The 60,948-nt window shown below is 41.7% G+C and overlaps 5 protein-coding genes across 6 annotated transcripts in view; 1 reads left to right on the top strand and 4 right to left on the bottom strand.

The window, feature by feature from the left end:
• Positions 1-1,136: 1,136 nt before the first annotated feature.
• On the bottom strand, positions 1,137-2,226 carry LOC140319270 (trace amine-associated receptor 13c-like). Its single transcript, XM_072396859.1, has 2 exons — positions 2,063-2,226; positions 1,137-1,941 (listed from the first exon to the last, which is right to left on the bottom strand). The coding sequence occupies exons 1-2, from the start codon at positions 2,224-2,226 to the stop codon at positions 1,137-1,139; spliced, it is 969 nt and encodes a 322-aa protein (XP_072252960.1).
• A 3,039-nt stretch (positions 2,227-5,265) lies between these two features.
• On the bottom strand, positions 5,266-6,352 carry LOC140319269 (trace amine-associated receptor 13c-like). Its single transcript, XM_072396858.1, has 2 exons — positions 6,192-6,352; positions 5,266-6,070 (listed from the first exon to the last, which is right to left on the bottom strand). The coding sequence occupies exons 1-2, from the start codon at positions 6,350-6,352 to the stop codon at positions 5,266-5,268; spliced, it is 966 nt and encodes a 321-aa protein (XP_072252959.1).
• A 5,228-nt stretch (positions 6,353-11,580) lies between these two features.
• On the bottom strand, positions 11,581-12,640 carry LOC140319267 (trace amine-associated receptor 13c-like). Its single transcript, XM_072396857.1, has 2 exons — positions 12,477-12,640; positions 11,581-12,391 (listed from the first exon to the last, which is right to left on the bottom strand). Exons 1-2 carry the CDS (start codon positions 12,638-12,640, stop codon positions 11,581-11,583), a joined length of 975 nt encoding a protein of 324 aa, XP_072252958.1.
• A 22,169-nt stretch (positions 12,641-34,809) lies between these two features.
• cd28 (CD28 molecule) lies at positions 34,810-41,001 on the bottom strand. Its single transcript, XM_072397765.1, has 5 exons — positions 40,910-41,001; positions 39,495-39,745; positions 37,751-37,907; positions 37,510-37,661; positions 34,810-35,196 (listed from the first exon to the last, which is right to left on the bottom strand). The coding sequence occupies exons 1-5, from the start codon at positions 40,980-40,982 to the stop codon at positions 35,095-35,097; spliced, it is 735 nt and encodes a 244-aa protein (XP_072253866.1). The 5' UTR covers positions 40,983-41,001; the 3' UTR covers positions 34,810-35,094.
• Positions 41,002-53,182: 12,181 nt separating this feature from the next.
• Positions 53,183-60,948, top strand: part of raph1a (Ras association (RalGDS/AF-6) and pleckstrin homology domains 1a) — a 79,532-nt gene continuing 71,766 nt past the window's right edge. For both annotated transcript variants that reach the window (XM_072397546.1, XM_072397545.1), the window contains exon 1: positions 53,183-53,406. The gene's annotated coding sequence lies outside the window, so the exon portion shown is untranslated. The remainder of the gene's footprint in view (positions 53,407-60,948) is intronic.

Raw genomic sequence — 60,948 nt, 5'->3', positions numbered from 1 at the left:
GCAAACTCCCCCACCACGATAAGGTGACAGCTCATAGGAGAGCTTTAAATCATTTTCAGCAAAACTTCATAGATCTAAAAATGGCTCTGAGGTCAGCCCTGATAGGACATTTTGTTTACAGCTCATGTTTATTAGGATGCTTGTGAATAAATGTGATACACAAGGAAAACAGAGGAGAAACTGTTCATTGAAAGCAGTGATTATAACATGTTAACATGGAGTTAGGAAAGATAGAATTATTGTGTTGGTACAACTAAAGCTGGACTTTTAAAATATATTTAATAATGTTAGAATAAGCACAGTAACATTACACTGGAGAGAAACTAATCATTGTCATTAATGCTGACCAAAACTGGACTTTTAAGATAAATGTACACATGTCAGTCTGAATGAAATCGAGACTCTCAAAACCTGACCCACACTTGCAGATAATCCTCTTGGGGTTCGAATCCCTTCTGGATGTAAACGTTCAATCAGACACAAATGTTATTAGGTTCTCTGTTGATGCTCCAAAGTTCAATCTTTAGTAAAAACAGGAAAGTGTATATTAATCCATCTGAATTTCCTATAAAGCTGCTTTCCAGCTTCAAGGACCATATGTCAAAGTGTCCAATGCCTCCATCTGTGTGACAGAGAAAAAGCCCTGCATAGCTGTTCTGTTCTCTATCAATCATTACATTTGGAAGGTTATTATACAAGTGCTCTTGTCATAAATTTCATGTGAGGCCTTCGAAAAGATTACCAGGGAAGATACAAACTAGACTGACACAGAAAGATGGAACTTTAAAAAGATTTATGGATGTTTGCATGTAATTTTAGTCCTAATTTAAGAATTTTTACAGCTCAGTGATTACAGGCATTAATCTGGTGTCACAGTAATAATACTGCAGTGTTGATATGCTCCTCTGAAAGTGAGAAAACATCCTCACCTACATTTAAATATCATCGAAATAGTTTAAGAACAACAGCCCTCAGAACAGGCGTCCTCTTTTAATGCCAATTATGTATTTCACAGGTTTAACAAAAGTAAACCCATAAATTTGAACTTGATGTAATTGATGATGTGTTTGGAACTCAAAGTATCTTCACATCTAAATACTTTTATCTGTGCTGAGCTCAAGTATCATGAAGTGTCTTTACATCATGTTGATGTCACAGGAGTCAGGCTTCAGTATCTGAAGTGTAACAATGAGCTGAATGGCTTTCCTGAACCAGGGGTAAAAAAAGGCATAGATTATGGGATTTAGACAGGAGTTAAAGGCATACAAACATGCTACAAAAGCATCAGATGCACTGAGAGAGCTATCTTGGCCTGAGAGAGTAACACAATAATATGGGCACAAACACAGTAGAAACACAACCACAACAACACCGAGAGTCCTGGCTGCTTTCAGCTCAGATTTCTTAGCAGTTACTGAATGTTTGAGATTGGTGGCGGTGATATGAGAGCGCATGGCCCGAGCCTGAGACACAGCCACCACAAATACTCTGAGATACAGAACTATAATTACAGCAATGGGAACAATGAAGGAAAAAGTCAGATCTGTATATCCTGCAATGTCGTTAACAACAAAGACACATTCTCCAAAGCCGGAGTTATACCTGCCTGGCTGTTTCAGGTTATCCATCACAATCAGACTCTGAAATATTAATGAACCGATCCAACACACACAGACACAGATCTTCATTCGTTTCTGTGTGATTTTGGAGGTGTAATGCAGAGGGTAACAAATAGCCACATAGCGATCAATAGATATAATCACCATGTTTCCTGTGGATGCAGAGCTAATGACATATGTTGAATACTGATATAGAGTACACATGAGGTCACCAAGGAACCAGCCGTCAATGAGCACAATAAGAAAGAACAACAAGATACCGACAGAGAAGTCTGACACAGCCAGAGAGAGGAGGAGGAGGTTGGTGGGAGTGTGGAGCTTCCTGTGGAGGAACAACAGAAACATTTCAACTCTTCTTGTCCCTTATATCAGTTATCATTCATAAGAAAGCGGATACAGCACAGAGTTAAACATGAAAACATAAAAAAATAGTGTGTTTCTACCTGAAGTGTGAGATGGAGATGATGACGAGCGTGTTGAGAATCATAGTCAGCACAGAAATACAGGACAGCAGAACGTAAATCAACATGGTCTCAAAGTGAGGAAGCTGTATCCTCCTGCAGGAGGTGTTGAGCTGTGGAAAGCAGAGTTCAGTTTCCTCCTTCATCACGGGATGGAGAAGCTGCTGAACTCTGACTGCTCTCTGACTGAAACCCTTTTATATGCTTCCTCCTTCTTTCTCACGTTTCACTACGGCTTTGGTCCCTATAGAAACTGATGTTCTGTAACTTCTATGATTGTTGTCAAGTGTGATTAAAGGTTGTCGATTGTTGTTTTTCATGTTGCCCAAACTATATATTTTTCTCACCTTAACACACTACTTTTTGGTTGCAGTTGTTTGCATAAATATATCCAAACTAAAAAAACTTTATGAGACTATCTACCTCACTTAAACATTTATTTGTGGTATTTGTTGACATAAAATTACACTCAAAACATATGTGACCTTTAGTGGTCATGAGAGTGGTGACCAAGTAACCATTTATGGTGTTCCACAAGGTTCTGGACTGGGATGAATTCTCATCTCTGAGTACATGTTACCTTCAGGGAACATCATGAGCAACTGGGCACAGTGAGGGTTGGTGCTCCCATGGAAAGAATAGCAGTCAACCTGATGAAACCACTGGATGAAACTGAAAGACATGACCAATACATTCTTGTGTTAGAGTATTATCTTAGCAAGTGGTTGGAAGCTTACCCACTGCCCAACAAAAAGGCCTCAACAGTAGCAGACAAGACCGTCTCAGGGTTACAATAGGCCAGCCATGTTGGGTCTGCCCTCATCAGCTGTATTTGAACAGGGCAGCCATCTTGGGTCTGGCCCCTCATTAGTTGCTATGGGCAACAGCTGCACCTGCCAACTGTCAAATCTGCACCTCACTTTGTCCCCTTAAAATCATGGGGTTTAATAATGAAGCACAAGTCTGGAACAAACGGTCGCTGTTTGAAAAGTAGAAGTCGTATCCGAATAATTCTTGAACTGTGAGTGCCAGAAGGGACGGGGGAAGCCAGCAGTTTTATTTTTATTCTGCTCCTGTGTGTGGCTCGTTTTTTATGGCAGTCTTAAAATGATTCTTTCACATTGATTTTATGGCTCGGCCTGTTTATAATAGCAAAGTATGGGAGCTGGAGTGTGCCTCTCTGCGCTCAGAGTTGATCTGTGAGAAATCTGTGAGGCAAAGCTCAACGAGAGTCACATTTGGTGAAAGAGGACTAAAATACCTACGTTCTGGAATGGGATGAATTCTTATCTCTGAGTACATGTTACTTTCAGGGAACATCATGAGCAACTGGGCATAGTGAGGGTTGGTGCTCCCATGGAAAGAATAGCAGTCAACCTGATGAAACCACTGGATGAAACTGAAAGACATGACCAATACATTCTTGTGTTACAGGACTGTCTTAGCAAGTGGTTGGAAGCTTACCCACTGCCCAACAAAAAGGCCTCAACAGTAGCAGACAAGACTGTCTCAGGGTTACAATAGGCCAGCCATGTTGGGTGGAAAGAGTGCCTTTACTATATTATCTCTAGTTCGTTTTCGATATGTAGAAGCACAGTAAGGAACATCCTCAAAACCCCCTTTCTTCTCGCTTTTGGCTTATTTAAGATAGATAGCATGTAGCTGGAGCACCTTTGTGAACTATCAAAATATGCTACCCATGATATAAATTGATTTGATTACACTTTTTATAGTTTGACACACAAGAGAAGAAAACACTTACTTTATGCATTTATTTGCTATACAGAGAAAACCTTAAAGTAACAATTTTTGATAGGGTAGTCACATAGACTAATTCCCCTTCAGTTGCCCAACAGCTGCCCACAGTCAAAGCAGTCATTATAACATGTTTAGATGATGTTAGGAAAAATAGAATTATTGTGTTAGTCCAACTAAAGCTGGACTTTTAAAATATATCTAATAATGTTAGAATAAGCACAGTAACATTACACTGGAGAGAAACTAATCATTGTCATTAATGCTGACCGATACTGGACTTTTAAGATACATGTACACATGTCAGTCTTAAATTGTATTCTCCATGTGTACATGTGTACTGTTTCCCAACAGTAAAGTGACACAAATGTTATTAGGTTCTAAGTTCATGCTCCAAAGTTCCATCTACTAGTAAAAACTGTAAAGTGTATATTAATCCATGTGAAGTCCCAATAATAATAATAAAAACATTTCCAGACTGTCGCTCTGCTCTAATAAAATCTTGATTTTATAACCGCAGCCTCATCTAACAGAATCACCATTCAAGTAACTTAAAGGCCATCTCTGTGCAGTGAATTCAGCTGGACTTACATGTACCAAGATCTCCCACAGAGGAGGTTAGAAGCAGCAGAATATCTTGAACCTTTTCTCATACAGTCCACAGTGTTACAGTGTCTGATAAACTTTAGCCAATAACCTGATTCCACTCCTGTACATGTAAACATTTACATGGACGGTGGTCCAGTTCAATGGTCAAGTCAAGCTGTAACTGTTGCTCGACTTCTACATGTTTACATTTATCAGTTTGTCACTTATCATGACTGTAGCTGAGGAGGAAGAGCAGTTGTGTGCCTATCGAAAGATGAAGTGTCCAATTCCTCCATCTGTGTGTGACAGAGAAAGAAAAGCACGAACTGAAAAACCCTGCATAGCTGTTCTGTTCTCTATCAATAATTACATTTGGAAGGTAATTATCCAAGTGCTCTAGTCATACATTTCATGTGAGGCCTTCGAAAAGATTACCAGGGAAGATACAAACTAGACTGACACAGAAAGATGGAACTTTAAAAAGATTTATGGATGTTTGCATGTAATTTTAGTCCTAATTTAAGAATTGTTACACGTCAGTGATTACAGGCATTAATCTGGTGTCACAGTAATAATACTGCAGTGTTGATATGCTCCTCTGAAAGTGAGAGAACATCCTCTTACCTACATTTAAATATCATCGAAATAGTTTAAGAACAACAGCCCTCAGAATAGGCGTCCTCCTTTAATGCCAATTATGTATTTCACAGGTTTAACAAAAGTAAACCCACACACTTGAACTTGATGTAACTGATGATGTGTTTGTGGAAACAGAGGAACTCAAACTATCTTCACATCTAAATACTATTATCTGTGCTGAGCTCAAGTATCATGAAGTGTCTTTACATCATGTTGATGTCACAGGAGTCAGGCTTCAGTATCTGAAGTGTAACAATGAGCTGAATGGATTTCCTGAACCAGGGGTAAAAAAAGGCATAGATTATGGGGTTGAGACAGGAGTTAAAGGCATACAAACATGCTACAAAAGCATCAGATGCATTGAGAGAGCTATCTTGACCTGAAAGAATGATACAATAATATGGGCACAAACACAGTAGAAACACAACCACAACAACACCGAGAGCCCTGGCTGCTTTCAGCTCAGATTTCTTAGCAGTTACTGAATGTTTGAGATTGGTGGCGGTGATATGAGAGCGCATGGCCCGAGCCTGAGACACAGCCACCACAAATACTCTGAGATACAGAACTATAATTACAGCAATGGGAACAATGAAGGAAAAAGTCAGATCTGCATATCCTGCAATGTCGTTAATAACAAAGACACATTCTCCAAAGCAGGAGTTATACCTGCCTGGTTGTTTCAGGTTATCCATCAGAATCAGATTCTGAAATATTAATGAACAGATCCAACACACACAGACACAGATCTTCATTCGTTTCTGTGTGATTGTGGAGGTGTAATGCAGAGGGTAACAAATAGCCACATAGCGATCAATAGATATGATCACCATGTTTCCTGTGGATGCAGAGGTAATGACATATGTTGAATACTGATATAGAGTACACATGAGGTCACCAAGGAACCAGCCGTCTATGAGTACAATAAGAAAGAACAACAAGATACCGACAAAGAAGTCTGACACAGCCAGAGAGAGGAGGAGGAGGTTGGTGGGAGTATGGAGCTTCCTGTGGAGGAACAACAGAAACATTTCAACTCTTCTTGTCCCTTATATCAGTTATCATTCATAAGAAAGCAGATACAGCACAGAGTTAAACATGAAAACATAAAAAAATAATGTGTTTCTACCTGAAGTGTGAGATGGAGATGATGACGAGCGTGTTGAGAATCACAGTCGGCACAGAAATACAGGACAGCAGAACGTAAATCAACATGGTCTCAAAGTGAGGAAGCTGTATCCTCCTGCGGGAGGCGTTGAGCTGTGGAAAGCAGAGTTCAGTTTCCTCCATCATCACAGGATGGAGAAGCTGCTGAACTCTGACTGCTCTCTGACTGAAACACTTTTATATGCTTCCTTTCCTCCATCTTTCTCACCTTTTCTCTATGGCTTTGGTCCCTATAGAAACTGATGTTCTGTAACTTTTATGATTGTTGTCAAGTGTGATTAAAGGTTGTCAATTGTTGTTTTTCATGTGTCCCAAACTTTATTTTTCTCACCTTAACACACTACCTTTTGGTTGCAGTTGTTTGCATAAATATACCCAAACTAAAAAAACTTTATGAGACTGTCTACCTCACTTAAACATTTCTTTGTGGTATTTGTTGACATAAAATTACACTCAAAACATATGTGACCTCTACTGGTCATGAGAGTGGTGACCAATAGAGGTTGCACATTTATGGTGTTCCACAAGGTTCTAGACTGGGATAAATTATTGTCTCATGAGCAACTGGGCACATTGAGGGTTGGTGCTCCCATGGAAAGAATAGCAGTCAACCTGATGAAACCACTGGATGAAACTGAAAGACATGACCAATACATTCTTGTGGTACAGGATTATCTTAGCAAGTGGTTGGAAGCTTACCCACTGCCCAACAAAAAGGCCTCAACAGTAGCAGATAAGATTGTCTCAGGGTGGCTGTGCTGGTACGGGGCACCACACACTGCACACAGTGACCAGGGCACCAATTTCAAGTCTGCTGTGAGCTTTTGGGGATTGAAAAGATACAAAGCACATCTTTCCACCCACAATTAGATAGACACGTGAACTGCTTTAACACCACATTGCCAAAAGATTCTGGTCACTATGGCAGAGCGCTGCCAGTAGGACTGAGATCTAATGATCCCATTTGCAGTCAAGGTGGATTGTACAACAAAACATGGCTCCACTGGCATCACGCCTAATATGAGGCCATTTGGGCGGGAAATAACTGAACCAGTTTACTTGGTTGCAGGTTCCCCCACCAAACAATGACTGAATTAATGACCCTCCACTGTACTACAGCTTTCCCACCAGTGGGCCAGAGAGGTTATAGGAAAATCAGTGGAGTGTGTAAAGAGACAGAAAAACAAGAACATCCGCCAAGTGTAGTATCAAGTTGGTGCTGCAGTGTGGCACTCAGCCACTAAATGCTACGTGGTACGAAAAAGAAACCTGAAACTGAGTCAGGGTGTTGGTGGATCGCTGCCCTGCTCAGGTATTGTTGTGTTGAAGTTTTGTTTTTTAATTGTTGTTTACTCAGAGGCCTGTTCAGGTAAGATAAGACAAGACTTTATTGTCATTGTCACTTTTGCAAAGTTACAATTAAATGGCGCTCGACTGATATAGAGTTAAAACAAACAAACAAAGTATAAAAATAATTAGTGAGATAAAAGTGAGTAAAAGTAAAAAAAATTCCAGAATTGACACAGGTATTTACAAGAATTGCACAGGTGTAATAGTATAAACAGAATAGAATATAGACAGACAAAGTTGTGTTGATGTAAACTGAATTGTATTGGTAATAAATATATACATATATGTATAAAGGAGAAAAGGAGGGCCTCTTTATAATGGTATTGTGTGATGGGATGTCTAAGAGACCAAGGCTGTCATGTTATTTTGTATTAGGAGCAGAGATAAAACAGGCTGGCATAAAGCTGTTACAATAGGCCAGCCATGTTGACTCTGCCCTCACCAGCTGTATTCGAACAGGGCAGCCATCTTGGGTCTGGCCCCTCATTAGTTGCTATGGGCAACAGCTGCACCTGCCAACTGTCAAATCTGCACCTCACTTTGTCCCCTTAAAATCATGGGGTTTAATAATGAAGCACAAGTCTGGAACAAACGGTCGCTGTTTGAAAAGTAGAATTCGTATCCGAATAATTCTTGAACTGTGAGTGCCAGAAGGGACGGTGAAGCCAGCAGTTTTATTTTTATTCTGCTCCTGTGTGTGGCTCGTTTTTTATGGCAGTCTTAAAATGAGTCTTTCACACTGATTTCATGGCTCGGCCTGTTTATAATAGCAAAGTATGGGAGCTGGAGTTTGCCTCTCTGCGCTCAGAGGTGATCTGTGAGAAATCTGTGAGGTCAAGCTCAATGAGAGTCACATTTGGTGAAAGAGGACTAAAATACCTACGTTTTGAGGTAAAATTGGTCTAGATCAGGCAGACATTTTGGACGTGAGAGGAATTTGTTGGAGAATGTTTTTTTTAAGCATTTTAGAGTGGGAGTTAGAGGGTGAGAGACATGAGATGAGGTCCTCTGGCTACCTAAAACGTAGCTGCCGTTGTGTCAAAGCTGTATGATCTATAAACAAGCCCTTTACCACAGTTAAAGTTGAGTCTATTTTTCTTCCCCTTGTCTTGTCCAGCATTACGGCAGCAGAATTGTAATCTGATTACCTTTTATGCCAAACAGATTTGCTTTGCCAAGGGAAGCTTTATAAAGCTCCCCTTGATGCCCATCAACTGCCCATTCATCCATCCATCCATTTTCTATACACCGTCAATCCGTCAATCGGGTAGCGGGTGGGCTGGAGCCTATCCCAGCAGTCATTGGGGGGGCAAGACAGCCCCACCCGTAAGCCCCCAAAATTGCCCTCCAAGCCCGACACAAGGGGGGGGGGTTGTTGTCTTTATGCACAAAAACTAAACTGAACCGAATCTGTGGCCCAAAAATCATGGGTTACCTGTACCGTTGCACCCCTAGTATGCAGGGATCAGAAGCAGGGACATGTAATGAGACTGGTTGAGGTCTGCTAGGGGTTTAGCCCTGTAGGCCTGTCTGATGTTTGTTTACAACTTGTCCAGTATTTTTTCCCTCCTGGCTGTACACTTTATGTGTTGATAGAATTTGGGGAGGACTGCTTTCAGATCAGCATGATTGAAGTCCACGGAGATGATGTGATGTTGTCGAGAACTGCTATTTTGTGGTTTTGCGCATGCGCCGAGTCGATTTTCGAAGTTTGATTGGCACGCCCATAATTTTTTGAGACCCTGTGTTGCAGCTAGTTGCGGCTCATCAGTCCACGCTGTTAATGGAGAGTAACATCCTCAAAATCCCAATTATTTCTGCTTTTGGCCTTGTTAAAAAGTACATTCAGCATGTAGATTGTACAATGACCGTTCTTTTGAAATAATTGCATGGACTGTGTCAAATTATCCTTGCCTCTGTTTAATATGTTACTACGTTGACGATGTTACTATATTATCTGTAGTTCGTTTTCGATATGTAGAAGCACGGTAAGGAACATCCTCAAAACCCCGTTTCTTCGTGCTTTTGTCTTATTTAAGATAGATGGCATGTAGCTGGAGCACCTTTGTGAAGTAGCATTACTTGATAGGATGTTATTGAACTATCAAAATATGCTACCCCTGATATAAATTAATTTCATTACACTTTTTATAGTTAGACACACAAGAGAAGAAAACACTTACTTTATGCATTTATTTGCTATACAGAGAAAACAGTAAAGTAGCAATTTTTTATAGGGTAGTCACTTAGACTAAGTCCCCCTTCAGTTGCCCAACAGCTGCCCGCAGTGAAAGCAGTTATTATAACATGTTTACATGATGTTAGGAAAAACAGAATTATTGTGTTGGTCCAACTAAAGCTGGACTTTTAAAATATATCTAATAATGTTAGAATAAGCACAGTAACATTACACTGGAGAGAAACTAATCATTGTCATTAATGCTGACCGAAACTGGACTTTTAAGATACATGTACACATGTCAGTCTTAAATTGTATTCTCCATGTGTACATGTGTACTGTTTCCCAACAGTAAAGTGACACAAATGTTATTAGGTTCTCTGTTCATGCTCCAAAGTTCCAAAGCTCCAAAGTTTCTTCTAGTAAAAACTGTAAAATGTATATTAATAATATATTATATATGATATAATAATAATGGGACTGGATAGTGTAGTGGTATGATTGCCACCTTCCGTGTAGGAGACCTGAGTTCAAATCCCCTGCATGAAAGGTATTATCTCCAGTAGGGGTCCTTAGACAAGACCCCCTACCCTACATGCCTATCTGTAAGTCGCTTTGGATAAAAGCGTCTGCTAAATGCATAAACATAATAATAATAAAAACATTTCCAGAGTGTCGCTCTGCTCTAATAAAAGCTTGATTTTATAACCGCAGCCTCATCTAACAGAATCACCATTCAAGTAACTTAAAGGCCATCTCTGTGCAGTGAATTCAGCTGTATTTACACGGCCCAGTATCTCTCACAGAGGAGGTTAGAAGCAGCAGAATATCTTGAACCTTTTCTCATACAGTCCACAGAGTTACAGTGTCTTTAACTTTAGCCAATAACCTGATTCCACTCCTGTACATGTAAACATTTACATGGACGGTGGTCCAGTTCAATGGTCAAGTCAAGCTGTAACTGTTGCTCGACTTCTACATGTATACATTTAAAAGAGTATACAGACTGGCCTTGGTGTTTAGTCTACCTTCTACAGTTACAGACCGAGGCTTTGACTTATAAAAGCAAAGACATAGAAGATGGTGGTAACAACTGAGAATAACAACAAAGGATAGTAAACAGTAAACCCAACAGCACACATGGAATATACAGAGTTATACAGATGTCCGGATACTAATAAGCTGAAATGGGACATACAGTTTGTCACTTATCATGACTGTAGCTGAGGAGGAAGAGCAGTCGTGTGCCTATCGAAAGGTGAAGTGTCCAATTCCTCCATCTGTGTGTGACAGAGAAAAAAAAGCACGAACAGAAAAACCCTGCATAGCTGTTCTGTACTCTATCAACCATTACATTTGGAAGGTTATTATCCAAGTGCTCTAGTCAAACATTTAATGTGAGGCCTTCGAAAAGATGACCAGGGAAGATACAAACTAGACTGACACAGAAAGGTGGAACTTTAAAAAGATTCATAGATTTTTGCATGTAATTTTAGTCCTGATTTCAGAATTGTTACACCTCAGTGATTACAGGCATTAATCTGGTGTCACAATAATAATACTGCAGTGTTGATATGCTCCTCTTACCTACATTTAAATATAATCGAAATAGTTCAAGAAACATGTTAAATTGAACACAACAGCCCTCTGAACAGGCGTCCTCCTTTAATGCCAATTATGTATTTCACATGTTTAACAAAAGTAAACCCACACACTTGAACTTGATGTAACTGATGATGTGTTTGTGGAAACAGAGGAACTCAAAGTATCTTCAAATCTAAATACTATTATCTGTGCTGAGCTCAAGTATCATGAAGTGTCTTTACATCATGTTGATGTCACAGGAGTCAGGCTTCAGTATCTGAAGTGTAACAATGAGCTGAATGGCTTTCCTGAACCAGGGGTAAAAAAAGGCATAGATTATGGGATTGAGACAGGAATTAAAGAAGAACAAACATATTACAAAAGCAGCAGATGAAGCACTGAGAGAGCTATCTTGGCCTGAGAGAGCAACACAATAATATGGGCACATACACAGTAGAAACACAACCACAACAACACCGAGAGCCCTGGCTGCTTTCAGCTCAGATTTCTTAGCAGTTACTGAATGTTTGAGATTGGTGGCGGTGATATGAGAGCGCATGGCCCGAGCCTGAGACACAGCCACCACAAATACTCTGAGATACAGAACTATAATTACACCAATGGGAACGATGAAGGAAAAAGTCAGATCTGCATATCCTGCAATGTAATTAATAACAAAGGCACACTCTCCAAAGCAGGAGTTATAACTGCCTGGTTGTTTCAGGTTATCCATCAGAATCAGACTCTGAAATATTAATGAACAGATCCAACACGCACAGACACAGATCTTCATTCGTTTCTGTGTGATTTTGGAGGTGTAATGCATAGGGTAACAAATAGCCACATAGCGATCAATAGATATGATCATCATGGTTCCTATGGATGCAGAGGTAATGACATATGCTAAATACTGATATAGAGTACACATGATGTCACCGAGGAACCAGCAGCCGTCTATGAGCTCAGTCTGAAAGAACAACAAGAGGCCGACAAAGAAGTCTGACACAGCCAGAGAGAGGAGGAGGAGGTTGGTGGGAGTGTGGAGCTTCCTGTGGAGGAACAACAGAAACATTTCAACTCTTCTTGTCCCTTAGAGTTAAATATGTAAACAATGAAAAAATAGTGTGTTGCTACCTGAAGTGTGAGATGGAGATGATGACAAACAGGTTGAGAACAGCAGTCAGCACAGAGATGGAGGACAGTATAATGTAAGTCAACATGACCTCAAAGTGAGGACGCTGTATCCTCCTGCAGGAGGCGTTGAAAAGTTGTGGAAAGCAGAGTTCAGTTTCCTCCATCGTCACAGGATGGAGAAGCTCCTCAATTCTCAAAGAATGTTATCGTCACACAGCACATTTATATCCACCTGCCTCCTCTTCCTCCACACATCTGTGCACGTCTTCTCCACTGAGACTCGGCCTTTCTATGTTCGTGTTTCTCCAACTCAGATTTCCATGTCCTCCATCAGCATTTCCTAACATTGTTTTAGTTTTTCTGACTAGATTTGATTCTGTTGTCATGCGACCTTGTCACCCATGTTTATTTTCCACATCAGCTCTTTTATCTCATTTCCTGTATTCTTTCGTCGGTGCATTCCTTTTCTCAGTTAATCTTGGTTTCTGCTTCTCCCACATACCTGGCCCCAGTTTTAATGACCACACCTGGAGAATTTAGCTCCATCTGAATAAACTTTCCCTGCCAGTCCTTGGTTTTGTGCCTATTGTGTGTTTAGTTTAAACGTGAAATTTAAGTGCGTTCCTGCAACATTTTGTCTGCCAGCACAGGGATGCACGATGGTGTGGTGGTTATCATGCACCTCACAGCAAGAAGGTTCCAGGTTCAACACCCAACTGGGGCCTTTCTGTGTGGAGTTTGCATGTTCTCCCCGTGTATGCGCGGGTTCTCTCCGGGTATTCTGGCTTCCTCCCACTGTCCAACAACATGCATGTTAGGTTAACTGGTGACTCTAAATTGTCCCTCAGAGTCAGTGTGAACTTGGATGTTTGTGTGTCTCGTTTGTCTCTTTGTGACCCTGGGACTGACTGACAAACTGTCCAAGGTGTACCCCGCCTCTGACCCAATGACAGCTGGGATGGGCTCCAGCCCCCCTAAATTAAGCGGATCCAGAAGATGGATGGATGGATGGATGGATGGATGGATGGATGGATGGATGGATGGATGGGTGATGGATGGGTGGATGGATGGATGGATGGATGGGTGGATGATGGATGGGTGATGGATGGATGGATGGATGGATGGATGGATGGGTGGATGATGGATGGATGGGTGGATGATGGATGATGGATGGATGGATGGATCTGCCATCCAGGTTTTAGATGTTTCCTTACTTCAACACACCTGATTCAGACCAAGACATCATTAGCAGGCTTAAGCAACACATCCCTGATATGGAGAGAATAATCAGTAAATAAACTAAATGACTCCAATAATTCAGTAACAACATGCCAACATAAAAACCCACAGGTCAACAGGATACTAATTTCAGATTCAAAGCATTTAGCAGCCTGATAGCAGAAGGAACGCAGGCCATGCCTATATGTTATTACATATATATTTATTTATTATTTATTAATCTTGTTCTGAACGTCGAGGAAGTTGCGTAAACTTAATAATTCTTTCATTCTTTCTCCCTAAACTTATATCCAAGGACTTATGACTTCTCTTTTTTCCGTATAGCAACAATTTTTCATGGCTCAGTGTTTGATTAACCACCCAACTGTCCTTATTCAGATGTGGGTACTGGTAGAGCACAGGAAAAGCTTTTATTTAGAAAAACAAACAAAAAAGTTACTGGTTTTATGGAAAAATCACCAAGTAGGGAAAGTAGAGGAAGAAAACTTTGCTCTTCTTGTCATTAATCTTTGTTCTAATTAAAGACTGTTTGTTATCTTCCTTAGACCTGAGCTCCAAAGCCCAGGGGAGCGGATTCATATCAGACGTTTAAGAAAACAAACGTGCACGTGCGTATCGTTAATGACTCTCCTATGAATCGCTCCCGTCCAGGATTCACACCTCCTCATATTTGTGCCTGATGACAACAAACTCTCGTCTCAGTGGAATCGTTCCAATCAGAGGTGTTAACAAACACTTCTGTGAGCCTGATGTAAGATAGTCACATCACATTATCCAAACTTAATGTAGCATGATGCAACTCGTCTTGTTTTTCATCAAGTGTGAAGTTCACAAAGGTCTGAACTTTGTGCAACACAGCAGTCAGATCTGATAGTTGCCAATCGATCAAAAACCTACATGGAGGAACTGAAAGCAGGCTTATGACCTGTGACAGTCCTATAATCAGTTCAGGGCAAATAAACACCTGTGTAGCTTCACATCACCTGTCGCCATGTGTTAGTGCTGCATGAACACAAAGACAGACGTCAGTCACACCCTCCCCCTCAGCTCCTCTTCCACTTCAATTATCATTCTTTTATTCTTTGTGCTGATCGCACAAAGGAATGTGCATTCACCTCACATCTTAGACTGGCATCCACACCCGCAGGCTGTTTCAGGTGGAAAGAAAAACCTGAAGGCAGACAAAGGACACAGACACAAAAGTTTTTCCTTAATCCATCAATGCTTAGAGGACCGATCCTTCCTGTGTTACTGAGAGCTAAGAACTGATTTTACACCTCATTTTACATCTCATTAAACAGCATTTATTAGCTTTTAAATCACATCATCTACAATTTGATGTAAACATTACGTGGCAAAGTAGCTTACAATAACATAAACCTCACTTAAAATGACGACTGCATGGAAATTCACAAGGTAAACCTAAAATATACAGGTTAAAGTCAGGATATGAAACACCTGGGTAAGGTCAGGGGAAGATTAGTGGTTTAGTGTTACATACGGCCCAGTAGGGAGGGAAAAAGCCCCATGCTCACACGCGTGCACGCTCATAAACAACATATTTATATGAAAATAATGAATGAACACATCACTTTTACCTCTAGTTTCTCTATTATTTTTCCAGAGTTTGTTTTGTTGAATGAGCACCAACTGTTTGGGTGAACTCTACAGAAAATGTGGGTTCACTCATGATTACATCAGCAATTTAAAGTCTGTCCAAGCATGAGCATTTTTTATCATTATTGTCTTTTCAGAGAGTTAAAGGATGAAAACAGTTATTGGGTCATGCTTGAGACATGCTTTGGTCACGCTTGGGTCATGCTTGGGTCATCCTTGGGTCATGCTTGGGACATGCTTGGGTCATGCTTGGTTCATGCTTGGGTCATGCTTGGGTCATGCTTGGTTCATGCTTGGGTCATGCTTGGGTCATGCTTGAGACATGCTTTGGTCATGCTTGGGTCATGCTTGGGTCATCCTTGGGTCATGCTTGGGACATGCTTGGGTCATGCTTGGTTCATGCTTGGGTCATGCTTGGGTCATGCTTGGGACATGCTTGGGTCATGCTTGGGTCATCCTTGGGTCATGCTTGGTTCATGCTTGGGTCATGCTTGGTTCATGCTTGGGTCACGCTTGGGTCACGCTTGGGTCATGCTTGGGTCATGCTTGGGACATGCTTGGGTCATGCTTGGGTCATCCTTGGGTCATGCTTGGTTCATGCTTGGGTCATGCTTGGGTCATGCTTGGGACATGCTTGGGTCATGCTTGGGTCATCCTTGGGTCATGCTTGAGTCATGCTTGGGTCATGCTTGGTTCATGCTTGGGTCACGCTTGGGTCACGCTTAGGACATGCTTGGGTCATGCTTGGGTCACGCTTGAGTCATGCTTGGGACATGCTTGGGTCATCCTTGGGTCATGCTTGGTTCATGCTTGGGTCATGCTTGAGTCATGCTTGGGTCATGCTTGGGTCACGCTTGAGTCATGCTTGGGACATGCTTGGGTCATCCTTGGGTCATGCTTGGTTCATGCTTGGGTCATGCTTGAGTCATGCTTGGGTCATGCTTGAGTCATGCTTGGGTCATACTTGTGTCATGCTTTCGACATGCTTGGGTCATGCTTGGGTCATGCTTGGGACATGCTTTGGTCATGCTTGGTGCTGCCGTGGCTCAGCGGTGACAGTGATCGTCCAATAACTGAAAGACTGGCGGTTTGATTCACACTTTCACCACAGCTAACTGGACTGGAGACTGGAGAACTGGCAGTCCATGATTACATGATATGGCTGATGTTCCCTTGAGCAAGGCACCGTACCCCCATGCTGTGATTGGCTTCCCACCGCTCCAGTGTATGGCATCTGTTTCTATGAGCATGTGACCCTGTGCATGTGTCATCAGGTGCCAACCTGGATGGGTTAAAAGCAGAGGACAAATTTAATGTGTATGAATGACAATGAATCTGACCTTAAATCTTATTTTTCATAAACTGTACTGAACCACACTGCGTTTGTCAGGTGGATCTAAAGTTTCATAACAACGTGACAGAGTAAACTGTGACTCTGATCCATGAAGAACTGCAGTCACAGAGTGTACAAGTTGTTTTCCTCTTCTCTTTTTTCACACCATGCACTTGTATGTTTAGCTGTGACAGCTGGAATCTTCCCACACAAAGACCATGAGATACTGTTGTTTTTCTCAGGCAACTTCTCCCCGTTTCGCACTGACGGCTTTTGTTGTTCTTTGTCAGACCTTCTTGTGACACACAACCACAAAAAGATTCGTCTTTCATGTGTGCAACTACATTCAGGTGTGTTGTCACACCAGAAACCAGCAGCTGGTGACATGCTTTTATGTTTTGTGGTGTGAATGCTCAGGTCTAGATTAATTCAAACTTCTAAATGAAGTTTTCTGTCCTCTCTGATACTGTTTCTTTCTTCATAAAGCTTTTAAACTCTCATATTTGTGGTCCTGACACATCATCAAAGACACAGACTGTATCCAAGCGAATGAATTCAAACCAAAGTGAAGTTAATTCTTAGTTTTGGGTGAGCTGCATGTGACAGAAGTCATGAAGAATATGACGATGCTGCTGTTGCCCTCTTCTGTTCATTGTCAGGTTTACATCTAAGGTGCAACCTGCTACTCTCCTGCCTTTAACCACATGGCTCTGTTTTTTTTACATATACAGCTGATCATTTTCTATTCTGTGGTTTATATTTAAGACAATAGGATGAGGCCTTTTACTGTAATCTGTGTCATTACCTAAACATTTTCATATGGAAAGGCTGTCCAGTGCCGGGTTGTTATTTACATTTTTTATTGATTGAATGTGATCAAATTAAATGTGACATTAAAGATATAGAAGAAAAACTGTAGTTTATACATGTGACAGGTGCTTCTTCCACTGCTTCGTCTCTTTCGATCTTTAGGAATGTCCATATCCAAGAAAAACTGTCCTCAGTGGGAAGATCAGGAACAAATTTGTCCTTATTTTTGTGGAGTTGATGAACAATCGTCCAACTGTCCCGTGCTTTTCAAACCAGGAAAGCCTTATCGTGCTATTAGAGACCAGACAGAGGTTCACCAACGAGTGCTCAGCATAAAGGAATAAGCATACAAAGAAGTCATAAAAAGCAGTAAAAACACTATAATGTTTGTGTGAAAAGACTGAAGTGAACACAGATTACACTGTATAAAATAATGTAAATTAAATCCATAATTGTCTTTGTTTTTACAGATTTAGTCAGGATCTTCAGCCAGACTCAAATGCACTGAATGCTTCTTTAACTCTTATTTAATTCTTAAACGTTAGATGTTTGGATCACTGACTGAAAAAGGTTCAGATCAGTGTCATGAGAAAAGTCAGTTTCTTCAGGCAGGTTTTGTCTCCCCCTGCTGTTCATGCTCAGTAGTACATCGGTTTCCTAAACCAAAGAGAAAAATCTTTAATAAAAATCCAAATGCTGGTTGTAAATACTGAAATATAATCAGTATGGTCAGAGTGATGAGGACAGAGGAGGAAGCTACACACAATAAATGTCCAAATGCTGATTCAGAGGCACGGGAGCTTTCCTCATCTCTACATAGGTGGAGTCCTCACAGTCTTTGTTGCTGTTCTGAAACACAAAAACAACACTTAAGCAAACAAAGGTCAGGGATGAGTTCCAGTGTTTTTTCTTCTGTTTTGTGTGGAACAACGTTTAGTTTTTAACGTTCACGTGTCACGGTGCAGTCGTGCAACAGCATATCTAGGCCAACGTGTGGCGGCGTTGTTGGAGAAAAAGAATTCAGAGAAAGAGATTTGATATTTTCCTTCTGAAACCACAGAAGGGCTCTCACATCACTGCAGTGAGCAGCTTGTTCACCGGCAGAAAACGCTGGATTCAACCGCCTGTAAAAGACTTTTCAGTTTTACTGCTTAATTTAAAACTAAGAGGTCATTATGGATCTAAATGACTTATTAGACTGATAAACATGTGAAACCTATTAGGTGTTAAAAGTGACTCCTGAGGTCCACAACATGCAGCATCGATCTCATTAATGAGTCTTATCATTAACGACTCATTAACCAAAGCTTCAAGGCCAAGAACATCGAATCATCTCAGCTGAGAATGAAGCTAAACTGAGGTTAATCTGAGGCTGAAGCTAAGCAGCTTGCAGGAGCGTCAGGGAACATTAACGTGAGGTGAAGATGCAAACACTCAACTCTCATTTCATAGAGCCCCTCAGGATGCACGTTTCATCGTTTTTAAGTGGGTTTTAAGTGTGAAATTCTTCCCTCGTGGCTGAAAATGTAGCTGCAGCCACAGACTTTACATGAAGATCAGCCACAGTCCGTCACGTCTGCAGAGAAGCCAAAATATCTCAGAAATGTCTTTTTTTAAATACCACCACTTCAGCCTGTGGTGGGATGGCTGTGAGGCGCAGCATCGTATCGTGGCTTCAGCTTCGTTTACGAACACATGAGGCCGATCAGATGAGGAGTAAATGTGGAGTCGGCGGTGTGGTTGCTATAGATTTAAGGGGTAAAGCCTCCTGATAAGCAGGCCTCTCACAGGGTGAATGCTGCTGACCTGACAGGCAGTTTTGCACCATCATTTAAGCCCATTGTTAGATTTGGCTCCAGTGTTTTAGGATGATAATTAACGCTATAATGAATTTATTCTTATTATTTATTCAAATGCTGATGGTTCTGATCCAGCAGAACGTACCTGGACAAAAACAACCCAGTTTTAAAGTTTTAATGCTTGTTGCTTCCTGAGTCCTGCAGAGATTTAAACGTGAGAAAAAGCACCAAGTTAGATATTCACCATGCGTCTGAGGTAGAGATGGGTGACGACACAGCTGTACACGAACAGCAAGGCGAGCAGGCCGGTCAGGATCCACCTCAGCTTATAAGAGAGAAGAGAAAGACGAGGAGTCGGCTCGCATTGCTCCTCTTTCACGTTCTGACCTGATAAAGACAAATCGAGGTTATTTCCACTTTATACTTCTGTGGTTTACACCTCCAGCACCGGCTCGATGTGGTTGTCTTTCCATGAGCTCAAAGTTCATTTTTCTTGCTCAATCTCAAACAAGCAGCTGAGAGAAGGACCAAGAACCAGGAAATTAACACTCAAAAGAAGATTTAAAGCAATTATCAAAGAAAATATGATAAAAAACAGCCACATTTATACATTTCCAGGTCAGAAAAATACCTGGTAAAGCTTTTTTTTTTTAGATTAAATCTCTAAAGAGAACAAGGAAATGGAACAGAAGGTTAAAAGTTGAGCTGAAGGAAACTCGAGACTCGAGAACTTGTGCAATTTGTGACTTTTTGTCCATCCGCTGATTTCTACCGCAGAAATCTGCCCGTTCAGACGTCATGTTTCATGCTGTAAAAGCTTTTTGCTGAGGGGATTTTCTCTTTTATCGCGCCATAACATCCATTTACAGCATGTTTTCAAGATAAAAATGTTGTGAGTCAGACTCAATGATGAAGATGATGAACAAACTGCTCTGAAGATTATAGAGATGAATGAAACTGAAATGCACGAAACTGACTCACATGATGAAAAACAGCCGCAGAACGTACAAATAGAAGATTTCACATTCAGTTTTAATTAGAATTTAATTACTAAATAACTAATCTAACTAACAGATTTGGCAGCTTTGCTTAATATTTGCATTTTTCACGAGTCGTTATCTGATTAAATGTGTGTTGAGCGGCTTGAAAAATGAGCACAAATAAAGAAAAACATTTAATTTTCTGCTTTTAACTGAATAAGCTCACGCCGAAGAGCGAAATGAGCCTCGAACAAAGGTAAGATGCTGATGTGTTGAGCATAAAAAATAATGCTTATTTTGAAATTAATCAATTGGATTTCGTTGGATTATGATTACAATGAATTGAATTCCAATTGGCTTGAATTGGACTGTGTTATTTAAGTGTTATTTAAGTGTTATTTAAGTGTTATTTAAGTGTTATTTAAGTGTTATTTAAGTGTTATTTAAGTGCCTTGAGATGACAGTTGTTGTAATCTGGCGCTTTATAAATAAAACTGAACTGAATCAGCCCTCTTTTGTAAGATAACTACATGTAAAACCGACTGAATCTCACTTTGTTTCCTCACCAGTTTGAGTTTCCACTGCTTCCTCGAGTTTGGTCGGTTCTCCGTTTACAGTGTGATCCACATCTTTAATCTCCATGGAGATCTGGCACATATAAGCCAGCTTCATCGCTTCCGGTCCAATGTTGAGCAAAATGAAAAGATACTTGGTGGGACTCTCTTCATACATGGAAACGTTGGCACAGCTGGGCATCCCTCTCTGGCAGAGCGGATCGTCTGATTGGCCTGTTCTGAAAGTGAAAAAAAAACAGAAATTAGACAAATAATCCTCTTGGGTGAGTTTGTGTCTAATTATTTCAGTTTGGGAGACCAAAGTCAGAGTTGTATTTTCAGGTAAACCTGGAAATAATCAGAATGTTTGAGGATTATTTAGACTCTGGGAAACATCAGAAGTCAGATTGTTTCTCATCATCAGGTCGTTTCTGAGGGGGCGGAGCCTGAAGCTCTGACACAGGACGACCAGGAATACAAACGGTGTGACAAGGCCCAGATGAACACAGATGCAGGGAGTTTCAGAACAAGGTGTTTTTATTGGAACAAAACCACAGGAGAAGTTCCTGAACAGAGCAAATCAACGGCTGTGAAACTCCTGAAGCGCTCTCCTCAATAACTACTCTTGAGGAGAGTTTGATCATGAAAATGATCAAACAAAGCTCTCTCCACTCTAGGAGGAAAATAAGGCTGTTAAAGATTACAAATTAACTCTCTCGATCTCCTGGTGAGGCGGACTTAAACAGAAGAAGTTCTTAAATCAAAGCGCTCCACTAGCAGAGGTTTCTATGAACAACAAAAAAAAATCTCTCCAAAAACGGAGGAATGTACGGAGGACACGGGGAAAAAAATTATGGGTGGAAAAAAAAAAAAGGACAGACTTTTGCGAGATCTCGCCGTGTTTCGTCGAGAAAGTCCTCTCTCACTCAGGAATCTTTTGAGGTGTCTCTCGCTAATTTCAAAGCCGTGTCTACTGCTGAGCACCGTTTTTATCTCACTGTATTTTAGGCCCATTTCAAAATAAAATTCAATAAATTTATCCCACTCCATGTTTGTATGTATTTCCATGAGCCGAACTTAACCGGATGTAATTATAGATCTCATTTGATATAATTGATCTATAAAAAGATCTCGCAAAAGACCGTCCTTTTTTCTTTTTTTTCGTGTCCTCTGCGGGGCTCCGTAGGAACGAAAATCAGGCTGTGAAAAATGACTTCAGCTAGTATTAAAACTATGGAAAAGGTTTACAAACTAAAGACTCTGCAGGAGGGACTCGACTACAGGCTCTGGGTTTCAAGGCGTGAGGGTGAAGAACTCAAGAGTTGCAACACACTGAAACGGAAACTGTTTGAACACATCAGGGGGAAACACTTTGGGATCAGGGCAGACAATCAGACGTTTGACACAAGAGGAAGGGAAGGAACCTGAAACGAGAGGAAAGTTAGTGAATTTCAAAATAAAACAGGAAATGACGAGACAAAAAACAGACTTCAGAACAAAACAGGTTCCTGACACTGTGGTGCTGTGGCATCTGGCATTTTAACATTTAATTAGACTGGATATGTGTTGCAGATATCAGGAAGCACATGTCAGATATCCACAACTACATTATTTCTCGGAGTAATGACGTCACTTTTGCCATTAATGTGCGGTTTATCATCACAGATATTTACAATTCAGTTGCGGGTTTCTGCCATGTGAATATTGGTAACTGAATTACGACTCGTCATAAATCCAGTTCAAGTATTTTTATTAGTTTAATTCACCTCAATTAAAGATATCTACATTTCCCTTTTCAGATATCTTAAATTAAAGGAGTCAAAATGACGTTGCAGACAATTCACATGGCGGATATCTGCAACTGAACTGTAGATATCTGTAAAACAAAGACACATTAATGGCAAAATGACGTCATTTGTGCAAGAAAGTAGTTGTTGATATCTGTAATTCAGTTGTACCTCAGCCGTTGCGTTACAGAGGAATTCATTTTATACATAAAATCCCAAATCATGCAGAACGTATGAAAAGAAGCTTATTCTCGGATTCCTGATATTGAATCAAAAATATGAGTTAATGTAACTGATCGTGATCTTAAAACTCAGAAATTTAGTAGTTTTTTTTTTAATTGCGTAATTCAACAGTCAATCATTTGAATTTGAGGAGAACGATGGGTCTGTCTCTGTGAAAAATGTGTAAAAATAATCTTTTTTTAATTGTTTTAAATGTTTTCATTTGTTTGTACAGCAGATTGTGTTTAGCTGCAGGATCAGGAATCCAGCTCTTCAAAATGTAATAAAACTAGTCAGAAAGACGTTGTTGTTCATCCTGGATAGTCGTAGCTGTTAAATGATAGAATGTTTTGCCATAGTGATGCATCTTTTGGTTCATCTGCTTTTAAAACCGGGTTTTCTGACTCCTGAAAGGGTCGGACGCAGCACCAGGTGACCAGTTAGTGAATAAGATAAAGAAAGGAACTTAAAGAAATAATGCCGGCTGATAGCACAGCTCCGCCTGAACCAGAAGGAGTTCAGAAATAAGATGTGCATTTATTTTAAATGAATATGAAGAGGGGAAACCAGGGATTTCTTTGGTCATTCACAGTCTGCTGGTTTTCTAAAGCTCTGAGCATTTCAAGCTATTTCTAAAAAGTCGTGGTGAAAGTGAGTCGTCCGATAACCGTAAGGTTGGCGGTTCGATTCCCACTCTCTCCGCTCATAGATCGGTGAAACCGACAGCTGGAGGGGTGTCAGTTCCCCTCCTTGTCACGGCCGATGTGCCCTTGAGCAAGGCACTGTACCCCCATGCTCCCCGGGCGCTGTGATTGGCTGCCTCCAGCTCCGTGCACGGCACCTGTCTCCATGCAGATACCAACCGGGACGGGTTAAATGCGGAGGAGAAATTTTTGTGTATTTCCTGTATCTCCATGACAACAAAAAGTCTTGATCCTGATGGGATGTGATGGAAATCTAACGAGCTTTAATGAGTCTCAGTTTCCTCCTCTGAGATTAAATCGCTCTGATTTTCATCGACGTTAAACAAAACATTTGATCAACACTCATTCATTAACATCGAGTACTGATAGGCCAGAAATAAGCTCATTTGTATGTGTTTATCTAGTTAAGTTTAGTTTTCGGTATGAGCTGCCATGATTATATGATTAAACCCAAAGTTAACCCAGAAGAACCAGAATAAACAGGTTATCTGCTTCATAACAGAACGGGCCAAGAAGTGAGCAGAGATCAATACAAGGAGACAGGCTTTCAATCAGCTGTCCCGTCCCAGTGGAGGAGCAGCCTCAATAAACTACTGGAAAAGACCTGGAAAAGACCTGGAAGAGACCTGGAAAAGACCTGGAAAAGACCTGGAAGAGACACCCCCGTCCCAGGATAGCAGATTAAACTGGACTATGTTTCTTTACATGAATGAATAAAATGCTGCTCAAACAATCAAACTGGACTTTGCATGTGAACAAACTCAGACTGAATTCATGTTTACGGCACGAATTTAATGGGAAGCAGAGGAGAAACTGCTTCTTTGTGACCAGGATGGAGGGTGCGGGACACTCAATAAGACAGAAAATATAGAATTAATGCTCCTCCAACTAAAACCGGACATTTAAAATGTTAAAATAAGCACATTTAAATGACACAACTGGATTATTGTGTTAGTCTGACCAAAAGAAACATGTCTGTCCAACTTAAAGTCAAACTAACGCACCCTGATTATGCAGCTGGGTCTGAATCCGTCCTGCATGGAAACAAACTTCCATCTTTCTGCATCTTTCTGCAGTAAAAACAGTAAAGTCTTTATTAATCCAGCATAAAGCTGCTCTCATTCACATATTTTTCTGTTTCTTTAGTCAGAAACTGGTACTGAAATCAGCCCATTAAGGCTACGTGTTAAAGCGTTTCCAGACTGTCGCTCTGCTCTAATAAAATCCTGATTTTATTACCACAGAATCACCGTTAAAGTAGCTAAAAACAGCGTCTGAGCAGTGAATTCAGCTGGATTACATGGACCAGGAACTCCCACAGAGGTTTAATTTGTTAGATTGACCCAGATTAATCCAACACAGGAAGCTTGGTTCAGATGAACAAAAGCGTCCTTTAAATGCATTTTAAATGCTAAAGAAAGACATAACCTTAGTCCTAAATAGAGTGAAAGCGTCCTTTAAATGCATCTTTTTTTAATGCTAAAGAAAGACATAACCTTAGTCCTAAATAGAGTGAAAGCATCCTTTAAATGCATCTTTTTTTAAATGCTAAAGAAAGACCTTAGTCCTAAATAGAGTGAAAGCGTCCTTTAAATGCATTTTAAATGCTAAAGAAAGACATAACCTTAGTCCTAAATAGACTGAAAGCGTCCTTTAAATGCATCTTTTTTTAAATGCTAAAGAAAGACCTTAGTCCTAAATAGACTGAAAGCGTCCTTTAAATGCATTTTAAATGCTAAAGAAAGACCTTAGTCCTAAATAGAGTGAAAGCGTCCTTTAAATGCATTTTAAATGCTAAAGAAAGACATAACCTTAGTCCTAAATAGAGTGAAAGCATCCTTTAAATGCATCTTTTTTTAAATGCTAAAGAAAGACATAACCTTAGTCCTAAATAGAGTGAAAGCGTCCTTTAAATGCATTTTAAATGCTAAAGAAAGACATAACCTTAGTCCTAAATAGACTGAAAGCGTCCTTTAAATGCATCTTTTTTTAAATGCTAAAGAAAGACCTTAGTCCTAAATAGACTGAAAGCGTCCTTTAAATGCATTTTAAATGCTAAAGAAAGACATAACCTTAGTCCTAAATAGAGTGAAAGCGTCCTTTAAATGCATTTTAAATGCTAAAGAAAGACATAACCTTAGTCCTAAATAGACTGAAAGCGTCCTTTAAATGCATTTTAAATGCTAAAGAAAGACATAACCTTAGTCCTAAATAGAGTGAAAGCGTCCTTTAAATGCATTTTAAATGCTAAAGAAAGACATAACCTTAGTCCTAAATAGACTGAAAGCAGGTTCTTCGGTTCATACTTCATGTTTGGTGGATGCTCTTCTGTCATTTTGTTTATATGCGTTTTATAATAAAGAATTAATCCATGAAAGAGACTAACTTTAAGTTAAAGTTTTACACTCGGATAGATATCGATCTGGACTTTTTCACATTAGGAAACTTAACGGAAGATATTTTCTGCACCTGGAAAAGTGAACCTGGTTTATTTAAGTTAGCTTTAGAGGTTCTGAATGATTTCTTTTCTCAGTTCATAAAACCTCCTTCATCAGAGCAGCAGATCAATCTTCTACCTGCTTATCAGGACGAACCACATCATCCCCAGGATACTCACTGTGAAACGGCGTAAAGGCGAACATCTCTGACCACGCCGTGCTGGGAGGTGTGTTCGCAGCTGATGGAGGCCGACTGGTCCAGGTTCACAGTCTGATGAGGCGGTTGGATCACTTTAAAAACCGACTGAGCTGCAGCCAGAAGACACGGAGGTTTCAGCAGTGAAGGACTTTTAGTGAAAAGTGAATGTCAGAATGTTTGAAGACGGTCAGGAGAAGCGGTCCTACCACAGCTCAGCTGGAGGATGAAGCTCTGACAAACTGTGGAGACGATGAAGACGTTGAGGATGTAAAACGCCATCTCAGCTGTTTCTCCTCGGCTCTTTGGGTTAGAAAATGAGCTGAAAACCTGAAAAGGTTCAAAGAAGCTGCAGCATGACGGGCAGCATGAGCTCCTCACACAACAGGAAAGTGGAAACTCTGAGGCTGGCCTTGTTGCTGATTTAAACAAACTGTGAGCCGTCGAGCTGTTTTGGTTTCCTTGGTTTCTGTGGGTGGTGTCTTTCCTCTGTTACTCATCTTTCTTCTCTTTCTGATGAGCGAATCAACGCGGACTTTAAAGACGCCACTTCCTGGATGCCAGTAATTGTGGAAAACTTGTATTACTGTCAAGCAACGTAAGAGACTTTTGGTGAGAATTAATCAACTTGTGTGTGTTTTTTTAAGCAAAACTATAGAGAATTTAACTGATTTTATGACCTGGTGAGGACCAGAAAATGCTGAATGATGAAATTATGTTTTCATCCATCAGATGGTCCCCTTTTGGTGAGTCTGAGCAGCTTCAGCAGTCTGACCTCGATCATCGCTTTGATTATCCCACACTGGCTGTGAGTTTAGTGTTTTCTGTAAAGCACTCATCCTAACTCAAGGGATGAACCAGTGTTGTGTCGACACAGAACAGACAACTTAGCAAAGAAGCCATTTTAAACTGGATCTTTAGGCTCTTTGTTACCAGCAGCCTGTCACAAAGACACATCATTTGTTCCCATTTCTTTAGCTGCATCTATGAAAAACAGCAAAGAAAACACAGTTTGACAGACAGAAAATAGGATTTCTGCAGCAACAAGGTGATTCCCAAAGAGCTATTAGCTGAAAACTTGGCATATCTCAGCATGGTGTGCAGTGTGTCCTTAAAACATTTGAGGAAACTGGACAAGTGGAGGACAAAAGAAGAAGTGTCAGGCCTAAAAAACTATCTCCAGCAGATGAACAGGATCTGAAAGTGATGTCCTTAAGAAAGAGGAAAAAATCCAGCTGTGACCTGACAGGACCTGAGAGATGCATCTGGACCTTCAGCTGATCCATCTACTGTTGGCCCAAGCCTCATCAGAAATGGGCTCCATGGAAGGGTGGCTGTCAAGAAGCCGTTCTTAAGGAAGGGAAACAGGGAGAAAAGGCTGAGCTGTGCCAAATGACACAAGAAGTGGACTGAAAATCAGTGGCAACAGGTCTTATGGAGGGATGAATCCTCCCCAGAGCCCGGACCTCAACATTATTGAAGCAGTGTGGGATCATCTGACAGAGAACGGAACAAAAGGCAGCCGACATCCAAAGAAGAGCTTTGGGATGTCCTTCAAGAAGCCTGGAGAACTATTCCTGAAGACTCCTTAAAGAAATGACAGAAAGCTTGTCTCAGAGGGTTCAGGCTGTGTTGGAGAATAAAGGAGCTCAGACCAGAGATTCACTTTAAAGCTGCTGAGAACTGATAAAAAACTCTGTTTCTGCCTCAGATTCTGGGTTTATGTTCATGTTTAACATGTTTCAGTGAATCTCTGCAGCTGCTTCCTTGTTTTCTGTAAATTTATAAAGAAATGAGGGCTGGATCAGGACTTTTGTGCAGGACTGCACAGAACTGTTAAAATAATTAGACATAATTAGCAGAAACGTCATTTACTGTTCATGCTTTCCATCGTGTCAGTTGGACCTTTACGGTTTCTAACCCCCGGTTAGTGTGTGGACAGATGTTCTGCAACAGGTTGAGTGGAACCACTGACTCAGGACCTCCGTGTCTTTCACCCAGAAAGGTTTCAGTGACAGAAACTGACGTTCAGAAACCATCTCACCTGTTTCACGTTTCATTCTGTGAGGTTTGGCTCTGGTAACATCACTGCGTCACCGTCCCATTTCCGCCTTTGACACATTTAAACGCTGAATTCAACCATTTCCTCTGATCAAAGAGCCTGGATATTTTTGGCAGATTGAAGGAAACGTTAAAAAGCTCTTGTGCTGACGGTGCTTTCCCAGCCTGGGCTTCAGTTTGATTTAAAGTCTTTAATCAGATCTTTTTTTGCTGCTTTTAGTGATTTTATGCAAGTAAGATAAGAAACTAAAAAGCATTTAACAGCAGCTGAACCCATAATGTGGATGAATATGGGATGAAATGCATGGTGTAAACCCAGCGGTTCTGCCCTCAGACCCGTTCTAACGCCCAACGGGTCGCGGTGTTGGTGTAAACCCAGCGGTTCTGCCCTCAGACCCGTTCTAACGCCCAACGGGTCGCGGTGTTGGTGTAAACCCAGCGGTTCTGCCCTCAGACCCGTTCTAACGCCCAACGGGTCGCGGTGTTGGTGTAAACCCAGCGGTTCTGCCCTCAGACCCGTTCTAACACCCAACGGGTCGCGGCGTTGGTGTAAACCCAGCGGTTCTGCCCTCAGACCCGTTCTAACGCCCAACGGGTCGCGGCGTTGGTGTAAACCCAGCGGTTCTGCCCTCAGACCCGTTCTAACACCCAACGGGTCGCGGCGTTGGTGTAAACCCAGCGGTTCTGCCCTCAGACCCGTTCTAACGCCCAACGGGTCGCGGCGTTGGTGTAAACCCAGCGGTTCTGCCCTCAGACCCGTTCTAACGCCCAACGGGTCGCGGCGTTGGTGTAAACCCAGCGGTTCTGCCCTCAGACCCGTTCTAACGCCCAACGGGTCGCGGCGTTGGTGTAAACCCAGCGGTTCTGCCCTCAGACCCGTTCTAACGCCCAACGGGTCGCGGCGTTGGTGTAAACCCAGCGGTTCTGCCCTCAGACCCGTTCTAACACCCAACGGGTCGCGGTGTTGGTGTAAACCCAGCGGTTCTGCCCTCAGACCCGTTCTAACGCCCAACGGGTCGCGGTGTTGGTGTAAACCCAGCGGTTCTGCCCTCAGACCCGTTCTAACACCCAACGGGTCGCGGCGTTGGTGTAAACCCAGCGGTTCTGCCCTCAGACCCGTTCTAACGCCCAACGGGTCGCGGCGTTGGTGTAAACCCAGCGGTTCTGCCCTCAGACCCGTTCTAACGCCCAACGGGTCGCGGCGTTGGTGTAAACCCAGCGGTTCTGCCCTCAGACCCGTTCTAACACCCAATGGGTCGCGACGTTGGTGTAAACCCAGCGGTTCTGCCCTCAGACCCGTTCTAACGCCCAACGGGTCGCGGCGTTGGTGTAAACCCAGCGGTTCTGCCCTCAGACCCGTTCTAACGCCCAACGGGTCGCGGCGTTGGTGTAAACCCAGCGGTTCTGTTCTCAGACCCGTTCTAACGCCCAACGGGTCACGGCGTTGGTGTAAACCCAGCGGTTAGCGTGCACGGCTGCAGCTTTATGAAGAACCGAGCTGTTGGTGTCAGCTGGCTGTTTGAGGCAGAGCCAGGATTTAGTTTGATTTATTTTCCACACACATAAGTTTGCTTTTTACGGTGTTTAGAAACATCCAAAGAAGAGCTTTGGGATGTCCTTCAAGAAGCCTGGAGAACTATTCCTGAAGACTCCTTAAAGAAATGACAGAAAGCTTGTCTCAGAGGGTTCAGGCTGTGTTGGAGAATAAAGGAGCTCAGACCAGAGATTCACTTTAAAGCTGCTGAGAACTGAGAAAAAACTCTGTTTCTGCCTCAGATTCTGGGTTTATATCCATGTTTCAGTGAATCTCTGCAAATATCTCCTGCTTTAATATAAATATATAAAGAAATGAGGGCTGGATCAGGACTTTTGAGTCACGGACTCGTAGGTTTTTCAGTATGATGGAGCTTGTTTTAAAGCTTCGGTGTCTGAGCTTCTTCTTGCAGACTCTGATGTTTCACAGCTACGTTCACATTAATCTGTCAAATAATGATAATTATTCAAAGCTTATGGAGCTTGTGTTTGTAATCGAGCTCTCAGACATGAATAATTAAACCATGAGACCCAAACCTGGGTGAAAAACAGTAGATTTGCTCCTTGCACCTGCGTGTAACTGCCCATGATCTCTATCACCGACTCTGCTACAGTCAGCAGTATCACTCCACATCCTGTTTTTCACTGTTTGGGCCTCAGCTCAACGTTTGCATGCCTAAAACAAGTAGAAACCACAGATAATGTCACCATCAGCAGCCTGAATTCTGCTCTCTGATTGGTCCGTCTGGAGTCTTTTCTCTTTATCTTATCTCAAAGATTAAAGCAAATTTAGGCTTTTTCAGTAGAAAACAATGGTGTGGTTTTCTTCTATTTTTCTCTTTTCTTTGGCAACAAAACACTTCTTTTCTTTCTTTTGTTTTTTCATGGAGGTCTGACTGAACCACGCACAGCAATCAATACAAATATTAATCAGCATATAACCGATAAACTAATTAAACCAGTATTAGTTACTGTAACGCCCACCATCTGGTTTAGAAGTGAAATGTCTCGTTTCAGTCCAGCTGCTCTTCGTAACTTTAAAGTTGTGCGTATAAATCCTGCTGATCTCATTAAACATCTCAGAAGAAAACAGTTTAATTTAATTAAAAGTTAAGTCTGTAATTGATTCATTAGTTTGAATCTTTATTAAACAAGGGCACAAGGGATGGTTTCCAGGGTCTTCTGAGCAGCTTCACTGTGTATAGAAGCTAGAAACAAATCTGTAGTTTGATTCTAGAGTCAAAGAAAGATTTACAGGGTAAAGAAGTGTTTACTGGCTGTTTAACAGGAGCGTCCACTTCTTTGCAGGCAAAAGACAACAGGAAGTGATCTATTTTTCACTATCAGAGATGAATCAGTGGGTTCTTATTGTTAAAATTAGGAACATCCTGTCTCAGGGTGATGCAGAGAAACTGCTCCATCAGTGCATCTGTTCCTTCAGGACTGAACTACTGTAATTCTTTATTATTGTTCTGTCCCACAAACTCCCTGAAAAGCCTCCAGCTGATCCAAAACCCTGCAGCCAGAGTTCTGATGAGATCTAACAGCAGAGATCATGTTTCTCCAGCTTTAGCTTCTCTTCATTGGCTCCCTGTTAGATTCAGAATAGAATTTAAGGTTCTTCTCCTCACATATAAAGCTCTTAATGACCGAGCTCCATCACATCTTAAAGATCTCACAGTTGGATATTTTGCTCTCAGGCTGCAGGTTTCCTTGTGGTTCCCAGAGTTTCTAAAAGCAGAATGGGAGGCAGAGCCTTCAGTTATCAGGCCCCTAAAAGCAGAATGGGAGGCAGAGCCTTCAGTTATCATGCCCCTAAAAGCAGAATGGGAGGCAGAGCCTTCAGTTATCAGGCCCCTAAAAGCAGAATGGGAGGCAGAGCCTTCAGTTATCAGGCCCCTAAAAGCAGAATGGGAGGCAGAGCCTTCAGTTATCAGGCCCCTAAAAGCAGAATGGGAGGCAGAGCCTTCAGTTATCAGGCCCCTAAAAGCAGAATGGGAGGCAGAGCCTTCAGTTATCAGGCCCCTAAAAGCAGAATGGGAGGCAGAGCCTTCAGTTATCAGGCCCCTAAAAGCAGAATGGGAGGCAGAGCCTTCAGTTATCAGGCCCCTAAAAGCAGAATGGGAGGCAGAGCCTTCAGTTATCAGGCCCCTAAAAGCAGAATGGGAAGCAGAGCCTTCAGTTATCAGGCCCCTAAAAGCAGAATGGGAGGCAGAGCCTTCAGTTATCAGGCCCCTAAAAGCAGAATGGGAGGCAGAGCCTTCAGTTATCAGGCCCCTAAAAGCAGAATGGGAGGCAGAGCCTTCAGTTATCAGGCCCCAGTTTGGCTTCAGGAAGCAGGGTTGGAAAACAAGAGCAAAGTGAACTTAAAACACTTCATCAGTCTCTATTCCTCTTGGTTTCCTTTGGTCTTTACCAGATCCTCATGTTTCTGTTCCTGTTAGCAGAGATAGTTGCTGTGCTGTGGAGGGAAATAAACAGGTTGATATATTAAACTGAACAAACATGCAGAAATAAGGGCTGAATGTTACATTCCAACACTGAACAGCCACTGGTTTATCTGTATAACAGATATCCAACAGGTCTCAGGTCAAACTGCAGCTAAAAACTATGGATCGAGCACCAACTTCCTGCAGGTATAACACAGAGAGAAGCCTTCAGAAGGCAGATATTATGTTATAAAGCTTCTAAAATGACTGATTTAGTGATCATAATCTTGGTTTTTCTCATTTTTTCCTGCATAATGATGGTGCTAATGCACCTCTAAGTTGGTTTGTCAGCCTGTGTGTTTGGATTTATGTCTGGAGTCTGTTTGCTTTTGGTTTTCATTTGGACTTTTCTGCCCTGCGATGCTGCAGGTATGAATCCTTTCTCTTGTTCTCTCACTCCTCACGGCTTTGGACTGTTTGGGTCCTCCGTCACTACAAGCCATGACTCTTTTCTCGGTGTTGCATCTCCAGCATCCAGGTGTGTTTAAGTCCAAAATCTCTTCTTCTCGGATGGGAAAATGCTCCTTTTGTCTTGTTTACCTTCACATCCTGCCACAGAGCGACCCTCCGGTCCATCATTGGTTTCAGTTCTTTTCTTTGTCATCATCGAATGATCCTTTGTTCCAGCTTTCTAAGAAAACCTTTATTTTCTCTGGATTCATGTGTGGGTGACACACAGTCGGCGTTTTTCTCTTTTAATGATCTTATCCTTACAGATAAGGTGTGACGAGGCATTCTGATGGAGACGAGGCTGGTTGAGTGTCTGCTGGTTTAAACAAAGCACAATGTGAGCCAAACAGTCTGAAAGTCACACCGGGAACAGCTGATCAAACAGTTCCATCAGCTGAAAAACAGATCAGAAGTTATGTGAGTTACGCCTGAAGCTGATTGTGGTTTTCATGTCAAACAGGCTGCAGATTACCGTCTAACCTCTGATGGACCAAATCCTGCTTACAGATTTAACAGCCTTCCTGTTCTGTGCGTTTCTGTCCCTTCAGCACATTCAGGCCATCGAGTGTGGCTGACATCAACCTGCCGCTGTGTCAGGTGTAGACGACCTGTGGGGTGAAACATTCGTTATGAGCTGGAGCTCCACCAGCCGCCATCACAGCTTTACAAGCAGCACCAAGTCAGAATCTGCAAATAAACCCAGAAACCATTTTCCTCAGCAGCCATAGAAGGTGCTCAGACAAAAGTGTGGTTACATCTATATTCTGCACCTATTTCCTGTTTACTGGGAAATAAATAAAGACATGTGGGGTGGATAAAGAGTTTTACACAGTAAAACTAGAATATTTAAGTAAATCTAAGAGGTCAGTGGAAGAACTGCCCCCCTGGTGGTCATAATTCCTGTCCATGCTAACATGTCATACAAACAAATGAGTGCTAACACTGACATTAAACTGAGTGAAACGTGTTGATTTCTGGCTGAACTTCGTTCACACAGAAAAACCGAAATCTTTACGCTGGGCCATAATTCTCAGGATCAGTTAGAGCTTTTCGACAGGAGCCAGTCTGACATGAAACTGTAAATACAGATGCTAATAGAGATGCTAATAGAGATACTAATACAGATGCTAATAGAGATGCTAATAGAGATGCTAATAAAGATGCTAATACAGCTGCTAATAGAGATGCTAATAGAGATGCTAATAGAGATACTAATACAGATGCTAATAGAGATGCTAATAGAGATACTAATACAGATGCTAATAGAGATGCTAATAGAGATGCTAATAAAGATGCTAATACAGCTGCTAATAGAGATGCTAATACAGATGATAATACAGATGCTAATAGAGATGCTAATAAAGATGCTAATACAGCTGCTAATAAAGATGCTAATACAGCTGCTAATAGAGATGCTAATACAGATGCTAATACAGATGATAATAGAGATGCTAATAGAGATACTAATACAGATGCTAATAGAGATGCTAATAGAGATGCTAATAAAGATGCTAATACAGCTGCTAATAGAGATGCTAATACAGATGCTAATACAGATGCTAATAGAGATGCTATTACAGATATTAATACAGCTGCTAATACAGATGCTAATCACAGTAATCCAGGCTGTTCACCCATGATAACATCAGCAGGAACATCTGATATTAGCCCAGTATTTTATAAAAGCTTTATAAAGCTCTGCAGTTAGATTATGTTCAAGCTGCAAATCAGATTTAAACTTTCGTTTTAACTATCCGTGTTCTGGTTTTCTCGCACCTGTTGGACTCCCTCTTCCACCTGTTGTCACCTACCTGCCTGCTCGAACCCGCCGCTGACTCAGAACCAAGCAACACAGCCAGCTCCCTCCCCTCCCGTTTGGATTCTCTCTGGACCACAATAAGGACAAGCCAACTAATTTGGATCATTCCCCTTTCCTGGAAATATCTCCTAACCTTCTCCCTCCACCTGCAGCGTTCCTGCCCAACCTGGATTCAGTATTTCTGCATTTTTTATTTTAGTTTTTATTATTTAGGCTCGTTTTAAAAAAAGTTACACTTTACAATAAAGAAACTTTATTATCAGGAAATATTCAACATGAATACATGATTATTTGCTGACTTAAAAACGCACAAACACACACATTTTCCTCGTGATTCGGCAGTAGTTTGTACACTGTACTCGCAGCACAAGCCTTCACACCTCAGCACAGATCTCTGAACAACTCAATAAAAGCCACAGCTTTAACACAATGTGTGTTACCAAATATAATGTTGTTTTTGTACTAAATAAGTACAACATGCACAGACAGCGGAGCTTCTTCTGTCTGTAAGTTAAAAGGAAATGTAGCACATAACGGAGGAGATAATCCACACACTCTCCCAAATCTAGTGACACAGTTTGAAAGTTTTATATGTTTTCATATGGAAATGATGCAGCTTCCATCTTATGATGAGCAACAGGCAGAGTCATCCTGACCATCTCCCTCCTCCCTCGTTCACACTGAAGAGTCTGCAGATAAAACAGAGAAAATACCACATGTGGCACGCTTTAGTCTCCTTGTTGCTGTGTATAAACACAGGTAAATAACAACAGGTAAATAACAACACAGGTAAATAACAACAGGTAAATAACAACAGGTAAATAACAACAGGTAAATAACAACAGGTAAATAACAACTAAATAACAACACAGGTAAATAACAACTAAATAACAACACAGGTAAATAACAACAGGTAAATAACAACACAGGTAAATAACAACAGGTAAATAACAACACAGGTAAATAACAACACAGGTAAATAACAACAGGTAAATAACAACACAGGTAAATAACAACTAAATAACAACACAGGTAAATAACAACTAAATAACAACACAGGTAAATAACAACAGGTAAATAACAACACAGGTAAATAACAACACAGGTAAATAACAACAGGTAAATAACAACACAGGTAAATAACAACTAAATAACAACTAAACAACAACACAGGTAAACAACAACACAGGTAAACAACAACTAAACAACAACACAGGTAAACAACAACACAGGTAAATAACAACTAAATAACAACACAGGTAAATAACAACTAAATAACAACACAGGTAAATAACAACTAAATAACAACTAAACAATAACACAGGTAAATAACAACTAAATAACAACACAGGTAAATAACAACTAAATAACAACTAAATAATAACACAGGTAAATAACAACTAAATAACAACACAGGTAAATAACAACTAAATAAAAACACAGGTAAATAACAACTAAATAACAACACAGATGAATAACAACACAGGTAAATAAAAACAGGTAAATAACAACACAGGCCTGTGTGTCTGATAGATTTCATTCAGTTCATGTGTCTTCCACACAGTTAAAGTTAAGTTACTTTTTCAGCCTCCTGCTGCTCATTCAAACATCAAAATTTATCCTTTTATGGTTTTTAAACTGTTTGCATTTTTTAAAACTTAAATCACTGAAATGATTGGACGATCCTTGATTTGTGGGCGGAGATTTGTTGCACCGTGAGTGTGAGCACGGTCAGAGACATCCTCAGTAAGCACCACAATAACTGCTGTGCATGCAGGGCTTCTTCAGGCAGTCATGCAGATGTTGAACCTCCTGAACACAGCCGGTCCCTGTTTGATGCCCTGATTTCCTTTATCCTCCTCTTATAATCAGCAGCGATACAAACAGTCGTGACATGAAGCTCCAGAATGAGCTGAAGAGTTCGATACTGGAATCTGCTGAGGGTACGTTTCAGTTTTTAAATGTAAACTAACCCACATTAAACTCAATCTCTGCCCCCTGATCAAAGCTTTTCTGCAACTTTTCAGCAGATTTAAGTGCATTTTCCGTGTCTGTCCTGCTTGTTTTGTACCTACACCGTCTCTCCTGTCCAGAAATGATCAAAGTTTGCCTTTATTTCTGTATTTGAGTCTTTTTCAGCCTCACATTGTGACAGTTTACATCAATGTCTCCATCAATGCAACCTGAGGAAAGCAGAGAAAGACACAGGCTTGTCTAAAACCTCAGAGATTCACTGTTTAACCATGGAGTTACTCTTAAATATTGTATTTTAATTCTTATGATAATTCTTCATTGTGGCTTCTGCACATTTTTTCCAAAATCAGGAGCATCATGTCCCAAAGTGAGGCTGAAAACCTTTTTATCTCATCTAATCAGAGTCAGTTCCAGAGGACAAAACCTCTGATCCAGACAGAAAACTGAGTGGTTCCACATCTCTGCTCAGCTTCCAGTTTCTAAGTTTCTAATGTTCTGAGAGTCCAGGCTTTTCTGTGCTTCCTCCCTTGTGGAACCAGCTCCGGTTTGGGTTGGAAACTCTTATCTTAACCCTTTTTAAATCGCCTCTTTAAATCTAAGCTAAAAACCTACTTATTTCAGATGGCTTTTAATACCCAGTAGCATGGTGACACTTTTATATTATCTTATTCAATTTTGCTGTATTTTATTGCGTTTACTGTTATTTTATTGTTTTGTACTTATTCTTTTCTTTATTTATTATCTGCTGTAAAGCACTTTGGTACCGAAATGGATTGTTGTAAAGGGCTTTATAAATAAATTACATTTACATTTTGTTTTCATTGTGCTGCCATTTGATGATTTATTTTACTATCTTTTTTTTTACTATCTTTTTTTTACTATCTTTTTTATTTTATTTTACTAAACGTCGTTAATCTTGTTTCCTTTTGATCAAACGTGAGATGAATCGAGTAAAAAAAAAATTTTTTTAAATCCCCTAAAGGTGCAGAACTGAAAGCAGAAAATAGGTCAAATAACGAAGCTCTGACCTGGAAGTAGATGATGATGAGGAGGACGCAGATGATCCCGATCACCAGAACAACCACAGGAACGCTGACCGGCGCCGTCCTCTCGCTGTCCTCCTCCCCCTCGTCCTCCCGCTGCCGGGCCTTCGCCCTCTGAGCAGGACAGTCAGAGCTCTCTGTGGACCAACGAGGAGCATGAAGAGCACTGAAGGATGTGAGCGCTGAAGGATGTGAGCGTGTAAGCGTGCGCACGTGGGCTCCTCACCTACTACATGAATGAGCGTGCCGTTGCCCCTGAACCGCAGGTACGGCGGTGGGTAGAGGACCTGGATCTCACAGCGGTAGATATCTGTGTCTGTGGCTTTCAGCCCGGAGATCGTCACCTCCACATCACCATCTCTGACCTGAGCCCAGCACTGCACCTGAAACACGTTACAGCATCAAAATAGGACCTGACCCACATTTTCCTTCCGTTTTAGAGAACGAGAAGGAAGCAGGTTTAGATGTTTAAACAGCTCGACTTTAACCTCAGGCCTGATCAGGTGTTAAATGCTGTAGAAGCGGTTAAATAAGCTTTTATTTTGTTAATTTCAGTGCGATTTAATATTGAGTTGAAGTGCAGAGAAGCTTCTGCAGCTCCTGAGGGATGCATCAGCTCACAGCAGTTTGTGGGATGAAGGCATCTTCCACTGATTAGGGTTAAACAGGAGTAATGTGCTCTCTTTTCTTGGTTCTTGCTAAAAGTCTGACAGCTGAGTTCTTTGGTTAAAACATGAGGAAAGGCTGTTGCAACGGTGTAAATAAATCAAAATGTACAGGATGGTTCCTTTAAAACAGATCTGCTCAAGTTCTGAGATGCATTGCTGAAGGTTACTGTCAAACCGAATGGCATCATATTCAGATGTTAACTGTGACTGGTGCACAGACATTTTTCCATTTAAGGCTGATCTACGTCACAAACACAAACCCTGAAACCTGCTGAGGGGCAGCACCCAGAGCCTGGGAGCTTCACTGACTGCTCTGAAGGCGAGCTGCCATCAGTTTATCACAAAGGTGGATAAAAACATGTGAAACTGAGCAGCCTGGACTGCTGGCTTACAGGGATTAATCGCATTTATTCACATTAAACTGTGTTAAGGCCTCAGAGAAACAGCACCAAACTGGCTGAGTCCCTCCTGAAGAACTCAACTATACATCAGCCTCTCTGACACAGCTTTATAAATCATAAATGAGTTGTAAATCAAATCAAACCAAAGGGAAGCTGATGACACAATCATGTAAACCGTGACGCCTTCTTTGAATCCAGCCATGGAGCTCTTACAGGAAGCCGAGACCAATTTCATGACTTTCACTCCTCTTAAAACATCCGTTTTCTCTAGAGCAGGACGAGGTGGTGAATGAGTCTCTCCATGCATTCGGCTTGATGATAATCTAACTTTTAATTCTCATGTTAAAAAAGCTTTTAAAGACGATAAAATGCATCCTTCGCAGCAACAAAGAAAACAGTTCAACGCTCTTTTCTTGCTGCATCTCCATCCCTGATTCGCCGTGTTCTGCAGCCTCACCTTTTCTAAAGCAGAGAGGAAAATGCACGTTGCTTTTATTGCAAAGTTATCGTCAGATAAATGACCTGCTTGTGCTGCTAAATTATGATATGATAGTTTATAGTATGATACTTATTTTTAATGTCTCCCAGCTGGTTAAACCGTTTTCTCCCACTTTCCTGAGCTCCAGAACATCATCTCCCCTCTTTTCACATATTAAAGATGTTTTAAGAATTGCTTTGAACGGTGCCTGTTTTTATTTTACGAAGGTTTTTAACCAGAATTGTTGGTTTCATCTGGTCTCTCTGCATCATATCTTACTAGCATCTGAAATCGTCTGCATTAAAATGTAGTTTTCTGAAGGAATCTTGTGTCTCGGTGAGACCTTCCTGGGTGCGTAAAGGAAATAAATGAATGAAATAAACATCAGTTATGTTAAACTGAAACACAGCGGACAGCCCTCACCTCTCCCTGTCCCTCCCACTGTGTCTCTGTCTGCTCTGTGAAGTTCAGGAGGGACGAGCAGAGTTCCTGATTGCCGTGGAGGCCTTTCATCAGAGTCACTCGAAAATCCTCCGGGATGGGGTAGGGATACGCCAGGCGCCTGCCGTGAGAGGGCTGGTCCTGGTGGGAGGCAGGTCGGGGCTGGATGACACACTGGATCTGTGCCGTGCCGTTGGTGCTCACCACCCTGTACGGCTGCGTCACCCTCACAGCTGGCAGGGAAAATGGACGAATTATCAATCACACACAACTAATCCATCACTTTCCAACTCCCACATGCAGAGAGTCACTGGTTTGACTGCAGCTCTGCAGAGTGAAGCATCAGCGTTCAGGTGACTCCGAACCAAAGCTGCAAAGAAGCCAAACTAATATTGTCTTCATTGTCTTTTAATTTGACAAAATAACAACAAATCTCTGTGAAATCCCTGAAGACGAAATGTTGAACGAGTCATACATGACCTCAATGTTCCTTGGATACAGTTCATGAAAGATATTGACTCAGTTTCTCTCATTTAAACATCATAAAATTCAGCTCATCGGGTTATCAATCAGCAGAGGACACCAAATCCTCCCGTTTATAAAGGTTTCACTTCCTCCAGAGATCAACCTTTGCTGAAATCTGTTCCTTGACAGTTCGAACCATGAGCCTGGTGCAGTCCTCGGTTTGCCAAAAAAAGTGTCCTTTGCAGAAGTCTTTGGTTATTTTGCAGCTGGAGGCCTTTTTTATCTACCAGCTTCTGTAAAAAAAATCTTAAATAGAACAACTTCACCAGCTAAAGTCAGCTTTTGTTGGATTAAACTCTTGACGTTATTGATGAGGTGCCACAGGGCTTAAGTCTGGGCCCTTCACCATTTCAATAAAAGCAGCATCACTTCATCCAACATTTGTTTGCAAATGATAGTGAATAAAACCTGGTTTTAATCCAGTCTGCGACTGATTCGATGCTTCGATTCATTAACCTGCAGTGAACATGGAAAGTTGATGGTTTCTCCACCAACAGCCATTAAGACGCCCAGCGGCATCCATTCTGAGCATTAAAACATATTTGTCTATGATTACAGTCTATAAAGATGTGAACTCATTTATACTCACATGGAAAGCTTGAATCTTCTGCTCACAGTTTAAATGTAGCTTTAAATATTAGTTACACACTAATCAGACCAGGTTTTAAGTCTAAATGTAAAGAACTGACTTCAAACTGGAGGCTTTCAGGACCCAAATATAATCCAAAGGTTCATTATCTGAAGCTGTTCGGACTCGTGCAGCATCTGCTTTAAATGTATCCGACTTTAAGCTCGATCGATTATCACTTCTTGCTCTCAGAAGTCTAAACGATCACGAAAAGGACCAAAAGTAAGAGCCTGACTGTACTCACCACTCCACACCGGCAGGCAGAGGCTGAGGACTGTCAACAGCATCCATCCCATCACACAGTGAGTCAGGGACATCCTACGGTTTCTCACAAAGCTTCAAATGCACTAAAACAGGCGACTGACGCGCACACACTCTGAGTAAAGTTCATGAAAATACTGCAAAACAGTGAAACTCAACTTTATAGCCCTGCAGAGCTGTCATGGAAATCTATGTGGCAGCACAGGAAATGACGACTGTTTTGTCGGTAAAGAGAGACGCCAGTTTTTGAGCAGCAGTGGTTCTGCAGGAATGCTGAGGCTGAAGTTTAGACATTTCAATAAACCAGCTCATCACAAAGTTAAAGCATTGTTTCAGTGGCAGAAAAAAGAAAAAAGCTCAAAGAAAGACGAGGAAACGCAATTAAAAATGGGTTGAAATCAATGAAATTTCACAGAAAACCCCTTAAAACAACAGAATAAGAAGAGAAAGTTCTGAATAAGTGTTCCAAGAGTGGAGAAGAGGATGAAATGTTTTAATAAAACACCACATAAGCGCTTTGTTTGCTTCACATGCTTCTACAGTAAACTGTTTTAAATGATCCCCTCAGTGAAAAGAAACATCTCTAAAGTCAGGATTTTACTTTTCTTGTGAACACAGAAACACCTGCAGGGAGAAAAGTTTGCCTTCTTCTTCTCACCGGCGTTCAGAAACATCTGGAACATCTGTTGACACGGGTTCCTCAGAAACTATTTGAATACTATGAGTCTTTTTTTAAGGTGAGTGTCGAGCGGAAAACAACGAGTGCAAATGAGTTGCTCTGTGGAAACTCTCGCTGGGCGAATATTTTCCTAAATGTTTCCCCCAAAATTTGAATAACTGTTTTTGATCTTTTTTAATTCTTCTGTGCAGCTGCAGCTCGTGAATGATCACATTTTCCTTCTGATTTGAGTTCAAACCATTGAACAGACAGAGCTTCATCTTAGTCTGAGTTATGGCTGCAGCTCTGAGTCTTTCACAGAGAAAAGGTGTATTGGAAAATAGTGATTATACAACACTTTGAGTGGGATGTACAGGGCAAGCTGTCGCCTCCCTCAGATGAAAACTGTCATGAATGTTTTTGATTACAACAACTGACTGAGATCTCATCATAAGAGCAGGATGGAGGGATCAAATCAGCAAAAACAGAACATGTTGAGAAGTCTTATAATTATTATATATTCATTCATGAAGCTGAAAAAAAGGCTGAAGCAACTCTGGCTTCAAATGTTCGGTAAATACAAACAGTAAAATACAAAATGGGAAGGGTTATAAGGCCATTTCCAGACTATCTGGAGAGAGAAAGATTATTCACAAGTGGAAAACATTCAGGACAGCTGTCAATCTTCCCAGGAGTGGACGTCCCAGCAAGTTCACCCCAAGGTGAAGAAGCCCAGAGCTACATCTCAGACTCTACAGGCCTCAGTTAGCATGTTAAAGGTTAAAGGTCACCCCAAGGTGAAAAAGCCCAGAGCTACATCTCAGACTCTACAGGCCTCAGTTAGCATGTTAAAGGTTAAAGGTCACCCCAAGGTGAAAAAGCCCAGAGCTACATCTCAGACTCCACAGGCCTCAGTTAGCATGTTAAAGGTTAAAGGTCATGACAGTACAGTTAGAAAAAGACTGAACAAGGATGGCTTGTTTGGAAGGGCTGCAGGAGAAAGCCTCTTCTCTCTAAAAAGAACATGGCAGCACAGCTTAGGTTTGCAAAGCTGCATCTGAACAAAGCTCAAGACTTCTGGAACAATGTCCTTTGGACAGACCAGAGCAAAGTGGAGATGTTTGGTCCTAATGCACAGCAGCACGTTTGGAGGAAACCAAACACAGCATATCAGCACAAACACCTCATACCAGCTGTCAAGCACGGTGGTGGAGGGCTGATGATCTGGGCTGGTTCTGCAGCCACAGGACCTGGGCACCTTGCAGTCATTGAGTCCACCATGAACTCCTCTGGATACCAAAGTATTCTAGAGTCAGATGTGAGGCCATCTGTCCCACAGCTAAAGCTGGGCTGAAACTGGCTCATCAACAGGACAAAGATCCCAAACACAGCAGCAGATCTACAGCAGAATGTGGGGAAAAGAAAAGAATCAAGGTGTTGCAATGGTCCAGTCAGAGTCCAGACCTCATCAGGGGTTCACTTAGTTTCTCTCACTGCTGCTGCGTTTTGTCTCACAGTCTAATATGTCATGTGCTGTTGGTCTGAGGCTGGTTTTTACCTCAGTTTAAGGACCGAATGATTTCTTTATTTCTTTATTTTTGATGAGTTAAACTTCAAAGTTAAAGGAGCGTTTTCTTTACTTTACAAGTTTGTTTGTGTGATGCAATCAAAACTAATTCTATCTCGAATTCTTCGGATGAATCAGATATCTAATCATTGGTCATTTCTCTGTGGAATGAAACAATCATTTTTCTGCTTTCGTCTCAGATCCTTTCAGCTGCGGTGCACGAAATGCGCAGCAATAATGTGCAAACAGTGGAAAACAGCTAATTCTGAGTGTGCTGATCACACTGAAAGTGCTGATGCTGCGACATTCGTTGCCCTTCTGACGTCACATCGGTGTTTTGCCTGGAAACTGCCGGTGTGGGGGTTAAACCCTGTTTTTACTGAGCTGACTGAAGTTACAGTCAGAGCTGCAGTCCTCAGTCACCCGGGAAACTGTGGATTGATTCTGCTGCTGTCATTGTTTCGCTGTGGTGCTCATGATGAGGTGTGGTCAGATTCTGCATTCTGGTTTCCGTGGTTTCAGTGTTTAGTTCAACCATCAAAATCACACAGGATCTCACAAAAGCCTTGTTGCCTGCTGTTATGGTTTGATGCATGGTACATGCAGGGAAATACAGCCAGGCATCGGCTCTCTGAGTCACGTCTCAAGGCATTTTGTTGTTGTTTTTGTCATTTCAAAGCATGCAGTCTCGAGGAATGACACCATGCCCTGAAGCTCATGACTGATTTGACTCCCTGAAACGACACGAGAAGCTTAAAACCAGCAATGTTCTCTGTGATCTGATGTTTTTTGGTGCAGATGTTGTCATTTCTGTAACTTAAAACTGTTTCTTACAAAATATTCTAATAAAAAAAACAATATTTTTATCATTTCTACAAGATGTTCTGCATCAGAAAATAAAAACCTTTTGATTTGTACTGATTATGAATTATTTCAGGTCATGTTTTCTGTCTTTAGGACTCATTCATTTAGTCTGTGTTACTGCATTAATCCCACAGCAGCATGACGGTGAGTTACTGAGATTAAACCAACAGATAAGTGTCTCATTCATCTCAATGAGACCTCAGAAAACTGCAAAGGTGTGCAAAGGTGTGCTGTGAATGTGCACGAGACATTTTCTGTGTGAGTGTCCTTAAATCATCCATCATCTGCTCCTTTTCCTGTTAAAGTGAATAAATTAATTAGCTGACGCTAATTAGAAGATTTAAGCTTTGAAAGTGGAAACAAATGATTATTTTTAGAGCATCTTTTCTGAAGGGACCTATTTGGGTTTTTGTCTTTGAGTTTTCCTGGAGGGTTAAAAACCACATTAAGGCCACGGCTGCTCAGTCCAGGGGAGCTAAATTACTGAAATCTGCAGGGTACAGCTCTGGAAGTGTCTCTTATCCTCAATCTGGTTTCAAGAAAAGCACCTAAACAAATCCACCCTGACGCAGACACAGACTGCTGCAAAGGTTAAAACGTCTCAGCTCTGTTTCAGCTTCACGAGGCGATAATATTACTGAAAACTCATCCAGAAAAGGGAGTGAAACTTTATGTTATCTCAAAGAAACGTTTCTTCCTGTCTGAAAACGTAAAGGAGCTGATGTTAGATAAGCTGCCTGCTTTCATCCTGAAACCACAGATAAGAAAACACATTCTGATGTTTTAAGATGATTCTTATACTCGACTACCATAAACACACAGACAGCAGGTTTCTGTTGAATTAACTCTATAAAGTTATCTTTAATTTCGCTCTGAAACAGCCAAAATTACCAAAAGTGAGCACTTTGATCAGTTAGGAGTAGAAAAGCAGCTTCGTCTCACTAAATTCACTAAATGTAGAACAAAAGACTCTAAAGAGCGTCTCTAAACCCCTTCTCAGCCGGAAATGAGGGCAATCTTAGCAGGTGACGACACACAATGTGGGGCAGACTAAAAATGCGTCGTTTCTTTTCTCGTCACACTTATGTCATGTTTTTCCATGACTCTGGGATGGAGCTTCTTCTCGTTATCAAGCTGATTTAAAGCAACTGGAGGCTGCATGGGGGTGTGCTGATTGTAAGAGTCTGAATAAAAATCTGTCAGAAATGCCGAATCTGTTTTAAATCAACTTCGTGCAGAGCTTAAATTTTCAGTAATTTGCATTTTCAGCACAGATGAAAGATCTGTTGCAGTCAGTTCTGAGTAAACTGTCCCGTGCATGAGACACTTCTGAACTACTCCGGTTTAATCTGACTAAACATGAAGGGAAATTACTCACGTCTCTTCGCAATAACTCCATCTTTACATCAGCCCTTTAACTCTTTCTGTGCCTTTAAACTCATGACTTCAACATGCTGATATTTCTTATTTTTCCATTTACCTCTGAAGACACTTCCAGCCCTACTAATAAACCTCCTTATCCCACAGAAAGCACTGAACATCCTGTAAAGCAGGACAGACGCACGCCTGAAACCTGAATCGTGATGGAAAGGTTGTCCCTGGCAGAGAAATATCACCTGAATCTGCAGCTGCCCCCAGTTTTTCACGAGTTTCAGTTCAGCTTTCAGATGTCCACCAACTGCTTTCCAGTTTTGTTTGCTGGCTTTATCTGAGCTCAGCACCAAACACTATTAAAGACAGATATCTACAACTCTCACCAGTTTACCAATATATGTAGCTGCTGGTTAGTCAAAGCTGTGTTTCCCCTGCAGGAACCAGGAACCGAACCCCCCCAAAACAAACCACCACACTGCCTAAAACAGGCTGAAAGTGCCACATTAACACCAACTCTGGTTCTGCTCCCACCACGAGATGGCAGACATGTTTGTTACAGTGTGTGAAATAAACCAAGAACTGCAGCATCTTCAGCTCAGTTAATAACAACCGGTTTGGACTGTCTTATGGGGGTTGATTTAAAGCCCCCCAACCCCTTCTTGGGGAAAGTTTCAGTGGTTGAAATCCAGCTTAAGAGAGAGTCGATGGACCGTTACACTGAGAAGCACCGGAGAGGGGATCCGAACCTTTTCGTCAACAATTATCACAAATATTTTAGGAGCATCATACATTTTTTAAACTTAGATTGTCTCTAAAATCCCAGCTGAGAGGGAGAAGTTCGCCCTTTTCGGTCCTCTGCTGATGTCTCACAGCACATCCACAGCTGTAACAGGAGGCTGTATTCTCATCTCGTCTCTTCAGCTTCCTTCAGACGCAGTGAGAGGATTTTATAAACCCATGAAACGATGCAAGTCTAGCTGATTGCCAAGATGTAGACCAATAAAGCACAGCTTCCTGCCCACATCATGTGGCCTCTCATTGGCTGTCTGGCATATATCTCACCTCCGTCCTGCAGATAAAAACTCCACGTCTGGCAGCTTCTGTCAGGAAGTTCAGAGCAGAGTCATGTTGCTGCAGAAAGAAGACGAGAAAGCATCGATGACTTTGAGATGTTAAAGCAAAGGAAAGGTTTGGAAACAGAACAGCTGAATCAGGGGCATCGTTAGGTGTGTTCAGCCTTTTTTCTTTGATGCCTGGGTGTGTTTACCACATCCTAACTGCAGCAAACACCACAGATCAGAGGAAAAAACAGATTCACTTTGTTTTTAGGTAAAGAGAAAACATGCACATCACATCTCTTATCCATGCTGATGACTCAGAGCTGCACTTTAAACGTTTTTCACCAGCATTTTCTGCACAGCTGATGTATTTCAGACTAAACTAAACTGTTTAAGCTGCACAAACCTGTGTTTTAAACCTGGGAGTCTCACCTCTATATCAGCTATAACACAACTTCATCCCTCTTTACACCTGCCAGTCAGTCCTGGGTCAAAGACTGCTGCAGTCTGGGGTATTTATCGGCTCCAGCTCCACTCAGCATTGATGGAAACAACTCATTTTTCCCTTTCTGTAGAGAAACCCACATTCACCAACTGTAACACCTCACATGGAGGCTCTGAAACTAACAACTCACAGACGTAAAGAGACTAAATATTACTCACAGCTGGAGCTCGGTTTCAGTTTAATATCTGCGAACCCGTTAAAAATAACCACGTAGCCTCGTTATCTCAGTCGTTATTATGAGAAACCGTGGGCCAACGCAGTCTGTGGGATACGGCATGATGCCATCGCTTCGTGTTGCAGCTCCAGGCCTGTGTGGGAGTTTTATCCCTCAGAGAACTGAGAGTAAAGCTGCTGCAACAAGCAACAGGGAAGGAATTCATTTGTTCTGTTCTCGCAGTTCTAACTGCGTCTATAAAAGTGTTTAAACATACGAATTTGGTCTAAAAAGGCATTGGACTTTGCCCTCAAACAGATGTAATTGTTCAGCTTTCTTTCCAACGTTGATGCACACATGTTGCATCAGGTTGGAAAAAGTTAAAGGAAAGGAAAAACCCTCCATGAGTGAACATGTTAAACTAATCTTAAAGATGAGATTTATAAATGTTTTGTGCAACGAGGGATATTTTAGGAACATTAACCTGTGCATTCAGGAGGGTTAATGACACCTTTCTGACTGGATTAAAGATTTAAAAATCGGATTAATTAAGTCCTTAAATCCATCCCCCAACAAATCCAAACACATATAAAACACAATTTTACAGCATAACTTCACTCTTTTTTACCAAGTGAAGCAGAATTATTGATTGTTATTCATAATCTTTATAGATTTATATTTGTATTCATACATTTCTATGAAATTCATACTTGATTGTTGTGTTTTCTGTGTTGAGGCCGAATCTTTTAGATATCAGGATGCTCGTGTTTAAGCATTGAAATAATATCAAAAATATTAATTTCAAGGATTCTAAAGAGGTCTTGAAAATTTAAAAGTGACCCAAATGGAGAGAGACGGATGTAAATAAATTAATTAACGGCTAAATTGCTTATTGAGACACAGCAGATGCAGGCTTGTGATGCAGTGGATCAGTTACTTTAAGCACAGACTGGGTGGCAGTTTGAAGCAGTGGCGTTCCTCAGGGATCGATCCTGGGGCCGCTGCACATTCGATTCGTGTGTCAACGCATTACTTTAACAGCTACTTCCGGGTTTGTGCTGATGTTACAGTAATGTTGAGCTGTGTCTGCACCCGATCAGGCTTTCTGTTTAATGTGTGATTTTACACTTAAATCAATAAAACAAAACTCTCGTGAAGACGTTTAAATCTGAAGAGTAACAACAAGGATTTTCCTCAGAAAGCACAACATCAGCGGGTTTTACTTTACTCCAAATGAAGAATAATTACACTTTTTTAGAGCCGTTTTTGCAGGATGAGAAATTCTGTGGATATTTAATAGTCTCAGAGCCTGAGTTTGGTTTTTTATTTCATTTTAAAGGTCGGACGTCTTCTCTTCGCAGAGAACTTTTGCACTGTGTGTGCATCTGGTTTAATATCCGAAACCTTTTCCACCGCATGAGGGAGTTTTACTGAGGAGAGCCAACCGTAAGCTGCAGATTTTATTGCACTAAATTGTCCTTACAGCAGAATCGGGCTCCGGATCGCTGACAGAGCAAGTTGAAGGTCTCAGAGTCATTCTGAAAGTTGTGATGTTGGTTCCAAAGCATCTGAACTGTTTCTGCAGTCACTTTGAAATGAATGCAGAATGAGTGTAAGTCTTCTTACCTGAGAATTTAGGCATCTGTCCAACACTGGAACACATCCACAGGTTGTCCTGCCGGCCTAAAGCATGAGATTATCACCTGAGTCGATGACTGAGTCCTCTTCTGGAGGGTTTAAAGTGTTTAAAGTCGCCACCTTTAGTTTTACAAGCTTCTTCTCTGCAGACTCTCAGCAGCAGGAGAGAAACGTGAGACTGAATGTGAATCAGATAGGAACACTTCCTGTGAAACCAAGCATGCACACAAGCTCACAGGGAACGTCTGCAGCCACATGCACACGGTAGGCGATGGGATCACAAACCACAATATCGCCCACATGTAGATTCATATCACAACTCTCACTGTTTTGCATCAGAAGCTTTCAGAGGCTGGAAATGTTCTGACATTCAGAGCTGCTGGCAGGGAGGATCTCGACGTCGCTGCTCAGACGGATCTGACCTGAACTGATGATGTCAGGATGCCTAAGAGGGGGGGGAAGGGCGCTTAAGATGCTTCTGTAGCCACTTTCACGGCTGTGCAATGACAAGCTTGGATATTAATGCAAAAATGTATAAAAGGTTCTTTAAAAAAATCAATAAATGCAACTGGAGTGAAAATAAATAGACATTTCTGAGTCAGTTTTCAATTGTATCCTTTTAACTTTGTGTTAATACTTATTTACTTAATTAATCTATTAATTAGCTCTGTTTAATTTCTATCTATTTCTGTATGATTCCCTCAATAATAATCTACGTTGTGTGCTTATGACCTGTGATGGCGTGCTGCAGGAGTCCATTCTGTCCCTGTATAAAACAGCCTCTGGTTTGGGAACCTCAGGGTTACATCTTTTTGCAGATGATGCAGTTCTATTGACCTTCAGCTGCTCTGGAGCAGCCGGGATGAAGGTCAGCTCTTCCAGATCTGAGGCCGTGGTTCTGGACCCTCCGGGTCGGGCTGAGTCTCTGCCTCAGCTGGAGCAGTTTCAGCATCTCTGGTTCTGGTTCTCAGTGATGGTGAGTTGGATCAGAGATGGACAGACGGATCGGGGCTTCGTCAGCAGTAATGAGGGCGCTGCTCCGGTCCGTTTGGTGAAGCTGAGCCGGAAGGAGAAGCTTTCAGGTTCCTGCTCCATCTTTGTTCCAACCCTCACCTGAGCTCACAGATCTGGGTTCTGACCCAAAGAATGAGGTCGTGGATACAAGCGGCTGAAATGAGTTTCCTTCAGAGGGGGGCGGGGCTCAGCCTTAGAGAAAGGGGGAGGAGCTCCAAAATACAGGGGGAGGAGCTCCACCATCCAGGGGGAGGAGCTCCATCATTCGGAGGGGGAGGAGCCCCACCATCTGGGGGGAGGAGCTCCACGATCCGGGGGGAGCTGGAGTAGAGCCGCAGCTCCTCCACATAGAAAGTAATCAGCTGAGGTGGTTCCTCTGGTAGGATGCTTCCTGGGAGGAGGCCCCGGGTCAGAACCAGAACTCTCTGAAGGGATTATATATCCCATCTGACCTGGGAACGCCTCGGGATCCTCCAGGAGGAGCTGGAGAGGAGGGCTGGGCTTCCCTGCTGGACTTGTTGCCTTTGCTCCCTTTTTCCTTAAGTCAGTGTTTCTCAATTCCGGTCCTCATGACCCACTGCCCTGCATGCTTTCGATGTTACCCTCCTCCACCACACCTGATACGAAGGATCAGCTCTTCATCAAGCTCTGTAGTGGCCTGAAAAGGAGCCATTCATTTGAGTTAGGTGAGGTGGAGGAGGAAAACTTCGAAAACATGCAGGGCAGTGGGTCATGAGGACCGGAATTGAGAAACACTGACTTAAGTGGAAGATAACGGACGGATGGATGGACCTGTCAGTGCAGCATGGACATTATTCCACCACCAGAGGGCAGCCAAACATTATTTAAACCACTGTGACGGAGTAAATTTGCTGTTTAAAGCTTTTATGTCCTTCTTCACACTGATGAAAATGTTAAATCTGAAGTCCAGCCGACCATCAAAAGCAGATGGGAGGCAGCTCTCTGAGCTGTGGGCTGGAAAGTTTCTCAAGGCACCAAAATGTGTGATGAAGATAAAATTGTTTTTATCATGAAAATAAAGTCAAACAGAGAAAGACTGAGTGGAAATTTTTAATTCCTCTCTCCATCAACAACCTGCAGAAAACCATCAGGGGACGTCTCGCCTCGAAGAGCTGCAGCTCGGTGCTGCTGCTGCGTTTGTAAAGATTTGGGAGCTGCTGTCTCTGAAACCCTTACAGAGGTTTAGATTACATTTTATTTGTATTGCACTTTATGTTTAAGAATCTCAAAGTGGTATATAAAATATATTTTAGCTGTAAGCTTTCTTAAAAAGGTGAGTTTTTAGGTTTTTAGCCTAAAGCTAAAGTCAGAAATAACTCTACAGACAAATATATAACATAAGCAGCATCTTTCACTCATGATAATTTATTTTATCTTTGTGTTTGGTGGATCTGAGCAGATAAAGTGAAGTAAATTAAATGTATTTAGTTTGACTAAATTAATCCTTTTATACTGAGAGGAAATGAGAAAACCTTGATGAGATGCTCTTCATGTCAGCGCAGCAGTGACATCATTCCACCACTAGAGGGCAGAACAGCTGCTGTTACAGAGTAAATTAGCTGTTTAAAGTCTGCATTTCACTCTTCACACTGATTAATTGTTCAATCTGAAGTCAAACAGACAGGGAAGGAGGAAACCAAACACAGCATATCAGCACAAACACCTCATACCAGCTGTCAAGCACGGTGGTGGAGGGCTGATGATCTGGGCTGGTTCTGCAGCCACAGGACCTGGGCACCTTGCAGTCATTGGAAGTTTTTATTCCAGATGTCCCGCCTCTACAGACTGAGGCTTCCTGGATTATTTACATGAAAACTGAAAGTAAAGCAGCGATACAGATGCTCATCCTGTGCAGAACACAGAACCTTGCAGGTCATATATCAGGCGTTTTAAGAGTTCTTCGACTGTATTCTGGCAGCTCAAAGTTAAACTCCTGTGCGGTTTTCCACCTTTCAGCTGTTAAAGCTGTGATGAATCTTTAAATACTGCAAAACCGACTAATTAAATTACATTTTTTACTGAATTGGAGGGAGCACATGTGGCTGCAGATGCTCCTGTTTGGTTAACTGATGTTTTTCACTCTGATACGTTCATATATTTAATTATTTGTGTATTTTGCTGTCAGCACATTGTTTGTGTGTTAATACGGGTTAAAACAGCATTTTATCAGAAATTATTCCATCTTAAGTTATTACAGAATCTTCTCTGAGACTCTTTCAGCTGTCGGCTGTAAACAGAAATAACTGATAATAATAATAATAACGACAATAATAATAAATAATAATAATAATAATAATAATAATAAAGGAGAGATGTGATCAAATTAATGCTTTTCATTGTACTTTATTTTCAAACTTACTTTGGTTATTTTTTAATTTAATTGAATTTAAAACATTTATCTTCATCTGACTTTCTTATTTCATTATATCATGTAATTTTTATAGGAAAATATTAAATTAATTAATTAAAAATGAGTTATCCATCAATCCATCGATCTATCTGTAATACCGTCTCACACCACCAGAGGTCAGACTTTGGTATAAAGAGGCGGTTTGAAACTGGACCCGGTTCCGATTGCTCCATATGAAGAACAGAACATTTATAGAGAAAATAGAATGAAATAGAAAGAAAAGAATAGAGTGGAATAGAGTGGAATAGAGTGAGATAATCCGGACTGATTGGATGAGGCTCATTTCTGGGCAGGACAGGAAACAAGGCGCCGGGAACGCGCAGGGCATGGATACGCGCTCCCGCTGAGTTTTTTGGGATCCGGTGTAGAGGATCTAAGGATGAGTGAAGCTAGCCTGGAAAACCGGAAATAGAACAGAATTAGCTTCACAATAAAAGCCTAAATGTGTTTTTAAAAAATCGTTTTTTATTATAGATATTTATTTATCGTCTGGTTTGGGAACATTTAGATCGTTCAACAGTTTAATTGCTGGTATTTTGCAGAAGCACAGGTCATTAAATCATTAATCATAACAAACTGAAGCCTTTTTGAGGATTTGGTTCTTGATTAAAGTGACACAGGGATGTCCACAGCCGGTCCTGGAGGGCCGCTGAATGCAGGTTTTAGATATTTCCTGCTCCAACACACCTGATTTGAGATCAATGCACCATTAGCTGCTCGTGCTGAACTTAATATTTTAAATATTAAAGATAAAGCAGAGAAACAGCTGCCATACAAGTGGTGTTAAACCACAATCAGAAGCTCATTTAGGCAGTAATGTGTTGGACTGTAATATGTAGATCTATCTATAAGTTCAGGTTATCAATAAGTACATATTTAATCGTTATTATCGCTTTATATGTGTGTTTTTACTTTTCTGTGATAACTCTTGTGGGCTTTATTGTGAAAGTCTTCACCGGAAGCTCTCGCCCGGCCAGCCTCCAGCTGGACTCTCCTGCAGCGGTGAAGGGATTCAGTGAGGCAGGCAGGCAGCAGGGAAATCAGCACAATCTGGGATATATCCTGGAAAAGGGCAGTCGGTGAAAACCGGGACTAAAGCGGCGGTAATCCGGGGAAGCTTTGACCGTGACACCGCGGAGCCTCCGGCGGACACCTCCGCTCCGTCTCCCCGCTGCTGGCTGCGGTTTTTCCTCCCGGAAACCTCCCGGATCCGCACAGTAAGTGGCTCCATTCTCCCTCATCTTGAACGCATCCGTATCCCACCACATTCAGCCTGCTCTCCTCTGCTCCTCCTGCTTTGTTTTTTGGAATAAAACTGGAGCTTTTATTGTGCTGCGGATCCCGTTAATTAGCATCCGCCAATTAATCCCGTTTTAGTGTCTGCATGTGTGCAGGGGAAGGAGGGGGTGACGGAGGAAAGGCTCCCTTTCACCTCAGCTGCTTTAATGCTCTCACACGGAGCTCATTCCTGCCTCTTGCTCGTTGTGCACGTGCGTGTGTTTTCGGGGCTGTGTTGGAGGGGCCTGCAGGGGGGCTCGGTCCCGGCCTGGATGCGCAGGGTCGCCGGGGCGCTGCAGCCGGCTGACAGCGCCTTCCCAGCAGCTCGGAGGCCGGGCGTGCTGGCTGACACAGGCAAGGCGTGGCGTTCAGACAGCATTACACACACATGGGCGTGTTCCCCCGCAGCTGCCACACAACAGACCCATTACCCGTCCGGCCCAATCACATCCACTCACCGCGCAGATGTGACCCCGTTCATGTGATGACATCATCGCTGTTTTCTGTTAAAAAAAAGTAGGCTGATCAGGGGCTGCCCCAAGTCTCAGTTCGAAATCATTTAAAATTCAGCTTCATCAGACATGCAGGCCTGCCATCTGTCCGTGTGTCTGTCCATCCTGCTGCTGTCCAACCGCCTTCTTCCTGTCAGCTGACAAGAAAAGAGAAGGTTTTCCATCAGGATAAAATGAAAACGTCATCAGGTCCTCAGCAGGTCTTAAGATGAGGTAAATCCAACACATGACTTATTACACTGAGTCATTATTTATTGAACAAAAACTGAGACAAAACACAGAAGCAGTGTGTGAAAAAGTAAGTGAACCCTCACTGCTTCCACAGGAACTAAGAGGGTAAGAAGCAGCCAGGAGCTGCTGATCAATGCTCTGATTAACTGATCCTCAGTCAGTGTGAGCAGCTCTATAAAAGCAGAAGTTCTGTCAGTTTAACACGATGCCAAGGAGGAAAGACACCAGCAATGATCTCAGAGAAGCAGCTGCTGCTGCCCATCAGTCTGGGAAGGGTTATAAGGCCATTTCCAGACTATCTGGAGTCCATCATTCTACAGAGAGAAAGATTATTCACAAGTGGAAAACATTCAGGACAGCTGTCAATCTTCCCAGGAGTGGACGTCCCAGCAAGTTCAGCCCAAGGTGAAGAAGCCCAGAGCTACATCTCAGACTCTACAGGCCTCAGTTAGCATGTTAAAGGTTAAAGGTCACCCCAAGGTGAAGAAGCCCAGAGCTACATCTCAGACTCTACAGGCCTCAGTTAGCATGTTAAAGGTTAAAGGTCACGACAGCACAGTTAGAAAAAGACTGAACAAGGATGGCTTGTTTGGAAGGGCTGCAGGAGAAAGCCTCTTCCCTCTAAAAAGAACATGGCAGCACAGCTTAGGTTTGCAAAGCTGCATCTGAACAAAGCTCAAGACTTCTGGAACAATGTCCTTTGGACAGACCAGAGCAAAGTGGAGATGTTTGGTCCTAATGCACAGCAGCACGTTTGGAGGAAACCAAACACAGCATATCAGCACAAACACCTCATACCAGCTGTCAAGCACGGTGGTGGAGGGCTGATGATCTGGGCTGGTTCTGCAGCCACAGGACCTGGGCACCTTGCAGTCATTGAGTCCACCATGAACTCCTCTGGATACCAAAGTATTCTAGAGTCAGATGTGAGGCCATCTGTCCCACAGCTAAAGCTGGGCTGAAACTGGCTCATCAACAGGACAAAGATCCCAAACACAGCAGCAGATCTACAGCAGAATGTGGGAAAAAGAAAAGAATCAAGGTGTTGCAATGGTCCAGTCAGAGTCCAGACCTCAGCCTGACTGAAATGCTGTGGTGGGACCTTAAGAGAGCTGTGCAGAAACCAAAGCTGCAAACCTCAATGAGCTGAAGCAGCGCTGGAGAGAAGAGGGCCGAGATTCCTCCAGAACCAGGAGAGAGACTGATAACGTCCCACAGGAAACCATCACTGCAGCTCACTGCTGCTGAAGCTGCTGGATCAGGGGTTCACTTAGTTTTACACTCACTGCTGCTGAAGCTGCTGGATCAGGGGTTCACTTAGTTTCTCACTCACTGCTGCTGAAGCTGCTGGATCAGGGGTTCACTTAGTTTTACTCACTGCAGCTGAAGCTGCTGGATCAGGGGTTCACTTAGTTTTACACTCACTGCTGCTGAAGCTGCTGGATCAGGGGTTCACTTAGTTTCTCACTCACTGCTGCTGAAGCTGCTGGATCAGGGGTTCACTTAGTTTTACTCACTGCAGCTGAAGCTGCTGGATCAGGGGTTCACTTAGTTTTACACTCACTGCTGCTGAAGCTGCTGGATCAGGGGTTCACTTAGTTTTACTCACTGCAGCTGAAGCTGCTGGATCAGGGGTTCACTTAGTTTTACACTCACTGCTGCTGAAGCTGCTGGATCAGGGGTTCACTTAGTTTTACTCACTGCTGCTGAAGCTGCTGGATCAGGGGTTCACTTAGTTTCTCACTCACTGCTGCTGAAGCTGCTGGATCAGGGGTTCATTTAGTTTTACTCACTGCTGCTGGAGCTGCTGGATCAGGGGTTCACTTAGTTTTACACTCACTGCTGCTGAAGCTGCTGGATCAGGGGTTCACTTAGTTTTGTTGTTACTCAGTGAGGACCAGATGAATTTTCCTTTTCATTATTTCCAAATGCATAAAACCTTAGAATTAAAAGAGTTTTCTTTTTAAATTGCAGATGAGATGTTTAGATTCTGTTTGGGTTCAGGAAAAAACGCAGGTTTTGTTATGTTGGAGCTTCCTTTTTCTAACCAACAGGAGTTACTTTATGATAAAAATGAAATATTAAAGAGTTTTTACTTTATCTTCAGACCTTCTTCGTCCAAATTGGGCTCTTTCTTCTAATCCTCTCCGTGGCTTTAAGTGGTGGAGCCACCTAAAACAAGTCTGTAGTTTAAGATTTGATTGTTGAATTATGTTTTGTGGGGCCAACCCTGTTTCTTTTGCCCTAAAAGTGCATTTATAATTCTGCCTAATGGAGTATGACAGTGTAGCTGCAGGTCCTCCAGCATGTGATGATTCACGAAAGCTTATTATACATCCATGGAATACAAAGTAGGAAGTCCTATTTTTGGTGGACACATTTTGCTGCCAGGTGGCTGTACTTTGACATAAATTACTCCAGAAGAGCGTTTCCTTTTTAAGTCAAATGGAGACGAATGAGATCATTTGAAGCTGAGTGTTAAGGCTCGTTTTTCCTTCTTTATTCTTAGTTTAAGGTACTTAACTGGGACTTTCAGCGCTGTCCAAGCAGCTTTACTGGCTTCAGGTCAGTAAACTCTCTAATGCCTTTAAATGATGATCCAGGTGATTACACAGGTGAAAGAAATCTAACATTACTTTTTTATTTCTGAAAGGGCTAAAGCAGGAAAGAGGAAGATGTTTGGGTTATAATTTAGGATCAAATTGCCAACTCTTTCCTGTATTATGTATCAATAGACTTGTTGTATTGAATTAAGAGGACTTATGAGCCTGAATTAAGACAGAAGGGAGTTGAATTTAACTATTGTACCAATAAGGAGCAATAAAAGACTGATAAAATGTGGTGTCTTTGGCTGTTTGATAAGGTTTGCTACCTATGCAAATCCTTCACTATGAAAACTAGCAGCCCTGCAGAAGTCTAGCCAAAGGATGCTCAGTTATTGTTGGTGAAGTTGGTACCAATTCACTGAAATTCCACAGTTCAAGTCAGGTATCATACACCTGCAGCGGCTATGTTAGTCTAAGTATGACATCATTAGCCTTAACATAAGGTTAGCCCAAATAAGAAAGAACATTAGCTGCTAAGTTAGCCTAAATGAGGGGATTGCTTTTTTTAAAATAATTTTTTGTCTAATTATGATAATATTATCCTAAACATGATAATATTAGCCCAAACTAGATCACATGAGTTGCTGTTTTAGCCAAAACAAAATAACTGAAGTAGTTTTGTTAGTCTAAATATGCCAGTTTTAGCCTTAACGTGTTCATGTTAGCCTGAACAAAATAACATTAGCCTAATAAAGATAATATTAGTTGCTATGTTAGCCTAAATGAGGTGACTGCAGTTGCCATTTTATTGTAATTATGACAATGTTACCCTAAACACGACTATATTAGGCCAAACTAGATTTAATTAGTTAATAAAATAACAGCAGCAGTCATTCTTGCCAATATATACATTTAGCCCAAACAAAATATTAGCTGCGTTGTTTGCCTTGACAAAATAACTTTAGCCTAATCAAGTTAACTTTAACAGTGAAACAAGTCTAGCAAGAGAACACTACTTTAAACAAGATAACATTTGGAGCTATATTGGTCTAAATATGATAAAGTTGGCAATTAAATTAGCCTACGCAATCTCAGCTGCTACAGTAGCTTAAAAAAGACGATGTTAGCCTAAAAAGATAACATTAGTTGCTATGTTAGCCTAAAAAAGAAAACTGCAGCAGCTTTGTTTGCTAAGACTAGATAATTGTGGCCTAATCAAGGTAACTTTAGCTGCTAAATGTGTCTTAACAAGAGATCACTACTCCAAACAAGATGATGCTATATTAGCCTAAACCTAGTAACCTTAGCTGCTACATTAGCTTAAACGATATCAGCGGCTACATTAGCCTGGCCAATGTTATTTTAGCTGCAATGATGATGTAAAGAAGATGACAGAATCTGCTAAATTAAAATAAAACAAGGTTTGTAACTGCATCAGACTTCAGAAAGTAATGTTGGTCACTATGTTTGCCAAAAAATATCACTTTGGAGTAAACTAGATAACATTAGCTGCTATGTGAGCTTACTTAAAAAGCGCTTTAGTTTAGCAAAGGTGAGAAGTAGGTCTTTGTGAATGTTGCAACAACAAATGTATAAATTTATCTGTAATATTTCAGGTATAAAAATGATGATGCATGCTTTGAATTTCTAATACTGGAGACTTTTCCTCTTTTTGCTCTTTTTCTACACTGTTTGCTGGCTTTTAGCTGTCACATGCAAACTGTATCCAGATGCAGATCCACATGTTACTTTTACTAACTGCTGTGCTAAGAACAGCTAAATTCACATAGTGAGACTTCTGGCATTGGCCCTCGCTGCTGGTTCCTTGTTGCTTTCTCTGCTTAAATAAAAGCGAATATATCAGAGTTATGAGTGTATGAACAGAGACACAATGAATATCTGGGAGAAGCTAATTTACTTTTAATCATTGATGATGGGAGCTGTGCCTCAGAGCAGCCATCAGAGCTGAAGCGTAATCGCTCTGACAGTGCGTCCCACCTCTGTATCGCACTCGCGTGCAGCAAAGTGGGGCAGAATTCAGGCTCTCCTGGTCAGACTGCTGAGGGTTAACTGGAGTATAAAAATCCCTGCTGCCCTACTTCAGCACAAGGCTGCTTTGAATCTATCTGAACAGCCTGTGAACTGATCTGTTTCTGCCCTGCACCCTCTAATGATCCATCGAATGCAGCTCAGTTTGACACGATGATGTCTTTATCTGTAGAGATAAATCAGCAGCAACATCCTGATACAAATATGTATTTCAGACTAATCTAGTTGTCTTTGGCTAGTTTTATCTTCACAAATTTCCTTATAATTTGCAGTGATCGTCCAATGATTTTAATAAACTTCATGCCTCTGACTTCACAATAAGGTCGGCACTTTTGTCTCATAGACATCACATCAAGGCTACTTTATATGTGGATTATATGCTCTGTGTTGTACATTTTTACATCACATCTAAGGGTTTTATGTAGCTGCACAAACAGGAAATCTTTTGCCATATTTTTGTTTTAGTTTGCTAATCTTCCGACAGTAACGAGCTTAGCATTAGCATAGCAAAGGTACATGTTGCGTCTGTTTAATTAGCCTAAAACAACCTAAATATCTGGACTAGAGATGGTCTGATCGGGAAAGATGTTTGTGGATGATTTGCAGGAGAAGTCATGACTGTTCTTCGCTGTTTTCTGCAGAAACACTTCATTCTCAGGCTCTGGAGAGGCCTGCATCACTGGGTTTGAGCGTTTCTGGCAGATCTGCAGTCATCTTGTGAAGCTCGGTGCGTTCGTTACATCTGCATCAGCTGTGTCTGTATTGTCCTCTGATGACTACAGCAGGTCAAACCGGGCCAGTTGCTGTTGTTTTCCTCTTCCTTTTCTGTCGGTCAGTCTCCTGCCAAGTGGATGAAAAAGTCATCCCTCCATCTCTCAGGAAATTCCTCTTTGTCCCGAGAGTGTGGCAGACGGAGGCTGTGAAGGAGCTGCAGAGCAGTTCTGCTGCAGAGGGACACGCTTTCATTCTGTCTTTCATTTTGTTGTTTCACTTGAATTGTGTCACAGGTTGGGAATCCACGTCCCTGTTTTTCCTGGTTGGTCTTCAGAAGTTGCACGTTTGCTGCTCTAATTCTGGCTGAAAATGTCTTGATTTCACGCAGATAAATCATGTGGGGGGGGTGTAGGCTGCAGCCAGTCTGTTCTGCTGCGTCAGTGCTACGCCAGCAGAGACAGTCGCACATTAAACAGCATCAGGGCTGGAGGAGGAAACTGCAGATGCTATTTATCTACTCCGTTAGTCAGAGAGAGCTGGATTTAACATGAGCACAATCCTTCTTTTTAACTATTTCTTTTCCTCTGTTTGTGGAGCAAGAAAAAATTAAATCTTCCTTCTCGGTGTAAAAGTTCATCGTGAGGAGCTTCTGATAGTTACTGCACCCCCCGTCAGTCTCATGATCAATGGGGGGCCTGCAGGGATTCAGGATGTTTTAGCAGAGCTGACCTGCCAGCCAAGCTGTAGGACTTTTAGAGCACCTTAAATTTGGTACCAATAAGCTTTATTTCAGGCAAACCTGTTAATTCCAGTTAATCTCACATCCTCTGTGCCTGATATTAAAATCAAAGTGCAGAAATCCTATTTTCTGTCTGTCAAACTGTGTTATCTCTCAGGTCCTGTCAGGTCTTTGCTGGATTTCTGATGAGGCTTGGGCCAACAGTAGATGGATCAGCTGAAGGTCCAGATGCATCTCTCAGGTCCTGTCAGGTCACAGCTGGATTTTTTCCTCTTTCTTAAGGACATCACTTTCAGATCCTGTTCATCTGCTGTAGATAGTTTTTTAGGCCTGACACTTCTTCTTTTGTCCCCCACTTGTCCAGTTTCCTCAAATGTTTTAAGGACACACTGCACACCATGCTGAGATATGCCAAGTTTTCAGCTAATAGCTCTTTGGGAATCACCTTGTTGCTGCAGAAATCCTATTTTCTGTCTGTCAAACTGTGTTTTCTTTGCTGTTTTTCATAGATGCAGCTAAAGAAATGGGAACAAATGATGTGTCTTTGTGACAGGCTGCTGGTAACAAAGAGCCTAAAGATCCAGTTTAAAATGGCTTCTTTGCTAAGTTGTCTGTTCTGTGTCGACACAACACTGGTTTATCCCTTGAGTTAGGAGCCTTTTTTCTGCCTGAAGGGTTCATAATGATGCA

Source organism: Leuresthes tenuis, unplaced genomic scaffold, assembly GCF_036924035.1.
Source record: "Leuresthes tenuis unplaced genomic scaffold, fLeuTen1.0.hap1 SCAF_12, whole genome shotgun sequence".
Classification (NCBI taxonomy): Eukaryota; Metazoa; Chordata; class Actinopteri; order Atheriniformes; family Atherinopsidae; genus Leuresthes; species Leuresthes tenuis.
The sequence above is the reverse complement of the archived record's forward strand: the minus strand, read 5'-3'. Positions and strand labels throughout refer to the sequence as shown.

Coding starts and splice junctions, on each gene's coding strand:
- cd28 (XM_072397765.1), bottom strand. CDS start 40,982: ATGTCCCTGACTCACTGTGTGATGGGATGGATGCTGTTGACAGTCCTC. Junction 37,662..37,750: donor CACGCTCATTCATGTAGTAG/GTGAGGAGCCCA, acceptor GTTGGTCCACAG/AGAGCTCTGACTGTCCTGCT. Junction 35,197..37,509: donor TCATCATCATCTACTTCCAG/GTCAGAGCTTCG, acceptor TTTTATCTGCAG/ACTCTTCAGTGTGAACGAGG.
- LOC140319267 (XM_072396857.1), bottom strand. CDS start 12,640: ATGGAGGAAACTGAACTCTGCTTTCCACAACTTTTCAACGCCTCCTGC. Junction 12,392..12,476: donor ATCTCCATCTCACACTTCAG/GTAGCAACACAC, acceptor GTTCCTCCACAG/GAAGCTCCACACTCCCACCA.
- LOC140319269 (XM_072396858.1), bottom strand. CDS start 6,352: ATGGAGGAAACTGAACTCTGCTTTCCACAGCTCAACGCCTCCCGCAGG. Junction 6,071..6,191: donor ATCTCCATCTCACACTTCAG/GTAGAAACACAT, acceptor GTTCCTCCACAG/GAAGCTCCATACTCCCACCA.
- LOC140319270 (XM_072396859.1), bottom strand. CDS start 2,226: ATGAAGGAGGAAACTGAACTCTGCTTTCCACAGCTCAACACCTCCTGC. Junction 1,942..2,062: donor ATCTCCATCTCACACTTCAG/GTAGAAACACAC, acceptor GTTCCTCCACAG/GAAGCTCCACACTCCCACCA.